The sequence below is a fragment of the Heloderma suspectum genome, chromosome 11, assembly GCF_057233095.1.
Source record: "Heloderma suspectum isolate Gila_16-S chromosome 11, 16-S_ref, whole genome shotgun sequence".
NCBI lineage: Eukaryota > Metazoa > Chordata > Lepidosauria > Squamata > Helodermatidae > Heloderma > Heloderma suspectum.
The window spans coordinates 15,026,349-15,086,074 of record NC_139468.1 but is presented as its reverse complement, the minus strand read 5'-3'; the positions used below and the strand labels follow the sequence as shown (position 1 = coordinate 15,086,074).

Here is a 59,726-nt window from a genome sequence, read left to right as displayed (position 1 = left end):
CCAGCTGCTATTTCTCCTCCTCCTCTTCCTCATCTATCACCTACTTGTTTGCCAAGCAGAAAGCCAGTAAGCACACAGGCACTGGCATCCACTGCTCCTCATCCTCACCAGTACCATTGTCTGGGCTGAAGCAAGAAGAGTGTGAACAAGCAGGTTGCAATAATAAAGAAGAAAAGCTGGTCCAGGGGGCTCTTGTCACCAGGCTCCTTGTTGGGGTGTGGGCCCTCTGCAGATGCCTGACCATAGTGACCCTTGACGCTGACCCAGCCATCACCTACAAACAGGAAGAACAGATTTCCTCTGTACTCAGATCTGCAGAAGATGGACATCGGAGCAAAATTTAGCTCTCTTTTCTTGTTCCAAATCTACCCCCACTAAAAGAATGATGCTCATTCAAGAAACATGGAGATAAGTAAAATTGTGCTTTAGGACAAGGTTTATGAAAACCAATCTGTTAGCATTCACTTAGTTTGTACTGCATTTCAAGTGGAATCACAACATGAAATATTTCAGAGTAACTGCCTTGCAAACTGTCAAGCAACACTTCACATATACAGTCTTCTGGAAGTTTAATTTCAGATGTTTTGGTTTAAAATCTGTTGCAGTGCGATCTGCAACAAAAGGTTGCAGCGCATCCTCATCCCTAACAGGTGTTCTGCTCTTTAGGGTTCCAGCCAACCATGTTGTTCTCCAGAATATTATAAGCTGTGAGGCAGCCTTCCCCAACCTGGTGCCCCCTCCTCCAGATGTTTGGACTACAGCTCCTACTATCCCTTACCATTGGCCACACTGGTGGGGGCTGATGGAAGTTGTAATCCAAAATATCTGAAGAGCATCAGGTTGGGGATGGCTGCCCCCCCCCCACTTCATGGGTTCCATTTGTCTTTTCCAGCTGACACTAATGGCTCTTGGAGACCACCAAGTATGCTGTCATCAATGGGCTGTTTTTCTTCTCTTTTTTGCCTCCTTTTGTGTTACAAGGGTTTTTTTTTGGGGGGGGGGATACTTCTGCATACCTCAGGGGTTCACACAAACACAGAGATACCCTCCTCTTGTTTCTCAATGGCCCTTTTTTGGCTCCAGTTTTGTCAGCACTCAACCACCTGCTCGCTGCTAGAGTGGATGATGATAGAACTGTAACCGATTTTTAAAAAAATACATTTAAGAGAATCCTTGTTGTTTAAATGATACCAATGCTCATATTCTCCTTTCAACAGGTTTGAAATGTTCACTGATTGTGCTGGCTCTAAAACATGCTGCTACAATCCAAAGAATTGGCTGTTGAGTATACTGGCATACCAACAGTTCATACAAATAGGTTTCTTCATGAACCTGTATAGTTTGCATGATGAAGAAGCCCAAAGACGATCACATGAACCATATCAAAATGACTTTGGTAAGGATCTTAACATGCTGATGTTAAAGGTCCATGGTAAGTTATATGATAACAAACCTCTGAGACTTAAGGTGATGTTGACTGCGATAACTCAACTGTGCCCTTTCCCTAGCAACTCAGGGTGACAACCAAATGGGTCATTGTGTGAGACTAAATTAGCAACACTCATCCACAGTGAAGATACTTCAACAGAATTGCAGTGTTTCTATTCACCTTGACATATGAATTTTTTCTTCTTCTCCCTAGCTTCTAATTGTACTTGACTGTATTGTTCATGTCTGATTTGACTGTTTTAGGGCGCAATCCTATTGATTGTGTCCTATCTGCTGGGAAGCGTCAGAGATTCTGGCACCCTGCTGGGCTGAAGCCAGCAGGGCGGGAGGAATGGTGGAGGTGACCTTTGCCTCCTCGTCCTCCAATCTCCTTTATGTTTGCTAGACGGGCTTTTCAGCCGGTCTAGCAAAGGTGCTTTGGAGGGGGAGGGAAGGAGGCTGGATGAGGCTCAAGATAAATTATATCCTTGCCTCTTCAGCCTCCCCACTCCTCATGCCAACTGGAACACCCCCTTTCCTCCTCCAAGGTTGCTTTTCCAACCTTATAGGGCAGCCGACAGTTATTTCTGCGCTGGCTGCAAGAGGGTGGGGTGTGGGGGTCAGATCTCTGACTCCCCCTTCCAAGGTCTGAGCACTGTCTCTGACCTTGGAAGGGTTTTTCTGAGCAATCCTATAGTCTCTGGGACGTACTCCCAGGGACCATAGGATTGTTCTCCTAGCGTTACTGTTTCTGTGGTTTGTTTTTGTTTTTTAAATGCTATCCAAGAAGCATGTTGAAAAATTTTAATAAACGAAGTATTTTGAGTTCTGTGGAAGCTCCTAGATGAGTCAAAACTAAGATGCAGCTGAGTGTCCTAGATTACCTTTCCCCAATCTGGCACCCTGCATATGTGTTGGACTAAAACTCCCACCATTCCCAGTAGGGACGGCAATTGGCTGAAGATAAGTGGCGTTGTAGTCCTCCACATCTGGAAGGTGCCAGGTTATGCAATGCAGTCCTAGATTGTGAAAAAGTTCATCACACCAATCTAGAAAGTAGGTGGCAGGACGTTATCATTTGCTTATGTTTTTGTAAATTACAAAAAATAAAAATAAGAGCTGTGTAAGTGCAGGGTGAATTCTGATTTAAGGACTGTATTAACCTTTTGGAGATTTTTTTTAACACATTTTGGAACTTGTGATAATGAATTTGTAGACAACCAAGATAGTGTTGGCTTGCGAGTAGTAGAGACCAGCTGCCTCTTTGGTCAGAGGATGTCTAAGAATATTGCAGAAATGGGCAAATAAAACAGACAAATTAATTGAAGATTGGATTGGCCAACAAGTATATTCCATTAATTTTTTTGTTGGAACAAACAATGCACTTATTAGATACCTTTCCCTATACTGTTGATTCTCAAAGGGGGGGGGGGCAACAGCACTTAGAATAAATAGGTTACTGGTTAGAGAAAGCAAGCGTGGTATTGCTGTAATAGAACCCTTTAGAAGAGGCCTGTTACATAATAGCACAGCTGTTAAAAGTGTGTGTATTGGCACTGGCTTTAAAAATGTACCTGAAAAGACCCAGAATGGACATTAATTTAGTCCATGCTGGGTATATTATAAGAGCTTAAAAGGTAAAATGCCAGCTTTTCCTCTGTGGCTTTGCAATAGCATTGACAGCATATGTACTGGGTCCAGTTTGCAAATTTCCCAAGAGGCAGCAGAACACTGCTGCAGCAGGGTGTAGAGGCTTACAGAATATGTACCAATTCAAGTAACCGATACAGCAAGACAAGAACTGCAACGAAGTCACACTCAGCTGCTTAACAATGAAAACCATTTGAAAGCAAAGTGTAAACCAATGGGGTGAGTATGTGTAGCTAGTATGATGTAGTGGTTAGAGTCTGACTGGGGAGAACAGATTTCAAATCCCTGCTCAGTAATAAAGCTCATTCAGTGACCTTGGGCCAGTCACAATCTTTCAGCCTAACATATCTCACTGCGTTATTGTGAGGATAAAATTGAGGAGGGAAGAATGACGTACTCCTGGGAGGAAAAGTAAGAAATAGACAGAGCCTTATGCAGATTGAAAAGTATAAAATTTTATCCTGCTTATATTTTTAAAATGCTGTGACTTCTTTTTAAATTACATTTGTTGATACGCTTCTGCAACATATTGTTATATGCATATATGGCCTTGTAGGCCCCTTCCAACCCTACTATACTATTCTATGATATTGTGGTTTTAATGTTCTATATATTTTATATTGTTTTATTGTGTGCTGTTTGGTTTTAATTTCTGTGAACCACTCAGAGGGCTTCAGCTATTGGGTGGTATAGAAATGAAATGGAATAAATAAATAAATTTTATTTATTTATTTATTTATTATTTAATTTATTAATCGCCCACCTGGCTGGTCACCCAGCCACTCTGGGCGATGTACAACATACAATAAAACAATAAAATTCTACAATAAAAACATTTTCTAAAATACCCTAACCCACCCCAAATGCCTGCCTGAACAGCCACTTTTTAATGCACGACGGAAGCTCATTAAAGAGGGGGCATGACAGAGTTCCCTAGGGAGGGAGTTCCACAGAGTGGGGGCCACTACAGAAAAGGCCCTCTCCCTCGTCCCTACCAGTCTAGCTGTCCTGGCTGATGGGACAGAGAGAAGGCCATCTGAGGCTGATCTTGTTAAGCGGCCTGTCTGGTGCTGCTGGAGGCGCTCCTTAAGATAGGCTGGGCCGGAACCATATAGGGTTTTAAAGGTCAAAACCAACACCTTGAATTTGGCCCAGAAAACAACTGGTAACCAGTGCAACTCCTTCAGCACTGGAGTGATGTGATCTCGCCGGCGGCTGCCTTTAATCAGGCGAGCCGCCGCATTCTGTACCAGCTGCAGCTTCCGAACCGTCTTCAAGGGTAGAGCGCATTACAGTCGTCTAAACGAGAGGAGACCAGGGCATGTACTACTGATGGGAGCAGACGGTCGGGAAGGAAGGGGCGCAGCCGCCGTATCAGATGGAGTTGATACAGCGCTGTCCGGCTCACAGCTGACACCTGAGCCTCCATGGACAGCTGGGAGTCCAAAATGACCCCCAGGCTGCAGACCTGGTCTTTCAAGGGTAGCTGTACCCCATTCAACACCAGGTCAACATCCCCTAGCCTCCTCTTGTCTCCCACCAAAAGTACCTCGGTCTTGTCAGGGTTCAGCTTCAGCCTATTCCTCCCCATCCAGCCACTCACCGTCTCCAGACATTTGGACAGGGATTCTACGGCCAACCTTGGTGAAGATTTGAACAAGAAGTAGAGCTGCGTGTCATCTGCATATTGATGACACTGCATCCCAAACCTCCTGATGATAGCCCCCAGCGGCTTCACATAGATGTTAAATAGCATCGGGGAGAGGATGGAACCCTGTGGCACCCCACAAGTGAGTGGCCACGGGTCCGAAACCTCCTCTCCCAGTGCTACCCTCTGGTACCTGCCGGAGAGGAAGGACCGGAACCACCGCAATATGGTGTCTCCAATGCCCAACCCCTCCAGGCGGTCCAGGAGGATACCGTGGTCAACGGTATCAAAAGCCGCTGAGAGGTCGAGGAGAACAAGGAAGGAGCATTCACCCCTATCCAGAAATTTGCCATCGCTTAGAGCTTCCTCTTGCATTTCAGCACTCCAGCAGACTGCTGAGGATTTAGACAGACTTATGCCTTTTGGATAAGGGCTTCTCTGCTTTTGTGGAAGATGTGGACATGCTTTGAAAAACAGAAGGTCCCGGGCTCAATCCCTGGTATTTACCCTTAAAGGCTTTTAGGTAGCAGGAACATGGAAGAGCCATTGTCTGAGAATCTGGAGACCTGTTGTCAGGACTGGGCTAGGTGGACAAATGATATGGTATAAGGCAGCTTCTTGTGCTTAGGCTTAAGATTACCACTGGAGATATGGTATAAACACAACATTCTAGTTTGATGGGATAATTGAGAGACAGTCTCAAATCCAGGCTTTTATCAGTGTTTTATTTTTAAAAACAGGTGAATCTACTTTTTATACACATCATTGCACTTCAACAAGTACACACATCACAAGTTCATGCATCTATGGCTACACCATGGTCTAAGAACCCTGTTATATCTGTGATTCTACAGTCTTTAAATCAACATGAAAAATTAATGTCAAACTGAAAGAAACCTGTTGCATAGAGTATCACCATGCCATAACATTTCAACGTCATTAAAACAAAAAAGTAAATTATAAAATTCGGCTTGAATTGAATGTACAAGAACGTGAACACATCAGTGCAAAAGGATGACAAATTTACATGATTTAACAAAAAAAATCACTTAAAAAGCAGTCATAATAATATTTATAAACTAAAGTGTTTTACTGTGTTTCATCATCACCTATTGGACTATCCCAGTTCTTGCAATCTTTGATTATAGGTTATCTAAGTCTTTCTATATAGATTAAGCCCTTAGAATAAATTTCAACTTATATTACTCCTCTTATATACTGGACATGATTCTCTCAGCTCTCAGACATACAATACAAGGAATGAATTTAGCAGCTTAAAAATCAAATATTTACTGTAGTTGGGTTTCCCCTCCCCAAAAATATAAATATATACTGTATATATTTTAGGTTTTGCTGTACTTTACAAAAGTTATCACTAGATGGCAGCAGTGCATCTTGGAGCTTTACTAATTTTAACAGCTACATGGAGGAAGTAAAAAAATGCTGCATGCAAGATTGGAATTTTTCCTGTAATACTTAATGTTCTCAAAGAAAAAAAAGCAACATTCACAACACATCAAGCCCAAAATATTTTACACCCTCTATACTGAAGCATTATTAAATGTATCGGCTAGGTCATCCTTACAGGAGAGGCTAAATAAGGCATGCTTTAGACAGTCATTGTTGCTCACTTTAAAGAAAAACATCAGAGCTAGGAGTGGAGTGTGAAAACCAACCATTCCAATTATTCAGTTTAGCAGGTGATATTTCCATCAGTCTCTCAAACTTAAAGCTCTGAAAAATGAGAACAGTTAGTGGTTAATTACACCCTGAATATAATGTGCAACATAACACAGAATGAGGCTGCAATCCTACACACACACTTACCTCGGAATAAGCCCCATTGAACTCAGTGGGGCTTATTTCTAAGTAGGCATGTAAAGGATTGCATTGTCAAACATCTAAAGTAATCTCTTCTAAGTTGTTTCTACCAGTATCTTATCTCTTAAGCTATCAGCTAGGAAAGATGTAGAAAAAATGTTCAGAAACATCAGAAATGTCTGGTGAAGCCTGCCATAACAACAACAACACTCAAACATTTCAATATTTATAGAAATATCAGAAGGAACACATAGAATTAAGTGGCTTACAAAACTACTAACATCAAAACAAAACAATCCAAAAATTACTAAACATAAGAGCAGGTTAAAACAAATTAAACAAATATCTTAGCAGCACACCTAAAGTTTAAGATAAAGAGCTAACGACATCTCTCTATGGAGTTCCATCATCTGGACTCTACAGTATAAAATATCCTGCCTCACATCCCAATCAAGCATTCATCTGAAAGTGGTGGGATACATAAAGACCCAGTCTGCATGATCACCGCAGCCCACTGTGGCTTAAGTCACAGTGTATCTGCGGCACGTGGTGGTGGCCACTGTGAATATTCAAGCTGTAGTGGCCAGCTGCTGCGGCTTACTGTGCCATCCGAACGCAGATAGGGTGGGTTGTTGGTGTGGTTCATAAACTACCCACAACCCTAAAAGAGCCCAAGGGTTGAATATTCACAGTGGCCACCACCACGTGCCGCCATACACCATAGCTTAAATTAGCCACAATGGGCTGCGGCAATCATGTGAACTGGCCCAGAGCCGCCATTATTGAATGCAAAGGGTGGGCCAAATCATATGGGAGAAGCTTCACATATGCTGCTGCAAAACGTTTAGGGACTGGTAGATAAGAACCAACACTTTGAATGGCACCTGGAAACAAATGGGGAGCCAGTGCAGACGAGGCCAAACTGGAGTAATATGATCAGAAAAGCAGGCTCCAGGGACCAGTCTGGCCACCAATTTGTACCAGCTAAGGTTTCCCAGCACGTTTCAGGGGCAGCCCCACATCGAGCACATTACAGAAATCTAATCTGGATTAGACCACGACATGTGTGACAACAGCCAGAATTGCTTTATCCTACCAACCACAATTGTGCAGAAACATTCTTGGGCACAGCCAGGAGCATCCAGGAACAAGGCTGGGTCCAGAAGCACTCTGAGGCCAAGTGGCCATTCTTTTCAAGGGGAATGCAATCCTACCCAGAAAATCATTTCCAAAACTAATTTTCTAGTTCTTCCCTACTTATAAAACATTTTAAACTACAAAAATCAGTCCAATCCTATGCAGTTAGGTGTGTCCAAGCCTAATGCCATGATGAAACACTTGGCTCTCTAGTTAGTTCACCTGTTGTTCCTTTACTCTAGCTTTAAAAAAAAGAAAAGAAAACCACAGAAAACTATGATTTACAAAACTCTCACATTTTAGACCGACTTATATAAGCCTTACTTTAATTTGTGTTTCTCTGGCGTAGATTTTTGTCTTTGTGGTTGTTTGTGGAGTTTGTTTTCCTAGGGAAGAAAAAAGGCAGCAGAATTAAGTTGTGAAAAAGAAAATTCAGTGTGAATAAAATGCAAAACAGATTTCATGCAAGCATTCCCAAGCCTTCTGAATAGGGCAGTGGTGAGGTTCCACAGCGATCTTCTGAATAACAGCTGAATGCATCACTGATATTTTACTGACAGTGCATCCGTTTCTGTACAGACCATTCAATATACTAGGGTTATGTACTGCCTCAGAGGGCCGTGGTGGCTTAGTGGTTAAGACGCTGAACTGCAGACTGGAAGGTCGGCAGGTCAGCAGTTCGAGACCCGAGTACTGCATGACGGAGTGAGCTCCCGTCTTCAGTCCCAGCTTCTGCCAACCTAGCAGTTCGAAAGCAAGAAATTGCAAGTAGATAAATAGGTACTGCCTCGGCGGGAAAGGTAACAGCGTTCCGTGCACCTCGGTGTTCAGTCATGCCGGCCACATGACCACGGAAGCGTCTTCGGACAGCGCTGGCTCTTCGGCGTAGAAACGGGGATGAGCACCGCACCCTAGAGTCGGACACAACTGGCTGGGGACACCTTTACCTTTACCGCCTCAGACCTGAACCCCGAATCCAAAGTGTTCCGAGGTGGTCTGAAGCCGATGGGGGGCTCTGAAGCACTTCAGTTCGCTTTGGTGTTTTGGAAAGCCCAGATAGCCTGTCTGGGCAATGTACGAATAGGGAGGGGGGAACTGAGCCTTTGTGAGTGACACCTACAGCCACCAATAGGGCTGAACTTGTAACCCAGCAGCCTCCAATGACAGCGGTGGAGGAGGGGTTGAGAATATCAGGAGAGATTTCTGCTTCATTTGTCTTTCCAGTGTGAGAGAGACTTGGTAGGAGACAGGAAAGTTTTGGATTGTGTGGATCTTTCTGAGCTTACTATTCCTTTACCAGACCTTCTCAAATCTTTCCTCTTCCATTCAATCTTTCATGCAGTCTATAACCCCGCCCCCCAAATACTAAAAACAATCTCCTAGTTGTTTGGCTTTTGGTTGTTCCCTTGATCTTTCACTCCCCGCTTCCTTCCCTTTCCCCTTTTTAAAACCTTCTGTCTTCATCTATTCTTAAAAAACAAAACAAAACCCCTTTCTCTTCTGTTAGGCTTAGTGTAGTGGTGCTTGCCTACTTCCCTATCCTGTCGCTTTTTAGGTAGTTTTTCCTTTCCACTTTTCAGCTGGGCACACTGCTATGTGAGTGCAGCTGAGCACTCAAACAATACAAGCCATTTGTGGCCAAAGCATTTCACATTTAATATAGTGGGCAAAGCAGCACGCACACACAAATAGTAATGTACTACTATCACGAAGCGTGGGGTACAGCCACCTGTGGTGCTGGTCTTGGCAGGGGCAGAGGTGGGAGTGGGTGAAGTGCTGGTGGGATCAGCAGCACTAGTAGCCACGCTGGCTCGCCTCCAGTTCATTTACTCTGCGGCCTCTGCCTGCCTGGTGCCAGGATGAAATAACTGGGTCTGGTGGCTTCAATAACATGAGCCTATGGCATCCTTGCACCCTGCTGTGCCCGTTGCCCACAGCTGCCTCTCCTCTCTGCCTACCTGCCTGGTGCCTGGGTGAAGTAGCTGTCGCTTCAATGTCTGGGCTATTGGAAAACCCTGTCACTTTAATGTCTGGGCTATTGGAAAACCCTGTCACTTTAATGTTTGGGCTTTAGAAAACCCTGTCACTTTAATGTTTGGGCTATTAGAAAACCCTGTCACTTTAATGTTTGGGCTATTAGAAAACCCTGTCACTTTAATGTTTGGGCTATTAGAAAAAACGCAAAGGGGGGGGGGTTATAAAAATAAAATTACTTAGAGTAGTGAAAGTGCAATAATATAAGCTCTTCTGAATTCAGTGTGACTTCCCCCCCAGGTAATGTGTATTCAGCCAGAGACAGCCTAAGGCCATCCAGTGTGAAGCTGAATAGGAAAGTACTAGGGGAGAGGGGTTATTTTGCACTTCAAAAAAAACCTACATCAGAGATTAGGGAAGCTGACCTCCTCCTGTCACCTTAAACACCTAAGTTCTCTGAGTGATTATCCCGTTATATTACCTTTGGTTTGAGTTTCTGAGAAAAGGAAACCTTATGCATGGCTAGCAGAAAAGCCGCTGAACCTAACTGCCTGAAATGTGGTGGGTTCAGTCACCTCCATAAAGGCTACAAGGTCCCCAATTTCATACACTTCTGTGGAAGCACTGAAAAATTATAGCCCTTTGCCTTGACAGATTTTTTTTTTTTGTTGAAAAAAGCAAATGTTACCTGTGTCTAGTACAAAAACTACTTGGACAAATTGTCTGAACTTTGGCAGGTTCAGTCACCTCCATGGCAGTTGCCAGGTCCCTAAATGTCATGTATTTATCATAAAAACTGAAAAAGTTATGGTTGCTTCTGTTTTCCAATAAAAGTCATTGGGAAAAGGTAAAATCTGAATAATTCAGATTTCCGAATCTCAATTTGGATCCGGAGCTGGAAGCGGGTCAGACAGGGTCTGAATTGGTCCAAAGCAGGTCAGGGCCAATTCAGAAGGTCTGAATCAGCCTCCAAAGTGGGTTGGGGGGAGGGTCCATGCACAGACCTACAATATACCAATACCGTTAACAAGGTAGTGAAAAATGCACGTGTGGCCTGCTGTGCTGAGACCCCAGCAATATTTGGCTTCTCCTCTCCAACAGATGGAACTACTAAAGCAATACTAAAAACACATCACTAATTGAATTTTAATAATGCTCAAGTGAATAAAATATCTTGCTTAGTGCCCAAATGATAATGTTGGACGTCCTTGAGGAGGGAATTCTATAACTGAGATGCCATGGCCAAAAAGCCCCCCTGTGTTAACCTCTGCTTCACCTCTGATGGGGCTGCTCATGCAGGAGGGCCTTAGCAGAGGAACTTAAAGCATGGGCAGACTATAAAGGGGTACATTCCATTTAGGAATTTAAAGGTACAGACTATCACTTTGAACTAGGTTTGGAAGCAAGCAGGAAGCCAGGGAAGCTCTTTCCCAAACTGGCATAATATGGTCAAAACCAAGCCGTGCCAGTCAAAATTCCAGAAGTTATATTCTGTATCAAGTGTCTTCAAAGGCAGCTCCACGTACAACACAATGTTCTGGAATCCTTTGCAATGTGCAGGGGCTCCATGACAGACAAAACATTGTGGGTGTGGACAACTGCAGAGAGCTGTTGCCCCAGATTGCAGAAACAGGCCCACCAATTCTCAAGTACTTACATTGGCCCAGCTGGTTCATCATCTGCAGCAGGAATTTGTTGTGATCCAATGAAGGAAAGAAAGAGGAAAGGGAAGATCCCAATTAGGTTCTGTAGTAAACTCTCACTGGACAGCAAACGGTATCATCTATGTACAGCATTTATTTAAAGGCCATTCCATTTGGTATTGCAAAGGTTCATGAATTTACTTTTTCTGGATTTGAGTTTAGATGATAAGGTATGTTGTTCAAAATGATTTCAGTTAACACTTTGAATGCTCATCATGAAAAACTGCAACTGTAGTGGACAGAGTATTGCAATGTGGTCAGACTCATCTTGTCCCCAAGTTCCAGTGGTTCAATCTTACAAGATAGATGAGAAGACAAACCAACATTTCAGTTGTAAAATCCTGCTGTTTGTTTCTAAAAGTAATTTTATTTCCTCCTAACTCTCAGTAGGCAAAACATTGGTATAGGAGTTCATGTATATACCGCCTCTTCTCCTGAACCATCTTTCATACGCTTGATGTCTTAATAAAATTATGTTTCGGAAAGTGGAAGATGCAATTTTGATTGATGCTAAACAAAAGGCAGTCCCTCCAATAATAGCAAGCTTTTGTGGTTACATATATAAATAGAGGAAAAAAGAGTTTCTGATAAAATAGTATGAAGGTTACACTGGTGTTACATTTCACAGAGACTTCAGCTTGTTAGGTGGGAGAGCCAGAAAGTTATTTTTTTTTTTTCAGAAAATGGGAAAAAAATCAATGTGTGGCTTTTCACATAGGCTTCTTTATGATCAACTGCACATTTCATTTATGCTTTAAAATGCTGTAGTACATTACACAAAGATAGGCACCTTTTAAGCACTGGAAAAACCCAATCCACAAACTTGTGCTGTAGAACTTCCATGGTTGACGTTTTCTCTGTTTCATCATCATTTTCTCAAGCTAAAAAAAGTTTCCAATTTGTGTTTTGTTTCGTTGAACTCAGCAGGATTCCACAAGGGGACTTAGGGCACACAAAGCAGTTATGGAAACTACAGTCTTAACAGTGTAGGCAACTGCATGAGCACACACTGGGAGTAATGTCGATCGAAGCTGAACATTACTCCACCTGTACCTTGGAGGCAACGGATAGGCAAAGCCACCGCCAGCACAGTTACCAGAACAGAAATAAATAAAACGCTCAAAATAAAAAGAGCTAACCACAAACCAACAGCTTTACAGCCAAAATAACACACTAGCGACACACCAGTGTCCACAAAAGTCTGTTACTAACAGCAAACTATCAGAATAAGGTACAGAGAGAACCAGGACTAGTAAGAACAACCAGACATCAATGTGCTGTATATACAGTGGAGATATACAGAGACACATCAGGTACTGAAACACAAAGCACATTACAGCAAAACTAGGTCTCCCCTCAAATGGACATCTTTCAATTCCCAAAAGATCTTAGAGGCAGCCTATGCTATAGACTCTACATTATATAAACTGAACATTTGGGAGCCTTTTACTGGAATCTGAGAGACATTGGTGAGAGTGCTTAGTTTTTTCTAGAAATTAGCAGTGTTAGTAGTGCCATATTAAAGCAATCATTCTACTTAAAGCCTTGCTTCAGTCACAGCAGCCTATAAAAATCACACTCTGAGAGTGTTTTGCTAACCAGTTCTGAAAAAGATGCAGGCCCTTGTCCTGTTCATAAACAAACAGTCTGCAAGCTCTGACTTATAGTACCCAAGACACAGTGATCCTCAAAAATCCTGGGTGTTACAAGACTGAGCTTACAAATGAAGGTTTTACTGTATGCAAGTTTAACAAAAATACTTTTGCATTTTACAAAAGGAAGCCAGATAGCTGCTCTAGCACTGATGGACTAGGTGCCACGGCTTGGTCCGTACTGTTTACATGCAACAATATCTTGGACTGGCAGGATTGCCATCACCTCCTTTCTATGTCCAGTCAAGTGTGGCTGTTATAGAAAGCCTTTATACATCACTAGCTTGTGGGTCAGCCACTTAGCCGTTGCAAAATCAGTCCCAGCACGGTACAATACGTGACAGACAGAAGGACCAAAATCCTAGAGAAGTTGACCGATAAAAAGGGAGGAACAGAACTACAGAAAAATGGTACAAATTAGAAAATGAAGATTCAACAGCAAACTTAAACCCAAATTAGTTGTGAACGTGAATGAGAAAAACTAAGAAAAGTGTTAACATTATGAACTGTGCATTGTATAGACTGAAGCGGAGATTAAACGAACTCCAAAGCATGCAGATCTCTCACTTACCACCATTTTTAAAGGAATGATGCAATTGAAGGGGGAAAAAAAGAAGTCATAGTAACTGACAAATAACAATACAACTCAAACAGCATGGTCTAGTAATTCTGTGATTTGCTAGTATTTGAGCTTGTCACCACACAAGACAAGGCATGCCTGTGTATTCTGTTTTGATGGGTGGAGGGATCCAGAGTAATAGGCCTTGCCCTTTTTCAGAGTGCTACCCCAAAGCAATTACTCTGCAGCAAGGTACTTCTATCCTGGAGGTATTCAGCTGACTTTATTAAGTTAAAGAGTTTTACACTATAAAAACAACTGCAGGCACAAGATGTATGCACAGGATGCATTGTAAAGAAGTATTATATGCTCAGCACTCTTAAAAGATATTCCAAAGTTAAAGCTTGTATCATGCAGTTAGTGATGGAGTGGGCACCACACAGCCTGCCTATCTGTCCGAGGGCAATTCTAACGTCACATTTTAGTTTTGCATAATGGTACAAAAGTACCCAAACAACACCTCTGACTGAGTCTGAAAGGTACATGCACATACAAAATGTCCCTTTCAAATCCCCCAAAGCAAGGTTCCAATGATTTTTGAGCTGCCACTTAAGAATAATCTTTAAGAGGAACTTGCGCCAAATTTTCACGCTATATAAAAATGGTACATTCAGTATTTAAAAGTGATGTTTGTAGTTGTTTTGGGGATTTTCAGTTGGAAGAGCAAGATAAAAGGTATAAGAATGTGCTAATGTATAAAAACAGATGCCTACTTTGGTCTCTACATTAGACTAACAGTACAAAATGTAAAGTGAGAATCTGCACTGAGAAGCCAGACTGTGCATTATATTGACTTACGGCTCTGTGGAGTAGAGCACCGCAGCTGAGCCCTCTTCCCTGCAGTGGAGAGGGAGTATAACTGGAGCAATCACTGATGAGCATAGGGACTTTGCCTTGAACTAGCAGATTCTTTTCTTGGTATATATGGGTTATATTTCTAACAAATAGTCCACAGTCTAAAACTGCTTCCTTACTGCTTGAAGTAGATGGGGGCAGTTAAGAGAGATAAGAACAGCAGCAAGTGAGCAGTCCTCCCCCCCCCCCGATATATCCACCCCTTGGGTGGTGGTGGTGGCGAGTCAAACAAATGTCAGCAAGAGGAGATCTTCTCTTTGCTAGTGTGCCCATCTCTAGCCCATCTGAGTCTAGCCCATCTCTTCGATTTCATATAGAAAGGAAAAGAAATGTGACACTGCATGGATTTGCTTTGGAGCAACAAAATCACTTGGGGACAGAGGGATTTTCACCTCACTCCCTGCATGGGCCACCTGTAGAACTAGTTGCCAACTGAAGATCTAAATAAAGGGAACACATCTATGAAATACTATTTTCCTGTCTTAAGTCAAAGAAAATACTTATTTCTTTTTGTAATGCTATGCTGGACAGAGGCACATTCTGATGAAGAAAAAGGCAAATGTCTGCGGGAGGGCAAGGAGAGGAAGTTGCAAGGAAGTATCCCAGAAGCCATAACTATATGGATTTGCATGGGTGCTTTGATAAGCCATATAATTAAACTTTTTTTTAAAGTAACATTTCAGTGGCCAAAAACATGTCTGCCAAACAAGCCACCCTTTGTCTTTTAGGCCATGTCCCACATTACAAAATTCTGGCATGCATAGTGACTGATACACATGTGGGACTATCATATGTTACAATTCACATACATGCAACATGTTAATTTCTTTACAAAGGTGCCTTTCATATGTAAGAAGTTAGACAGGACCTATGTGTGTACTGTAATATGCAATGGCTACTGGACTGTATAGCTTCCATTCAGATTTTGTAAAGAGAGAAGACACGGAACCACAAACTTTGCCAACCCACAAACTTCCATATTTCAGGAGCAATGGGCCCTACTGTAGATCACTCCCTGCCACTTCTTCAGAACTCTTACATATGTAGCAGGGAAAAAATGCCACTTCAATAGAAGGGCAAGAACTGAAGCACAGAAGCGGTCTGAATTCTCTTTCACTTTCACAAGAGGCAGCAAAGCGTGCTCCAGATTAGCATCAAGCACTACGTTCTCCACCAAACAGCAAAAGTTTTCAACTAATTTTCAGGTTTGATTCCGAGAGTCATACCCCTCAGCAGCAACAACAACGCTAGAAATAAAATGGAGCAAGCTGGTCAGCTTCCAAGAGACAATATTTTAAAAGTAGCAATCTTCTTCCTCTGTGAACCATCAGACATCACAGCTGAAAGTAAAAGCTTTGAGAGATGGCATTTAGGGGAATCCAATAAAGATATATATCAGCCATGCTCTATCAGTAGAATGAAACGCCTGGGACATATAAATGTTATTTTGATGATGATCCCCATGTACTAACTAATGCATCCCATCTGAAAATGAATGGAGGAACAAGGGCTTTTTCACACAGACCTTTTATCCTGCTATTGAGATTGCTCACTCACAGAAGTTTGCGGGCCCTTTAGATGATGTCATTAACCTCCAGTGCTAAATGACTTTTATTCCATTTTAAAATAGATCGGTGATAATGAGGTATCAAATTACCCCGCTTGTGCTCTGCCTGAGTTCCCTCTGTGAAAAAGGAAAAGCCGCCAGAAGAGGAGCTAGACCAATGAAACATATGGAAGACTCAGATTGGGGGGGGGGGGGAAGCAGCACATGTAAAGGAGGTCCATTGTGATCCTGCATTTAAAACAGAAGAAGAAAGCCCCATTTTAAATATGGGATTTTAGGCTGGTGTAGAGATGCTCCAAATCTCTAAAAGGCAGCAACATCTGATCACAGTCAGTCCAACTGGATTTGAAACAGCATCTACCAAAACTAATCGGGTAAGAGAAAAAGTAACTTACAAACCTATGCTTTTTTTGTGCTGTTTGTGTACAACTATACCTCAGCTATAAGAAACATAAACTCCTTTTAAGTCAGAAGGTTGCAAAATGCATCTACCTTTTGCTAGGGAGATTAGAAATGTACAAAAGTGATGAACAGGAAGGAGGGGGAAAAAGAGGACAATGTAAATGTTTTCTTCACATTACAATTTATAACCACGATCAAGCCAAGAAAAATGAATATTAGAATGAAAGTAGGGCAATGAAACGGAACTGCTGCACAGCTGGTGCAGAAATGCACCCATGAATTTATTGGATATCAAGTTCACAAATCAAGAAAAAATAAAATGGCATGTCACTATAGCTTAAACTAAAATTAATACAGAAAAAAAGTATTCTGAAGTAGAAACCACCTATTTACAACATTCTCTGGAAGAAATGTAGCGAAGGAGTTTTTACTTTCTACTTACCCCCAAACACATACACACTTTTAATCTAAACCAAATAAAAGCATGTCTCTCATTAAAACAATCTTCTTGGCATATTGCATGGCTCACTATGACTGAGTGATTATTCTTGTGCTCTTTGGGGTAGGATGGACATATAACCAGCTAACTATAAAGCAAAAATGCTACATGCTCCCATTCAAGTAACAAAAGCTACTCCAGGCGATGCAATTCGGTCTTAGGCAGTGCCATTAGAGACATTCCGCCAGTCACTATTGCAGAAAAGAGACACAGTCATTCATCTCCAGTTCTGTAACTGCCAGTGGTATCTTTCAGAAATAGTGATTTGAAGTAATGTATGAAGCAGAAAAGAATAATATGAGAGGCAGTTAGTCACTTCTGTCACTTGGTCACACTGAGCTTCCAAGGTGTGTGCACCCTCTGGGAATGTACACATCAGAAAGTGACAAGAATCACTGTCTATGAAAGCAGCAAATCACAGGGAGGAGTAGATTGCAGCCTTTTCATGCCTGAGTTGCAGGTAAGCAGCACAGATGTGGGGCTGCTCACCCTGAGCAGGAAGATTCTCTCTCACCCTGGCCTCCCCCTCCCCCAAAGTAGTCAGTCCAGTGATTCACCATCAGTAGAGCCTGTAGGAACAGTTGGATGAGGCTGGGCATGGACAAAGGTGTACTTGCAATAAGCACAATTCCTCTTCATTAAAAAAAAAAAAAAAACTTCAAGAAGCACAGCATAAGTCCAAATGCTTCATTCATTTAGACCGGGATCCCAGTTGTCACAGGACACAAAACACACCAGGGTCCATGGGGGACCCCCCCCCCCTCAGTTAAGTATGCACTAATCAGCAGCCACTGGCTTCAGTAGAACTTAAAAGCAATTTCATTATAGGGTGCTACTCAGCTTTGGAGCAGATCACACATGCAAGGTTCATGCACACCTGGGACATCAGAAGGCCAAGGTAAAGAATGCTCAGTAATTTGCATATTAGAAATAGCCACATGACAGCACCAAGTTAGGACCTCAGCCTGCCTGTCATCAGAGATGCAAACGGAATCTATCACTGCTGGCCCAATACATAACATAGAAGAGTCATGATGAGTTGAACAACACTTCCCACATACTGTATGTAAATATATCACTAGGAGGCAAAAGGAACTAATATATTTGAAATGCAGACAGGAATTGCCTTTGAGTATTATTTCAGTATTACGGTTCTGATATTAATGTTGCTCTAGACTTTGTCACTCCTTCCAGTAGGAGATAAAGTGAAGAGATGGTATAAGCTAAAGACAACAAAATGGATCAGAGTAACAGGTAAGTCTTGTTTTCTGTGTACTAGCAAGAGTTCTCTCCTCTTGCTACAAATAATTGACTTGGCCATCTTTGACCAGGGTAATTAGGATTGAAAAATTATTTTTTTCTGATAGAAGCGTGTTTGCTTTTTTCCTTCTCCCAAAATGCTCATGAGGAGATCTCTAGTGTACGTAAATCCCTAAGCAAATGCCTCCTTGTGATACAATAACTGGATGTCAAATTCCACAGATAACATTACAATTCAGTCAAGTAATAATGAAAAGTAATTCCTTGGTTAGGGAAGAGCCAACTGGAGGGCCCCAATGTTTCAATTCAGCTGCTGTACTACATGAGCAAACTGTTAGGGGTATGTTAAGCCAACACAAGCTTCTGAACTGCTAAAAGGGAGAAAACAAACTCAACACATCCTTAAACATTTCTTTGGATATCGAACTGTAACTAATGTACACATGGTGCATGTTTAATTTTATTTCCAAGGAGGTGCCCTAAAGCTTCCCTAGACTCTGCCTGTTATGTGATTTTGATGCTCAACCTGAGATCCTAAAGGTGAAATTGAACTATCCATAGGCCATGCCACTTTGGGGGACAAGGATGTGGAAGAAACACATCAGGCAAAATCACTACAGGACAATTCTTACACTCCATGTTCATATGCGCCTATATTCATGTTCAAGAGTATTTGTAATATGGAAATAGCCATGCCAATATATTTCTCACCTAGCTATGTTTTTCAGAAAACCCATTTCTTGTGTGTGCTTCCCAATGAGCATCCAGGGCTTAGCACAAAGTGGAACTGCCATTCTTATACTACAAAATACAAAGGCTTTGGGACATGAAAATACACCTGCATGTACCAGAATGTTCAGAGAATCAGCCTTAAGAAGGGAAGCAAATGTACATCACCTGAGAAGGGACAATATCACCCTATTGACACCACCACCTGTTACAGTGAACGAAATCAGAAAAAAGTTGTATTGGAACTGGCCCAATTAGGTTGTGATCCACAAGCCAATTAAAATGGCATACTTGTACTTAATCCAGTTTAATTGCCTTATGGCAATTAGCCACTAACATCTTCAACTGAAATCATTTCAAGAGGGCTGAGCTAGATGAAGATGTTAGTGGATCACCTAACAGAGAAAAACACTGAATTAACTGCTGTCCACAGCCACTATTCATTAGTGCAATGGACAGCTCATGCTATCTACCAGATAAGTTATATCATGTTATACACCCACATCATTACACCACCCCTACACAGAGGAGGAGGAGAATATTTAAACTCTCCTTCGGCATTTCTTGACTTTTAACCATGACCAGGATTAAGGAAAGCTACTTTCTTTTTCACTCTCCTTGCATGTTCCTTGTGAACAGTTCTGAATTTGGAGAGTCCCATCCCCTGCTCCCCCTCCCGAAAGCCAAAAGGAAAAGGCAGTCAATTCCTGACAGATGCACAACATGAAACCTAGTCCCTTTTAAGAAAGCAGTGAGGTTGATACTAGAATTTCTTCAGAAGTTGATGTTTCACAATTTTTGTGAAGTTTAGAAGGAAGCATCAATCTCTGAGGCTAGAAAATGCTGCTACCTTACAACAGAGATCCCAATTGTGAGCCATTTGGCTGACAGCACCAGTATGCCATCAGTATCTAGCAACAATCCCCCTTACCTGCTTTCTTGAGTTCTCAAACTATCACCTAAGAACATAACAAGGAACATCCAAGAATATCCACACGCTTAATTGCCGGCACATGCATCTTTCCAAGAGTGCATTAAAATGAGCCCAGCACAGCACTGGCAAATGCTTATAATCCAATCAAACGGTAACCGGGATCTTCTAAAAGAAGGTCATGCACAATTATTTTCATGCCAGACTGAAAGCTACAGCCATCCAATCTGGTTGCAGACCTGTTTGGGTCTTGTTAAGGGGCAATAAAGAGCTCAACTTTCATCAGACACCCACCCCCCATCGAGAAGCCATCTGCAGAGGAAGCAGCAATAAAGACACACAACTTTTTCTGATTCCTAGCCTTTGGCTGAACAGAAACGTCTCATGAAAAGACATTTTTCCACATTAGTATGCGGACATACAGGCAAGCAATCTTCTCAGAGCTGCTTTGGAGTCATCCCGCCGTGTTAGCTCTATATATACATAGACACCCACATGTCTAGTAATACCACTGCTAACCATACTTCCAAGAAGCGAAGCAAAAATAAAAATAGGGGCCTGTTTAAACAGTTACGTACATATTTCTAGGACTAGTTTCCTCCCACTTCAGAGCATGCACTCCACTCCATATCAAAATGAATCTTCCAGTCTCAGACTGGCCACACACATTTTATCATTTGGAGAAGGAAAACTTCCATTGTTTGTTTCTATTCAAAAAGGCTATTCAAAAAGGTTGGGTAAGTTTGGGGGGGGTACAAACTTACCCAAAAAGCTTCCCTTTGAGCATCAGACATGTTCATCTCAAACAGGAGACTATTTAAGCAAATTAGCTGTGCAAAAACAGGACTGTAGGATGTAATCCATTATGAAGCCTAACTCTAAGCACTAGTTGCTGCCAGGACTGTATTTATGCTTATACACTAAGTGGGCCAGAATTGCCTCATTTTATAGGCAGTATTTGTGCCTGTATACTCCCAACTACCATTTAAAAGAATTATACTGCCTTAATGTTACTCTTCCTTTATGAGGCAACCACAGTATCTTATACAACACCATTCCTACTGATGTTTTACAGGGAATTGCCTACAATTTGGCATGCTTCCAAAACAATCCCCCTTGGTTTATAAAAGGAAGATATTAGGTTTCTGTTCTAGGTTCTTCATTTGTTTATGTTTAGAAAAGTATCACTTTTTGAGGTTTCTTGCAAATCAATTAAAAAAATGAAATATGAACAACAGTTTTCCCATTACAAAGAGTTGTAGGTGCTTGAGGTAACCAGCCCTGGCAAGCATTTTTGGTGAAGAGATCCAAAGACTCTTTCAATTATGCTGAAGAATCCAAAATAAACTTCAGCACGACAGCACAATAAACAACTCACAGAGGTGCCTGTATTTGAGCAGAGCCAATTTAGAAATGCCCAATGTTATATTTAAAACAATAGTTCTCTCCCTTGGACTGTTTTCACAAGAGGGAATGTAATTATCCCATATATGAAACAAGCCCCATTTTTCTTAGTACAGCCCAGCAGCTAGGCTAAGGGACTGCTTCCAAAAACAACAGGTTTCAGTATGATCCCTGCTTTATGTAATATCAAATTATCTCAAATGCAAACACACAAGTAGCCAGCAGACATCTTGTTCTGCAAGCCACATTTTATAAAGCTGAAATAATACTCCTTATACTTTACCCGCATGAGACAGAAGAGAGGCAAGATTGATCATGCAGCCTGCAGCAGTTTGGGTTTCTGAGCTACTGATTTATAGGCTCTAACATTCTGAAAGGATGTGTGCCTGAAGCAAAGGAGGGGGCTGGCTCCCCCAGGAAACACAGCAGTTCAGAAAACACTTACCGTCAGGAACCTCATCTGGCCGCTTCCTCTTCTCATAAACCACAATGATAACAACAAGAATGATTATTTCTGCCAGAATTCCCAGGAAGGGCCATAAAGGAGCCAAGTGGCTGCGGACACGCAAGATGGTCACTTCAGCCATAGAGCCAATCGAGTTGGTTGCGTTGCATTCGTACTCGCCAGGATCCTCACTGATCTGGAGGTTCATGATGCTCAGTTCAGTGTAGTTATCTTTAACTAGAATGAAGAAACGGCCTGAAGAGTTGTCGATCCCCTGATGAGAAGAAGACAGAGAGGAGCACAGGCCAAAACAAGGATTTTTAGTAAGCATTTGTAGACAACCTGTTCATTTACCCCCACCCCCACTTCACACACACTTTTAACCATGCCTGATGTTCTCTGCTCGGTCAACAACATGGAGATGGGAAGGAGAGAAGTATGGCAATCTTATTACAGTCATAGCTGTATGTTTACTGACATTCTCCCGCCTTGGAGTGTAGAGCCACCTTGAGCCCATTTGGGGAGAAAGGTGGGATTTATATCTCAAATATCCATGCAGGTGCTGTGTTGAGGTCAAGCAGAGTTTAGATTAGGCAGAAGAGGATAGAGAAGATCATGTGAAGGACCATGCACAACTGGGGATCTTTTTTTCTTTCCTTTTTTTTAAACAACAATCACTACACATCAAACCGGCTAGATCTCATGAAGGCTCATTAAAGGGCATGTGACCTGTAAGAAATTACCTGTTTCAGTAGCAATATGTTCAGCATATGATTCTGGACCCATAGGTCAGTGTTAGTGCAGATGCTTTGCATGCAGGAAGCCCCAGGCTTGATCCCAGGCATCTCCAGTTTAAAAGGAAACCAAGTAGCAGGGCAAGGAAAGATCTCTGCTTGAGACCTTGAAGGTTTGGTGCCCATAAGAAGAGATAGCACTGGACTAGACTGTCCAGTTCAGCAACTTCATGTGTTTATCTCCCATCAGAAACATCAGCCAGCAGTTCAAGCTTACCTAGTGGTACTGCATCTTATACTCACCATAGAAAACCCATTGACCTTCTTAAACCACAGCCAATCAGGGTGTGGGTAGCCAACAGACTTGCAATACATCAGTGCTTCCTGCCCTTCATTCTTGTTCTCACTTCGCTTGTGCCCAGTAATATCAGGAGCAGCTAATACATACACAAAACAGAACTTTCAGAGACAAGACACAGATATTTAAGTCTCATTACCCCCCACTAAACTGAGCATTTAGTCTAAGCCTAACACAGAGGAAAGTTGCTGCAAACTCGTCCCTCCCTCACAAGCTTCGAACCCTTATATTACAATCCTACAGTTGGTTAATGTTACACACAGAAAACAAATTATTCAGAATATGCTTTTAAAAATATGTTGAGATCATCAAAAGAGATGTTCTATTCTGGCACTAAGATGTCATAAGACTGGTTTTGCTGCCACAGACCAACATGGCTACCGTTCTGGATGCTGAACTAGTTTCCCAGGTGTGACTGGTACTTCAGATGATTCAAAGGCCATGTTGAATCATTCTTTCCATTCTAGAAATATTCCCTTTATCTGTCCTTTGTACATCGTTTAGCCTGCTTGCAGGAGACATCACAGAGTAGCAGCCCTGCAGAAAACTTGGGCAAATTTAGGTTTAGGAAGAGTACATAAAAGCCAATATGTCCAGTGTAACAGAGTTATTCCAGACAACATTTGTATCTTTGGAGGAAACTGTCACACCAGGAAATCCTACTGGATAATGAATATAAATGAGTATTACTTTTTTCCTATACAAGTCCATGAATTATCTTGAGAAGCATCCACACATCTATGACTCATGTTTAATGTACAATTCCAAAACAAGTGAATGATTAGCATACCATAGAGAGAAGAGCAAGGATTACATTTGATGTGAAAGAGTGAGATGCACACAATTATCTTTTGGTTTCTTATAAGATTCCAACAGACAGACATTTAGTTGTTTGAAATCAAGTGTCAGTACAAGTATGACATTTTAACATTTGTATGTTTGGATATTGGTGTGTTATTCAGTAACAAGTGATGTTTTCAGTATTACCTATTTAATATGTTTTACAAGCATGTGCTATGCCTTAATGGTGTGGCACTTACTGGTTCTGTAAATTGTTTTTGTCAGCTTTTAAAGCTTTGGTTCCACCCCCCCGGCCCGCTGAAACAGGGAATCTCCTTTTACATCTATATCTATAGAAGAATGAGGGTTGTTGTATAAAAGGAGAAAACTCCTTCATCCTTGAAGATCCTACATTAGCATACTTGCTCCTAGCTAAGCAGTGCCACCACCATTCACTTGGACTTTTGTGTACCTTCCAAGTCTAGCTGTAGTGTAATACTTTGAGAGATTAGATGAGATCAATGAACTAACTGCCTGAGATGAACCTTCACTTAGCAGATGGCTTGGTATACTTCAGTTACCACCTCTAAAACCAATTCACTTTCTAGGCAGCTAATTATGTCACACGTGTCCTGCTAGGCGACTGCTGGGCCCTGATCTGTTAATTCAGTCAAAGTCCAATCCCAGGCCTGACAAAACAGACCATAGGCACTGGACATTATTCAAGGGCCCACTCATTCTCCACTAAATATAAAGGAGTGCAGAATCACCATGCTGAAAAAAAAATCCATGCTAGTACATACACACAAAAATATAGCCACTGTGGGGACACAAAAATGGAGTAAGGAAAGGCCAAGATCACCATCTGGAAGTCACCACTGAACTTTACATGCGTCTCTATATTACGATTATCAACTAAAAGATGGAAGCCATAGGCTGCATTCAGGGTCAGTTCATTTTTATTTGCTATGTTCTCCTGTTTTCTGAAAACCTGCCTGTGTTCAGGACATCCTGTCTTTTCAGAAACTGAAAATAGGTCCCTACAAAATGACCTAGCAATTACTGTACAAAATGGAAATTTAAATTACTTGATCATGACTTTAGCATGTGAGGGAAACACACAGAGGCCCAAATAAATTTTCTCCTCAGATTTTTACCTCTTTGCATGGAGGTGCATACTGTGTGGCCTTGCAAGAATCCAAGCAGTTTTGCTGCTTTAATTCCTTATCTCCTCCCCCACACCCTTTATGCGAAGTAGAAGATCTTGCTCAAGAATTACTCAGTACTGTAAAACCAATCATTTTAAGCAAGTCTGAGAATCAAAATGCCATTTAGATTTTATGTTTTGATAAAGTAATTATGGATTTTGATAACTATACTTGTTAGGTTTATGCTGGAAGCCACTTGAGCTGTCAGGGTAGCAGAGTAGAAATATTTTAAATAGCACAAGTATATTTATTACTTTTGGCTCTAACAAAATGGTGAAAATCCTAGCTATTTACACAGAAGACCGCTGAAAAAATCACACTCCTTCAGTCATGCTCTTTCAACAAAATTAAAAATCTGAAGTAACAGAGCAATTAGCTAACAAGCACCACCATCATGGATCACCTCAAGTCTCTACTGGACCTTAACCCGATTTTAGGAGCAACTGGGGAAAGTTCACAATCCTTCTGACTGGGTTCACACAAGACGCTAACCCACACTCAGTGGTTGAGTATGGTTGTTTTTGAACCATGGGTGCTGTCCAAACCCAGGGCATTTTCTGCAGGGAGGCTTGTTAACCATGCAGTGTGGCTTATTTTTCACGAACAAGCCACCTTGAGATCCCATGGTTTGTTGTTGGGTTGTTCAGGGTGGTGAACAAGCCAGACCCTGATGGTCAACAAGCCACCCTGCAGAAAATGTCCTGAGTTTGGACAATACGCTAACCCACGGTTCGACAAACAAGTCACGGTTCAACAACAATCAACAATCAACCACTGAGTGTGGGCTAGCATCTTGTGTGAATAGCCCTTTGGGTTAGCTCTACATCTTTTCTATCAATAAGATGTCACTTCTGCCCATCCCTATGAGAGAAGTCATGTTCTCCACTACTGGGACTATTTGGACAGAACAACCACCTACAGTGGGCAGTCCAGCAAGTAACAAAGAAAGTCCTCAACTGAACCACCTTCAATAATACTAATACAAAATTTGGCCCAAATAGGGTCCCCAAGGCGACTTATGTTTTTTTTTTAATGCATAGGTGATACTTTTGGTAGTAGAATTTCAGAACTTCTATAGGAATTGTCAGAAATATTGGTGCTGTGAAGACCTAATTTAGTGTATGATGGAACAACTCAGAGGCCAGGATCCAAAGAAGGATGTAAGTAATTCTGCATGGCCAGAGATAATCTGGACTCATGTTTCTTAAATAGGAGCTCAATTTGCATGGCAAACTGCTTTTGAGGCAACTATAACTGTGTGATCATAGAATCATAGCATAGTAGGGTTGGAAGGGGCCTATAAGACCATCGAGTCCAACCCCCTGCTCAATGCAGGAGTCCAAGTCAAAGCATCCCTGACAGATGGCTGTCCAGCTTCATCTTGAATGCCTCCAACATTCAATGATAATGGCAAAGGGATCTGCTGGTCAAGAGCCTTGAAGTAAAAAGACCCACTAGGCATGCCCAAAGCATTGTTTAGCCTGCTTGTTCAGCTGCTATACCCTTTATTCTAGTTTTAATTACGGATTTAGCCACAAAGAGCCCTTTTGTTAGCAACCCCACCCCCTGCCAGGCCAGTCCCTAAAAAAATATTTTACTGGGTCACGAATCCAATCCCTCTAACATAATGGACAGTTTATGGCTCCAGTAGGCCACAATGAAAGCCCCAGAAGTAACATTGTACTCTGTTAGTTTGCATATTGAACCAAAACCAGAAACTCGTAACTTGACTCTTTCTACATCAAATACAATACCCTTTTAATGAGAAGGCCATTCTCTTTTAATGGCAATTAAATATTTAGGTTGAAGCTAAATCTCTAGAAGCTTGAGGCAAGCCACAAGATCACTCCAGAGTGGCCTTATATGTTTCCATGCTGCCTTCTCACATCCAACACTTATCACTAGAATTGCTCACTAAGGGCCAAACTAAGTAACACACATCCATTCGACCAGTTTTGTTTTCACTTTAAAAATAACAGCCAGGGGGATGGGAAAGAGATCATGACTGGGACCACTCAGAAGGGTGACGTCCTTTCTCCCACACCATGGTCCTGGTGAATATCCCCCACCCCCCAAGTACTATTTCCCCCTGGAGGGAAGCTGCCATTTAAAACCAGATCAAATGAACTACATCCAGAACTAGTACCCAATGAACATTATAACCAAACCAAAATTAGGAAAATGCAATATCTGTTAAGACGGCCATGGCCTTAACTGTAAGCTCTCGAGAAAAAGGTGGAGTTCCTTTAGGAAACACAGATTTTTACTTGGGGAAAGTCAAGATCCTTCCCAGCTTATTCCCACCTGTTGTCTACACACACACACGCACTCCAACTATATTTTTTCTTGTCTTCATTTTGGTTTAGGTTACTTTTAATTTTAAAAAACTTTAATTTTAAATTAATTAATTAATTTAAAATTAAATTATGCCCAATTATTTAGGGCATAAAAGAACCCTAAGGGGGCAAAAACACCCAGAACAGGCCAATGAGGACTGAGCATGTTCAGTGGCCACAAAATGCTGACTAAATGACAGGGGGATGAAATTCAAAACCAAGGGGAGGGGAATGGAATACAATATCTTGAAAACTGGCATGGCTGCCTGGCACCCTGGTTAGGAGCACTCCACACTGCAACATTTTGTTGCAAGTATCCCCTGTAAACATGCCAAATCACATTTTCAATTATTTAGGGCACTGCAAAGTTTTGCAAGTCAATATATTTTCCAGAAACACACACACACACACACACACACACACACATCACTGTGTAACTGTCAAGGATTAGAGAGAATGATGAGGCAAGAGAATAAATAATTTAAAGCTTGAAATGAATAAAGGAAGGGAAGCCAGAAGAGGACAACAATGGCCATACATGGGTATGGCAGATTGCAAAGCAATGGTTTTCAATTAGAAAAAGAAAGCACTTCATAATAATGTTTGGATAAGTGAAATAATGAGTTTTAGCTGTATTTTTTAGAAAGCAATACAAGTACTTTCAAAATACCAATAAGCTATAGATAAACAGATTTTGAAATAGCCTGAATCTGCAATGGAAAAATAAAAATAAAAAACCATTTGCAAGTTCTTAGCACACCAAACAGGACAAATCAAAACACTAACATGAGCCAAGGGAGGAAAAAGGAACTCAGTTTTAGAGTGATTCAGTAAAATGTGAAGTCACTCAAGAAGAAAGATCAGCAGTTGAATACAATACCTAGAATGAAGTGTAAAAATGATAGTTAATACCAGAAAAAAAAAAAACAAGTTATCCAAGTGGCAACAAAGTGTAAAAAGAGGCAGTTGCTGCACAGAACCCTTGAGAAAATGAATTATTGGGAATAAAGCACAAAAATCAGGGAAATAAGGTTATGTTTGATACCATCAAAAGCAGAACCAAGACCAACCAACAGGAGAAATGGAAAGATATCTTAAGAAAACATTTAGAGAAAAGTAGAATTATTGTGGCAGGGGGAGAGAAAGACATCAGAACAAAGAGGGAAGATGGGAAGGAGAGAAGGCTAGATAGAAGGAATGAGATCTAGATAACAAGCAACAGATTCTGAGCCATGCTGGTTCATTCAGACCAAGGTTCCACCTAGTCCAGCATTCTGTTCACACAGTGGCCAACCAGCTGTCGACCAGGAGCCCACAAGCAGGACATGAGCACAACAGCACCCTCCTGCCCCTGTTCCCCAGCAACTGGTGTACATACACTCACTGCCTCTGGTACTGTAGGTAGCACATAGCCATCAGGACTAGTAGCCATTGATAGCCTTTTCCTCCAGGAATTTGTCCAACCCCTTTTTAAAGCCATCCAAAGTGGTGGCCATCAGCACATCCTGTGGTGGTGAGTTCCATAGTTTAACTATGCGTTGTGTGACACAGTCCTTCCTTTGATCTGTCCTGAATCTCCCACCAATCAGCTTCATGGGATGAGCCCACTGGGTGCTAGTATTTTGAGAGAGGGAGAAAAATGTCTCCCTATCCACACTTTCCACACCATGCATAATTGTGTACACCTCTATCATGTCTCTCCTTACCTCTAACATAAGAAAAGCGAAGGGGATAAAGGAAAGCAGTCTCTAATATACCATGATTTTGAAGAACTAGAGGAAGAGACTGCACAAGCTCAAGATTAAGAAGGGCAACATATACGGAGAGGTGACTAGGCTCATGCAGAATTCTGCTAAGTAGTCAAAAAACTTCAGGCCAGTTCCAGGTATTATGGTCTTGATAGTTAGTCTGCCTCCTCGGATAAAAACGTGCAGTCAATAACTTTGTGAATGTGAAACGTGAAATATATGGCCATTTCACAGATAACAATAAGCCAGTTTTTTCAAAAAAAACTTCTAGGCTGTCATGAGAGTGCGCGCTAGTTCCCACTGCTTGGTCACTCCCACTGCGAGTGGGAGTGGCGAAACAACCCAGGGACGCTCCAACTCTGGTTTTTCAAGCAACAGCCTCTGGGTTATTTAGCCGCTTCCGCTAGCAGTCTGCCCAATCAGGCAACATGCACCAGCATGTTCTGGAGTTCACAATAACCAAGACTTTTTTTAAAAAAAAAAAATCTGGGCTGTGACATGAAAACTGGGCCTATAGTTTATTCTCTGCCACTTTAGGACACAGTCTCAATAGAGAAGCATATTGGCTGAACTAGATCAACTCACAAGTCTGTGACAGTGTGGCATATGCAAGTTCACTTTCCATTTCATGGAAGTGGGTTAGTCAGTTGACAACACAGAAACTGACACTGTAAGATTACTGAGTGTGACTAAATTGCCATAATTAGAAGGAAATATAGTGTTCATCAGCTTAAGCTGTGTCTCGCACAATCCCCCATTTGTCAACACTCTGCTTACCACATGGCAGTGAAGACTCACAGAAGTAGCTACTATAGATTTGTATTGTTAATGCTGGTCCGCTTTTACCCCAGTAACAGTGTCAGGCAGAAGAAGAAGAAAAGACAGATTTCTACAATAGCTAAAAAGGTGACCCAGCTTTCTCCCATACCTTGATCATACATATATTCTGTTACAAAGAAAGCTTGCTAGATTAACCCAAGCAATGAGGGGACATCACGCATGCTCTCTGCTTTCAGCGCTGCTCTGTGCTAACGCTGAGCATAAGTTCTGTTTTTTAAATGTTTTTCTCTGAGGTTGCAGGGAGGGAGGGTGCAAAAGACAAAGAGAAATCTATATTAAGAACATAAGAAAAGCCATGCTGGATCAGACCCAGGGCCCATCCAGTCCAGCATTCTGTTCACACAGTGGCCAACCAGCTATTGACTGGGAACCCACAAGCAGGACACAAGTGCATTAGCACCCTGCAACTGGTGTACATAGGCATACTGCCTCTGATACTGGAGGTAGCACACAGCCATCCAAGTTGGCGGCCATCACTACGTCTTATGGTAGTGAATTCCACAGTTTAACTATGCACTGTGTGAAGAAGTCCTTCTTTTGATCTGTCCTGAATCCCCACCAATCAGCTTCATGGGATGACCCCACTGAGTTCTAGTATTATGAGAGAGGGAGAAAAATGTCTCCCTATCCACATTCTCCACACCATGCAAAATTTTGTACACCTCTATCATGTCTCCTCTTACTCACTTTTTTTCCAAGCTAAACGATCCCAGCTGCTGTAACTTTCCCTCATAGGGGAGTTGCTCCAGTCTCTTGATCATTTTAGTTGCCCTCCTGCGCACTTTTTCCAGCTCTACAATATCTTTTTTGAGGTATGGTGATCAGAACTGTACAAAGTATTCTAAGTGTGGTCGCACTATAGATTTGTATGAGGGCAGTGTGATATTGGCAGTTTTACTCTCAATTCCCTTCCTAATTATGGAGTTTGTCTTTTTTACCGTGGCTGCACACTGGGTTGACAACCCCCAGATCTGTCTTGGTTGGTCACTGCTAGCTCAGATCCCATCAGTTTGTACTTGAAGTTGGGATTTTTCCCCCAAAACATGTGTCATGCTACACTTGCTTACTTTGAACCACATCTGCCATTTGGATGCCCATTCTCCCAGTTTGGAGAGATCTTTTGGAGCTCCTCACAATCCCTTTTTGTTTTGACTGCCCTAAGTAATTTGGTGTCATCAGCAAACTTGGCCAATTTACTGCTCACTCCTAACTCCAGATCATTTATGAATAACCTGAAAAGCAAATATTTCTATCTGTATGAGAATGAAGTATACTTGAGCCCCCTGATACCAATTGATTTTAAGCTATAGGCTGCCTAAGGACATTCACTTCCTACTTATTCTACTAGTGAGACTCTGGCTATTGTTAATCTGCACAGTGATCAAGCAGCCAAGATTTTTTCCCCCTTAATACGATCTAGCTTAAAGATTTCTTAGACTTTTCTGCTCCAGAGCCATAGAGATGAGACAAAAGTTTGATAAGCAGAGAAGGAAGCAGTTTCTGTTCACAATGGATTTAGCTGTCCCTTAAGCTTCTGAGAAAGATGAGTAAGCAAGCGGATACTACAAGCCACAACTCCAGAGTTCTAATCCAGCACTGATAAGGATTTCCAGCATGAGAAGACTTCACACACACATGCATTAGAAAAGTCTAATGTTTGCTCAGATTCTAGTCCATGATTTCTGGTGGTTTATTTGTTTGTTCTCTTACATTACAAACAGAAAAAATTGAATGTTAGGACAACTACAGAATCCTTTTGAAATAGGCCCATCCCTGATGGCCTTGTGACCCTTCATATATTGCCAGCAGTCCAAAGAGCGCTCCACCTCTCTATTTATGAATTATCTTGAAATAGATAAAACACCCTGTCCTTGGGAACCAGGGTAGATTGAGGTGTGTGTGTGAAAAGGAATAGCCTGGGATTCAAATACACACACTATTTCACTTGTGAAAATAGTGAAATATTTCACTATTCTCTTCCAGACACAATGAAGACAATGAGGTGCAGGAGGAGCAACAAAGTTAAACAAGCAGTGGGGTGGGGGTGGGGGGCTGAATGCAGCCAGGGAGATGTTCTTGTCTTTATGAGATTCTTCCACAACATCTCCTTAGCCAGCCCCAAAGCACTGTTCTGAAGCACACTGTAGGTTGGGAAACATAGCATTTTCTCCTAAATAGAAACTCTTAGGAGGAGTAGAAGCTTAGAGAGATTGGTTCTTACTGGTTGCAAGGGATTTGATTCAGGAATCTGACAGAACACGCAGGGTGCAACAGGGCAGCAAATAAACAACATCATTAAAATGCTATTTTAAGTATACTGGGGATTTTGTTGGTAATTTGGATATAAACAATTCATTAAAAAGTGCTATTTATTGCAAAGTGTATGAGGAAGATGACCACTCGTGCAGTAAGAGAACATACATGGCAAGAGGTACATAAATTGTTTCTAAGGGAGTCATATAAAAGACACAATTATTAGAAACTGAGCTTTTAAAGAAGGAGAAAGGAAAATAAAAAATCAAGGAGTACCTTTCACTTCTATAGTGGCATTTGCTACAGGGGAGCCAGTGAATGAAAACACACACACATATTCCCCTGAATCGTCTGGTCTGGGCTTCAGGATTCTGCAAAGAAAGGAAACATGGATCACAATAGCTAACACAACCAGGAACCGGTGAAAAATCAGTAATGCTTGCTGAGAAACAAGAGCACAGTTCATTCTGTTAGCTGAATAAAAAGTGATTCTAAAATTATTCAAGATGTTTCAATGCCACGTCAGATTTTTCTTGGGAGTTCTTACACATGAAAATGCAAAAGCCAACTAACTACATATGACACATTTAACACAGGGATCTTGCCTAGTTTTCTACAAAATTGTTTATTAGTTGAAGGTAGAATCCCTAACACTGTAGCTTTAAGTGTTTAACTGTAGCTTCAACAAGATGACTGAAATTAAATGTACAATTCAAATGTATAACTCACCTTTCTGCTTCAAAGGTGGTTATGCAACAGATTTAAGCCTAACATACACCAAAATTATACACCTGTAAAATCGTACTGAAACATACAGTCACTCCCCAAAAGTCTGCCAAAGTACAGCAGCTCTTACCTACTTCCAACCCCCCCAAAATTAGAAAGACCCAGCCAAATATGCGGCTGCCACCGACTCCCTGAAACAGGCTTAGAACGGGTCTTGCTGTATGCTGTGCTGAGCTCTGAGTACAATCCGAAGTAGGAACTCTCCCTGCTTCTGGAACTCAGAACTGAAGCACCCACTTTTCTCCCAAGTTCTAGACAGAGGAAGATGGGGTTCACCCTGGAGTCCTGTTACATTTCTGAAGTCTCCCTGCTTTCAAGCACATCCAACCAGCTTTAGGTCAAGACAAGCCCTGGTTTGTCTTTCATTCTGCGCTGGGACAGGCCCTCACCAGATTGAAAGTTATGGTCACCAGTGAGGGCTTTTCAGACTCCTGTTTCTTTAAGGTGACTGCAGGTTCTCATACAGGCATTCATAATTTGGAGATAGAATGGCTATTTCCTTCAGAGCCAGCATAATGTAATTAGCTGTTACAGCTTATGGGGGGTCAGGGTGTACATTTATGCCTTTTCTTTTCTAATGTTACTGTATATATATATTTAGTTCACCATCGTTATTTTTATGTATTTATGTTGTACTTTTTAGATACAGATACATTACGAGAAAGAGAGGGCTAGAGGACTTCTCACAAACATAGTAAACATTTAGAGGAAATTAAGTACGTTATTTATGTTGTTGTACCTGCTTGACTTTTTGTAACATGTGTTTGTTACAAAAATATTTTGTAACATACGCTTGTAACATATTCAGTGTTTTGTAATTGGAACTTTTTGAAGGTTTAAGCTCTATTACATAAATGATTGTATTTTACTGATAGGCACACTTTTGCTGAGAACGCTGAATAATCATCTGAGAGCTGGATATTGCTTCTCTAATCATTAGCATGATTCTGAAAAAACTTGTTGAAAAAGACAATTTGAAATGGGACTGTTCTTCAACCACTGATTTTTATACTTTGTAATTATGCTTTCCTGTATCACTGTATTGTAAACCATCATAATTTGTATTCTTCTAGAATTTAGGGGAATTATTCTAAATGTATACATTCTGAATTACTTTTTCAATGATATTATCAGATCCTTGTGGTTTTTGTTGACTTATTGTATCTTTGAGTGCATTTGCAGACCACTGCTGCTAAACCATTTGCTTCTCAGAGATGCAGAGCCACAAGTGGGAAGGGCCCTGCTTTGTACAAAGCAGAACTAACTTTCCGTGGTGTCTGATTTTGAAGCAAGACATCCTCTCCAAATCTTAATGGTTAAAACCACCTAACACTTAGAAGACATGTGGAACCAGCAACAAAATAATGCAGTGTGTAGTATTCCTGTTCAATGTTACTATCAGCCATGCCCTCCTCCATGAAACTCCATTCCTTCTGCCCACCAGTCAGTTAGTATTCCATTGCCACTAAGTATGCAGAGTCCTCACTGGGTAGTGGGGGGGGGGGAGTTGGGAGTGCTCCTTTAGGATTCTGTACTGGATACTGGAGATTATGGCATTGCCCCTTCCCGCAGAGATGCATTTACTTCATTCTTTAAAGTGAGATTCACTAAGCTTTCACAGCAACATACAGGAAATATTTATCCCACTTTAGTTATCAGGATTGTTTTTCTTGCTAATGACACATCTGATCTGCAAATTACAGAAGTGCTGGAATATGAATGCTTCCAAGGTGACCCTCAGTGCTGACCAAATTTCCGACCAAATTTTTGTCTTTAATCTGAAATTAGTACCATAAATTGAACTAAATTACAGAGTTTTTATACACAGCAAACTTAGGAAACCTGGATAATCACAACTTGTCCAAGATCTCATCAATTCCTCATTGTGGGCATATAGACCTACCCTACTGCCTGGTCTGGTGCACAGCATGGGAAATACAAAAGAATCTAAGCAGGCTGCATATTCTGCATTTTTAAAAAATCTGCACCAAGGTAACTCTGGACCCATTTCAAGGTAACACCAGTTTTAAAAGAATTGCACTGGCTGCCCATAGGCTTCTGGTCGGAATTCATGGTTTTGGTGATGACATTTAAAGCCCTAAGTGGCTTGGGACCTCGATATTTGAGGGAGCACCTCTCCCTATATAAGCCTGCTTGAGGACTAAGATCTGTTGGAGTGACCCTCCTCTGCATCCCACCAGTGCAAGACATACACTATGGTGGGACATGGGAGACGGCCTCCTCTGCTGTGGCACCCCAGTTGTGGAATGCCCTCCCCTTGGAGCCTGATTGGCGCAGACATTGGTTTCATTTTGGCGCCAAGTAAAAACATGGCTTTTTACTAAAGCCTATGAGGGCTAAATGCATTCTCTAAAGTAGTACACTGTTTTATTGTTTTAGATTTGAATTGGTATTAGCTTGTTTAATGGTTTAATATGTTTTTAGGTATTTACATTATTTACTGTTTTATAGTGTTTAAACTGATTTTATCTGTATGCCGCCCTGAGATCTTAATGATATAGGATGGGATACAAATGTTTCAAATAAATAAATAAATAAATAAATTCAAAATCTACAAGTCTTAATACAAATTGAGCAGGTCTGCAAGTGATTTTGCACAATTTATTCTGCTTTCTACAGGAAGGAGAAATAACCTATGCACAGCACAGAAGATCTACCTCCCAACCACTGGAAATCTTACTATTTTGAACATTATTTCTTAACGGTCCGGTCAAATTTATTGCTTATTGCCAAAGGCCTTTGAAAAAATTCAAAACACTCAAAATATGTGATAAAGCCAATCGGACATGACTAACCTGTCCCGCTGATTTCATTAAATTAACTCTAAATGAGACTAAGTCTGGATCCAACCCATAACATTTAAGACCTGTGCCACTGAATGCATGCATGAGAGGTTCAATGTGCTTAGCTATTTCAGTTCCAGCTTCATGGGATTTTTTTAAAGAGACAGTACTAAAGTCACTTCTTTAAGACTTACTTGTACTCTGTAGTGGTATCTGTAGGCTTTCTAGTGCCTGAAATCTCTTCACCATTTTTCACCCAATAACTGTGACTGAGGGGGCTGGGACTTGTAGTGAGGTTGCACTGTAGTGTGATGGGAGGTGAAGGTAAAACAAGTGTCACCTCATTACTGGCATTGATCCTGGGCTCTAGAAAAAGATGACATATGTAAAGAAGACAGTTGTCAGTCTCCACACACTAAAATGCTATACACATCACAACTAAATGGCACAGGGACTGGGAGAGGGAAGAGAACTACACATGGAACACAACTTCACTATCTGAGGAAACATCCAAGTCATACAGTGAACAGTTGACCGGCAGAGAAAGGCAACAGGGACCAGTCCCCCTATATGAAAGGAAAAGAAAAGTAGTGAAGTAAAGCACATTTGGGGATTCTTCATCTTTAATGTGACCACAGTCAAGATTAATATTAGCAGCAAACATTTGTATTTTTTATCAAATGCAACAATAAAAGAGGCACTGTTAGCAGCTAGGCAAACAACATAGCTCCACCCAGGAAATGTCTAACTTCACCACTATAATGCTTAAACATGTCCAGAATAAACTACACAGTCTAAATCAGCTTCATCAGCTACTTCTCTACTAAAACACTATATAGATTTTTCCAAACTGAGTTGTCAGTGCCAATCTTCAAAGTTGGCAAAGAAAATCACGCCATTCAACATTTTGGTTTTCATATAACTTATGCAAGGCAATTTAAAAGGAGCCAATACCCTGTTTTAACCACCCAGATGGAGGGATTTTTTTAGTAGGCTGTGATAAAATTGATGGGGGAAAATGAGTGTGTTTGCGTTCGTGTGCGTGTGCACGCACACACACACAGCACCCAGAGTAAGGTTGGGACTAAAGAAGTTACTCTGGAACAAGCAGTGACCATTTCAACTGCAAGGATATAGAACGCATCTACCGCTTAAGTTTCCTGGTATGTGGGGTGGAGAGTGCCTATTTGAGGTGGCTGGTAGGGAGAAGCCCCCCCACACACACACACACCCGCCCCAGATATCTCCACACCACACACTTCTTCTAAGGGATAGAAAGCTTGCATCAACCCTGTCAGCATTCCCGAATCCAAGGATCACTTCGGATCCCTCTACTGTTGCTCCTTTAACTTTATTTTTTGAATTCTGGATTTCTTCATATTTTACTTTCTAGTGTGGGTTTTCCTGTGACACATGTAACCAGAATTGATGCTGGCATACTAATGCATCAAGCATCCAACATGAAACCACCACCAAGGATATGTGAATAATTTCTGGTAGTAATTTACCATTTTCACCTTCCACCTAAGACCTAGAAATGTAGTACACGAAGTGTCATGCAGAACACAGTGGGTGATAGCTGTATAATAATCTACACTCTTTAAATTACTATAGAAACAAGCCCTGGTCACAGCTCGGGGGTGGAAAGGGGGGCTGTGGCAGACATAAGTAAAAAACCAAGAGCCTCACAGAAAAAAATCCACAGGTAGCTAACAGACAAATTTATCTAGGAATTTCAGTAACAGGCATTCCACCGGCCACAGAGCACATCTAATTTGAGACATTTCTAGTGTCAATTTACACATGACAGTTAAATAATAGTATGCAGATTTCTTTTTGTTTATGTTCCCTTAGAGACCTAAATAAAAATGTCCTTCTCCAGGGAACACATTACATAAGACAGGGGAGATCCATAATCAGACATCCTAATCTCTCTATTGTATGAAAAAAAAGCAGCTGAGGTGTGGATTTTGATCAAAGCAGCATGGGGCACGGGGTGTGTGTGTCACCTACTTCTTAGTCTAACCCCCCCCCCCCCATCTATTTGCCCTATTGGGGGAAATATACAGATACAATAGGCACCACGGAGCTTGTGCTTAGTAAGGCCTCCATTGTTGTCTGAGGGTTGTATATGAAGTACACTGGAAGCATAATGAGGGATCACTCCCTGTGCACAGCACAACAAACCGCTTGAAGAAGGAAACAAGCAGAGAAGGAAGGAGGAACCTTATGCAAATTAAGCTCTGTTGTCTCCAGTTTTTTCCCCCCCTGTGATGCTTTATACTTACCATCCTTTTGAGCATTCTTTTTTTAAAAGGAGCATGACATATGAAGTGCTAATAGAGCAAAGAATATTTATCCTGAAATATTCTATAAAACTCATTCTGGTGTGTGTGTTTTAAACCAGTTTTAATATGGTCAGAAGCCATATCACAAAAATTAAAACAGCCATATGCAAATGTACTCTCAAAGCAAGGTATTAATTGAAGGGAAAAGCAAGCATTTTGATGGTTGTTTGCATTTTATGCCTTCGTTAATAAAAGCTTGTCATTTCTGCCACTTGTAGTGAAAATGTTTACTGCTTTAATGCCCATTCTCTCTCTTGCATTGCCTCTTGTTTAGAGTTTCCTCCCTTTTCCTACCCAGCTGACTTTGCTTCTTTTTAAAAATAAAATACACACTTCCCTTAAGAACAGGCCTAGCAAATCAGCATGGCAAATTACTTAGTTTTGTTTTTGTGCTTTCTATACATCCTGTCCAGCATGACAATCCATAATCATTGCAACTCTACCCTGCAATAAAATGTTCTCATGTATAGGCCACTGGATTAAGCCTAACATGCATAACAAAAATATTTGAATTTTTTTTTCTTTAGATCTGCTAACAGTTTCCTCCAACACCAGTGTCTCATTTGATGTAACACACAAAGCCATGCCATTCTATATAAATGTAATTATGAACATTAGAAGATAGTATATGAGAGTTTCAGAGACTGATCAGAATTTACTTCTGGCATAGAGTGTTTTATCCCATGTGAAAAAGCAGACACATGCAGTTTTATAGAAACCCCTAAATTACAATATACATGTTATCTTTGGAAAAAGAGAAAATAGCAGCAGGATTACATGCAGGTTACTGCAATAGAGAACAGGCCAGATTTAGATATCCCTCGCATCCCGATAGTACCCTGGAATGAGAAATGTACAGTCCAACATAGTACAGTTTTATTCTAGCTTAAGAAATCAGCATAATATAACAAAATCCAACAATGTTCATCTGCAATTCTTCATGCAGTCCATAAAGGGCCCATTCAGGCTTGGTCTTCACATTGACTGCACTGGATAAATGTTTTTTTTCCTATTGCAACCTGACCTCCAGGAAGTCTCAGAGTCATTGGAAGAACAGAGTAGAGTAGCAACTAGATTACCTTCAGCTGTTTTCAAGGTACCATTACCTTGGCATCGAAGAGTTACACATTGTTATTTCCCAAGAACCAAGGCTGATCAAGCCTCTTACATACTGTACAGGTACAGTAAGAAAAAAGTTCAAATGAGTGGGTATTGTAGAGCAAGGCACAGTTACTGTATGTGCAAAGTGAGACACTATCAATATTTGCCATGGACAAAACTACGTCCCTAGTAACTAGGAAAGGTGTAGGTATATGAATTATTTTCCTAGGGCTTGTTAGCAGGAAAATGAGAACCCAGCCAGAGAAAAGTAGGTAGGGGAAAGATGTACAAGACATTCAGAAGTGGCAAATGGACTTGTCCTGAGTTAGGCTGTACAATTCCAAAGGACAAAGTCACTGCAGGATTTTCAAGAGTCCTTTTGAGGTTGTATTGTTCTGTGAATTTTGAATGCTCAAATTACCATTAGTATGAAACCTGCATTTGTAACCCTGATCTCAAAACATGCATCCAGTCCTGGAAGCCAAACCAGACTCAAGTTGGCTACCCTAATATTTCTGTGTTTTTGACCACTCGAATATTCCTGTGTTTTAGGTTTATTCCCCTGTTCGCGTGTCAACATCACATGTTTTCTGTTTCCAAGAGGGCAATTCTCTGGTCCAGCACAGCATGTTGACTGCTCTTTCTTAACATCACTTTCCAACTGCAGAAGCAATATCATGTGAAAATAGGTGTTTATATGCTTTCACATTAGCTACCAGCTGTATATAGTTGGGTCTTCTTTTAATCATTCTATAAAGGTCTAAGTATAAACCTTATACTGAAGCTTTATACTTTATAAAGTTTATACTTTATACTTAGCTAGGTATAAAGCTTATACCAAGGTTATACAAAGAATCACAGTGCAAATTTTCCTGATCCTAATATTAAACTTTATGCTTTCTGACATCTACCTCATTGATTTCCAAACCTGAATTTGGCAGAAGTCCAGGTAATCAAGGTAATTTACAAGAAGGAGATTGGGCAATAATGAAAAACAGGCTGCCTGTGTGTGGATATTTTTATCTTTTATTGGTGCTTTAAATGGATAGCATCCACTTAATTCAACTCCATTACTGAGAATGATCACCTTGCTCACCACCATTTTGGCAAAGAAGAACTGCATGACAGGCATGCTGGGGGAAGGGGTTGAAGCTTTGGCTTTATTAGCCCTTTGCCAACCAAGTTAGCTGCCAAAGGGAATCACTCATTTGGTACCTATCCATAACCAGTTGTGACCCACAGCGACTCAGGGCAGCTGTTTCCATGGACTGGAAGGAAAGAAAGAAAGAAAGGAAAGGCTGGTGAGCAGTACTTGGGCAAGAACCATCTTGGCCCTCATCTCATTACAGTACATCCATCAACACACACATATTTCACACATGCAATAACCCCCCTGCTGCTATGGCAACCTGTCTTTTCACACATCTGTCTTTGACACACTTATGCAGTGCTCCACTTTGTCACACCCACATATCTTAACTATTACCTTCTCAAGACACACGTTTTTGTAAGTATCTATACAACAGATATGTATACACAAATCCAGATGCTTCAGTACTCACTCAACTGATTCTCTTCCTAGACAAATATCAACACTGAACAGAAGTAATCTGTTTTTGTAGTTTTGTATAGATTTTTGTGGGATCATTATTCTTCTATACCTATTCTATTTTTATGTTAAGACAGGAAACTTGGAACGACAGTTTTACTCTGATTGCTGACATTATGGAAGTGTTTACAGACAGGTCATATTAAAGACAGTACATTAAGAAATGCGGAAGCTCAAATTACTAGGTAGAAGAAACCAGAAATCAATAAGAACCACTTATTCACATATGAACCTGTCTGCTCTTTGAGGTCAAATGGATAGTCTCTCTTGCAGGTCACCTCTATCCAAGCCGTGCTTGGTAGAAACACAGGAGAGGCCCTTCTCTATAGCCGCATCCAGGCTGGGAAACTTCCTGCCCTGGGCAATTTGTTTTGATGCCCACTTTTCTGTCTTTTCGCTGTCTTTTTCAGAACATTTTGTTTAGGCAGGTGCTTAAATTGGCTAGCTGATTACTCTGTCTTTTTCGATGTTCTTGTTGTTTTGATCATTTGTTGTTCAGATTAAATTAAACACCAAATTAAATTGTGAATCTTTAAATACTTGTGAAAAGTGGGTAGGGACTTATTACCTAATCCTTGGGAGCTACAGGAATTGCCTGTTTTTCAGGAACAAACATGAAATTAGAATGGCCTTGTTTCTAACTGTGGCTTTGTGAAAACATTCATGCCTGAACCCATGTAGACCAAACTGGCCCTCTAGATGTTACTGAACTACAACTCCCTTCATCCGACACCACTGGCTGTGTTGGCTACAGTTGATGGGAGGTGAAGTTCACTAACATCTGAAGAGCCCCCACATTCCTCATCCCTGATGTACATAATACATATTCAACAGTTCACTGTGAATCCCAACACCCTCAGACTTACAGGCTGGTTTCTTGGGCGAGTTGTCATCTCATTCCCAGTTCAACATCTGATCTGTAAAATGCTAATTCACAATGGGGGAAGGAGACATTCATTGAACAGCATCAGCAAATATTATCACTGTTAACTCAAAACAAATGGCGGCCTTCTGATCCAATCTCTCATAAATGAGATCAAGATGGGCAGGAAGATACCCATGTTAAATCCTTTAACTACCTGGGGATTTATTTTTCTTCAACTTAACCCACACCTGTATTTTACTACATTTAAAGCTCTGGATTCAACACAAGCTTGCCTTTATTTTAGCAGACAGCAGCAACTTAATTCTCCCAGCTTTAAAACTCTCACTTCTCTTCAGAGTCTTACTGCCAACCCTTTCCCTATGTATTTTGGCTTTTTTATTGTAGGGACTTTGATATTTGCAAGAACTAGTTAGAACTGGCAGTTAAGTATTTTTATGGTCGTATTAATCAATATGCCTAGTACTTTGTTCGCCTACCTATGCTCTACCAGCCGCTGCCAGGAACCAGGCTCCTAACCTGTGACCAAAATGCCAGTTTATGGGCACCACAGCTTATCAAGCCTTACTTCCTAAACATGTTACATGTGGGTGGGTGGGGCACTGGGGGCCCTGCAACTTAATGTATAGAAGCATGAAGTGACCCAACTTTATCTTCTTGTGGACACTCCATCAATACATAGCCTGAGTATGTCACCTAAGATGAAGTTGAAAACCAAAATGGAAGCCCAGAATTCAACGGCAGCAATACTAAGAGGCAAGTAATTTGTTTTAAAAACTTGTCTGACTTAGTCAAAATTCAGCATAATTTTGTGCCAAGAAATATAATTTGTTACAAGAGGTATAGCTCAATGGGCATTGAATATTGCAATAGGATGTGTGTATGCTAGAGTTCTATTGCTACTTAATTTACAATGGAGTACAATTCATTTACCTACTAGCTGTACAATGGAATCGTTAAGGATTCCCGTGGCATTTGTGGCATTCATGAGGCATTTGTGAGAATTCAATAAAGATTTGTTTAGAACTTTGTATAAATTGCTTTAATAAAAGAATGACAAGCTCATACCAGCCACTACAACTCAGTTTTCTATACAGGGATGCTCAACTAAAACCTACATCAATGGAATGAGAAAGTGGGTAACTGCGGCTACCAGTTCTGCATGTTAAGTAACCAGCAGGCGTCATTTTTATAAAACAGATGAATCAGTGAGGTGCTACTATAATCAGAGAATCAACTTTTTAGATGTTTGAGTATACATGCTATTTAGAAAAGCAGATATCTGCAACTATAAAGGAAAAATTCAGGCTTTCGCACATAACAAAATCCAAATAGGAAGGATTTATACAGAAGCCTATGTACTCAAAACCAAGTGAATAAGGAAGGCGTTCCACAAGACTCCAACAAAAGAAAAAAATGGTTAGAAATGGTTAGATCAGGGAATAACACAAAATTGAAAAGGCACTCATGGAGAAACCAGCATTAGGATAGCAGGAGGCCTATTATAAAAAAGTAAAAAGGAGGGAACAAACAATCCAGTACTGGGCTTGTTTGGACAGAGGAACTAGAATTCAGTTCCATAGATTCTCCCCAGTCCTTTGATCCTAGGAAGGAGGAGACACAGTAAGAAGGTGGCAAAAACATTTAAGCACCACAACCAGAGGAACCATCTTGGGTTCAAAACCAAAAAACATAACGAAGACAATGGGAAGGTAATACTAAGGGTCACAGGAGAGGGGTAAGGGTCACTGGACTGCCTCTAGATACTACAGTACTACTACTGTAGGGTACTGAACTCACTCTGAAGGACGCTTATGGTAGCCTGGGCTCGTATCCACGTTATGGCAGGATTTTGCCTCAAGTCATTCCTTCTAGGATCGTTGCTTGCCCTGCACTCGTAAGTCCCAGAGTCTTCCAAGGTAAGGCGAGTAATTCTCAGCACGCTCACGCCATTCACCCCGTAGGCAGTGTTAATGGTGACACGGCGCTTTCGAGCACCATCCCATAGCTGTTTGAAAGATTCAGCCCGGTTGACTTCAGCATACCACCACTGGATCTCTGGAGTGGGGTTCCCAACCACGTCACAGTACAGCTCAAAGGCGTCCCCTGTGAGCTTAGTTTCTGACATGGGCGACTTGACAAACCCAGCTAGAGGGAGGGGCAGCAAAAATGCAGTGACAGACCAGCAGAAAAGAACAGATCTTAGAAAGCAAGCAAATGAATTGCAGAAAGAAAGGAAAAAAACACACAAAGAGACATGCCCATTTCATTTCTATACCGCCCAATAGCCGAAGCTCTCTGGGTGGTTCACAAAAATTAAAACCAAAAAGCGCAGGGAAAAATATAAAATATAAAGCAGTAAAACCACGATATAACAATACAATCAGAATAAAACCTAGCAGCAATGCAGAGATTTAAAATACAGATTTAAAACAGCAAAGCTAAAGGTCTAGAAAGCTAAAATGCCTGGGGAAATAAAAAGGTCTTCACCTGGCACCAGAAGGAATACAATGTAGGTGCCAGGCGAACCTACACTGGTTCGCCTGGCACCTCACTAGGGAGCTCATTCCACAGCAGAAAAGGCCCTCCTCCTAGTAGCCACTTCACTTTTACATAATCTGGATGTTGCTGATTTCTCAAGTTAATTTACATAAGAGCTTACAAACTGATAGTTCTATAGAGCAGGGTGCAAAATGCACAAACCACAGGCTGCTTGCAGCCCTCCAAGAAACCCAGGCTGCACTGCAACCTGCAACACACACCCCCCCTCCATGGCAGACTTGCGATGCACTGGTGGGATCGCTGCTTTATTGCTAATAGTGGCAATAAAGCAATGATCGAGTCATGGTGGCTAGGGCATGGGCTGCAGCCTCCTCCCTCCCCCAGCTGAAGCAGCCCAGATCACAGCTTTATTGCTGTCAATGGCACAGTAAAACAGCCAACAGGTCGGGGTCTATGGGGCGGGGAGGAGACTACAACCTTCTCCCTATCCCAGCAACTCCAAGTGTGCTTGTGAGGGTGAGTGTATGTGAGTGCATGTGTATGTGCATGCACACACCCAGTGTGCAGCCCCCAGCACCCCAGCAGGCACCCGATGTGGCCCTTGGTGCCAAAAAGTTTGTACAACCAATATAAGATTATGGTTATTTCATTGGAACAACAGATTCCTGGATAGCATGCAACCATATGCTTTGTTTACCTTAACATAGGAGTTGCATGATTTTATTTTCTTCTGCTTAAAAGAACCCTGTAATATACTTTAGTCACTTGTCAAACCTACGTGCATTTTTAGACATTCTACACATTCAAGAAAGTTGACCTACCTACTACTATACTTAATATATTTTACAGTATTAAATACTTATGCTGGGATTTGTCAAATTCAGCAGGACCTCCAAATAATTTGTTTAGGACTGTGACATTTATTTATATTTATGTGCAAAAAGTGGCCTAGAAAGGTCTCCAATGATACAAATGCCAACATTAAGACATATACTGTTCACAATTTCTACCCAACAAGCTATGAACTGGGCCACATTATGTCATAATAAATTAATAATGTGACCGAAGGCATCATCTTACCAAGAGCTTTTCTGGATAGCATTAATGCTGAAGAAACATAATACATGCCTGTGTAGTATACTATCATGCTGAGCTATTCCTAGTCAGTTCTGAAGAAGCTGCTAAAATATACATAACCTTAATATCGATGCAAATAGATTCTTTCTTCCGCTCTACGCAGCCCTCACTAGGTAGCAGGGAGCTGAACCATTACAAAATGTGGATTCCATTCCAGTTGCGTTCATGAGTATTTTTCATCTCTTATGTTCCAGCTCAGATACTAACCTTTTAATATGGTTTTGTCATCACTTCAACAACTTCAAATGCATTTCATAAATACTAAATGCAACAGGCATGACTGAAGTGTAACTAATATTCATTTTACTCATTTTAGGAATATTAAAATTCATTCGTCCCAATTTAGATAGACACATTAACTATCTGCCAGTACTCTGCCAGGTATATTTGACCAGTTAGGAGACAGAACAAATGTTAGTCCCCAAAATGTTTGTCTATGAAGACATATATAGTAGAAACAGGTAATAATTCTAGAGTATAGAGGCTTAGGTCATAAAATAAATTAATTTAAGGAAGTTAATGGAAGGAAAGTTTCCCTTGCCCACCCTCTCACCCCCTCTTCCCGAAAAACCTTTCCAGAGGACTGGGAGGCCTCCTGATCAACGTGGGATGGGACAGTGCTGGGGGAGAATGGGGAAATGTTTCTTCTATGAATTTCCTTAACTTATTTTAGGATCCAAAGCAGAGTCTATCGCACCTTCCCCACTCTGGTGTCCATCATCTATCGCCATTGGTCATGCTGGTTGGGGATGACTGGCTGGTTGGGAGTTAAAGCCCAACACATCTGGAGGGGACCAGGATGCTGACTGCTGCTTTTTTTTTTTTTGTCCTTTCCAGTAATAACAAGCAAGTATAATTTATTTCTATGGTATGGACACATATCCCATGTACTGTTCTGCTTGCCCCGTCTCAAAAAGGTTATCAGAGTTGGAAAGGCTACAGAAAAAAACAAGTGGTTTTAGATCAAGGTGGTTTTTGAACTCGCTACCATTTGGGAACTCTTGCATATCTGCTACGGACCGCCTATCCATTGTTGGAGATTACTAGAAGATTATAACTAGAATTAACTGGTAACTAGAAGGCACAGTGAGTTTTTGTGGAATAATGACCAAACTTATTGGGACTCAACATGCCCAATGTTCGCCTGCACCAGAACACTGCAGGGCAAGATCAACAGTGATGAGCAAGCTGTTTGTCATGGAAGCTCTTCCGCCACTACTGTTCTGTCCATGAAGGGAACCCAGGGTTCCCCTAGCAGAGAAATTAGGTAATCCAAGCATCACTACTACAAGGGAACACTAAAGCATTAGAGGCTTAGGGCTAAAAAATGCCTAAAAGGAACATGATAATGGCTTATAATGTTAGGAGTAGAGAGATACTAAAATAAAAATAAGTCTCCTTGCTGTAATTCAGAGCCTCTCCATGAAATGGATTGGCAGTAGCTAAACAACAGACAAAATAATATAGTTCTTGGAGAAGGTAGAGATCCAAGATCTCATTTATAAAAGATCAACCAGCTGGATCAGATCCAAGATTCATCTAGTTTCTACAGTATCAAATAAGATGTGTCTAGGAAGGCCATGAGAAGGTATGAAGGCAATTGCCCCTCTCCTGCTGCCTCCCCCTACAAAAACACACACACACACAACTGGTGGTCAGAGGCATATGCAGCAGCATGTAAGTCTACCAATACTAAGTGCAACATAAAAGCTAGTAGGTCTCCTAGAAAGACTTACAGGATGCTGCAGTTGTTTCAGATATATGAGGTTTCATTGCCTGTATCTTCAGTTAACGTAAACTGAGTTTGCCATGAAGATGATTCTTTAGCAAAAGCGGTTGTTTTGAAGAAAGTAGACGCTTCGCTTGGGTTATGAACCGACCAAAAGGCCTATCTGTGCAAAAGACATTGAACTGTACCTATTCCCCTTTTAAAAAGAAGTCCACACCAGCACTTTAAAGACTAAGAGATGGGAGAACAATCCTCTGGCCCCTAGACAGCATCTCGGGGGCCATAGGATAGTTCGGAGTACTGGATCTGAGGTCAGAAACAGTGCTCTAACCTTGGACCCAGGAATCCAAGCTCCCCGCCCCCTCCCAGCCAGTGCAGACAGAACCACACCAGAAACCTCGGAGAGAAGGTAATGGGGGTGTTTCCATGGGCAATGAGGGGAGGGAACTGGGGAGGCCGGCTTATGAGGAATCCTCCAGCCTTCCCAGCCTCCTTCTCTCCCCTCCCAGACAGTGCCTCCCACTGTGCACTAGATGGCCGTAACCCTCCGAATTTAGAAGCTTCTGGCCATCCCCATAGGATTGCACCCCTGGAGGTGGGCATAGTTTGATTTCTCTGGGGAATTTGCAGTACATCAGAAAGAGTTTCTGGTTCTCAATTATCTAACAGTAGCAAAATAAATGATTCCACACCACCACCTAAATTAGGCTACTATAATGAAAAAAGCTTGGGGTAACCAGGAATGGTCCACTGTTTGAAGAACAAAACTCAGTTTAGTCCTGGTATTGAAAGCAAACTCCTAGGCTCAGAATGTGTTCTTTAATTCTAAGAATATATATCTTGCACCTGGCTCTGATTGATGGAACTGGGGTGGGGGTGGCAGTGTCCTAGTAAACTAAGATCTCAGAAGCCTGAAGTCTGTCCACTCCTGGCTTACATTTTCATGGACTAGAGTCCATTAGATGCATGCAGTTGGCAGATATTTAAACACAGACAAGTAAAAAGGAAAACACTGAACAGAGAAACAAGAGGCTGTAAAATACACAGAAGAAAAACGATAGAGTAAGTCTGTGGTATTTCTGTGCAAAACTCTGATACATACAAAATAAGAACACTGACCACTTACAACAGTAGTAATTGCTGTATTGTTATTAAACAATTTCCATGTCAGGGAGCTCGACTGGCTCTATCAGAGGGGACAGGATGCTCAGAAGCAGTTGTGTTAACCAGAGATCAAACAGCACTTTGACACTACATCTGATACCACCATGACTAGCTTGAATAGGGAGACTGTTGGGCAATGGGGTGGGCAGTACATCAACAGTGCCCCATTCTGTCCCAGCCACCTTTTGTAGATTTTTATTTGTCTTCATAAGGCTAGTTTGTATCTGGGATAGAGGGAGAGATGTAAAATTTCTAGAAATTTTGAGGCCATCAAAAAAACAGGGGGGGGGGGAACTACATAAATTCTGGGGAAAATGGAAAAATAAGCAATACTTATTTTTTTAGCGCTCTTTACAGACCTAAAGTCACTTTGTTGCTTTAAGACAGCCTTCCCCTAATCTGGTGCCCTTCAGATATTTTGGACTTCAGCTCTCATCAGCCTCAGGCAGCATGGCCAATGGTCAGGAGTGCTGGGCATTGTAGTCCAAAACATCCAGAAGGCAGCAGGTTGGGGAGGGCTGCTTTAGAAACACAAAGCAGCCTTTCTCTTCCTAAAGGTATTTTATGTATGACTCAGCTTGCTCATAAAATTATCATTACATTTTAAAACTTTTAAAAGTAAACTCAAGTTAGTACATTTGTAATTATTGTCTGAATACATTAGGAATACATTAAAGGACTGCTACATCATCAGAAACACAGGACTCTGTAGAACAAAACCCAAGTGTCTCTATTCGGACATCATGGAAACAACCCTCAAATGTGGCATTCAAAGGTTGTTAATGGAAATAGGAAGCAGCTTGGGTGTGGCCTCACAAATTGCCACTGTTTTATCCAAACAGGGCCAAATAATGCTTTCTATTTTTCTTATTTTAGTATTTTAATTCTGGTGCAGCATAAAAGACTCTTAAAAAGTTCACGAAGAGCAGTAAATATTTTTTGAAAGTCATGTCACTGGAAGCAACAACATACTGAGAGCTCAAATGCCAAATTAAGCATCCTAGTCAGCGCTGGGATGAAGCTAAAGGAAATCCCAGCATGTGGAAGGAAGTAATACTGGCAATTTGGCAACAAACATATCCTCCTCTTGAATGTGGGATAAACACTGCCAAGCAGAAGCATCATTTTACACCAGACAAAGCTCTGACCTCCAGTGTTATGCAGTATACATTTACAGCTACATACTTACACAAGAAACAAAAAACAAAGTAAGAAGACTTTTAGAAAGAGAGGGAAAAAGCATTCAAAAGAATGTTGGACCCCATAAATGCAGACTTTACAAGTCAGATCACTGGTGTGTGTGTGCATGGGCGGGGGGCATAATAGCCCCAACCTAGGAACACACACCCCTCTTTGAAGCACAGAGGACTTTAGATCAGGCGGAGGTGGCATGGGGGACTTGCGCTCGTTCTGGACACAGGAACTTGCCTTAGAGCAAATCAGACCATTATTGGTCCATGTAACTCAATAATGTCTCCACTGACTGGCAGGGACTCTCCAGGATTTTAGACAGAAGGTTTCCCCAGCCCTACCTGGAGATGCCAGGGACTAGACTTCGGACCTTCTGCTTGTAAAGCATGTGCTCTACTGCTGAGCTATTTCCCATCCCCAAAGAACTAGGGACCCACAATTCTGTGCACAACTGCCCCATGTGGTAAGCCACCAGGAGTACAAGACCTGCCACTTGCTCCAGAGCCCAGGATGAAATGAGTACCTGCCCCTAATCTTCTGCATGTTCCGGAACATTTTGGAAATAGAAAGGGTTGGTGGCAACTAGAAACAATAGCTGGCTACAGAGTCAAGCAAAGCCAAAAATCTGTGGATCCCTGCATGGGTACATAACCCAGGTCTGCTAAGAACATTCAGGAAACTGGACTGGAAATGCCCAAAGATGGCAACAGGTTGGAACAGCATAGTTACTTACTTTTCCCACAACCTGGCTGAAAGTATATTGGTCTACATTGAGACATAAAATTTTAAGACTGCGAGGAGACTTGAGACTGCAATCCTGTACACACTTATCTCGGTGTAAGTCCCACTGAGTTCTGTTTCTAAGTAGGCATGTCTCGGACTGTGCTCTAAGTGGAGGATAAACATTTGAATTTAGAAGGAAATTCTAAGTCTCATTACATTTCCATTATGAGGGTATCATACAAGTAGATACTGGGTTTTAAACTTTATTCTTTGTTTTTTGTTGTTGTTTTTTTACACAATTTACTGCAAAACCCCAGAGGGAAAAAATGAGGCCTTAAAGGCAAAAATGTTGATTTTAAAGGAGATGGAACTTTTCAGTAGACTGCGTTGCAGACAGTAACTGAAGAGTTTGCATAATCACAAGGAGACAACACAAATCTTTGGAAAACAGAGCTCCCAGACAAGCAGTTCCCAGTAACATTGTTCTTAGGGAGGAGGTTTAATTATCTGCCTAAGCAGAAAGGCCATATATCTTCCTGAAATACTCTCTCTAGAGCAAAGTTGTAACTCTAATTGTACTGAGTTTACATATATAGCATTAGCATATATGTTTATATATAGACACTAAACAAGTTTATATATAGTTTATATACACTAGTGATGGTATAAATATAAACCTCAGTTCCTCTCAAACCCTCTGGTCTTTCTGGCCCATGCACCTATGCACACTTGGAAGGCTGTCTGCCATGTTCCAATGAAGCTTGAAATGTAAAGAGGCTCAAGTCAGGAGCCTCTAACCATAGACAAAGAGAGGGTAGTGGTTGTTGCACATGTTTTAAAATATCAAATAAATTTTTAAAAAGCAATTGGCTGTCTACTACAGAAATGATCTAATATGATGTTAGGTCCACAGACATGTACATTAAATACAAACTCAGAACTGGGATCTTTCAAAACAACATGGAAAAAGCCCAAAGACCCTTCATACCATCCTGCTCAGATTTGGGGGATGGAAACACCCTTGGCCATCCTAGCAGATGACCTACACCAGGAACTGGACAGGGGTCATGGTCCCTGCTGGTTCTCCAGCAGCTTTCAATACCATTGGTATGGTATTCTTCCACCATCACTAAGGACTTACTTACTGGGTGCCCCTGGTCTGCAGCTGCTGCCATGAGGAAAACAAGAATGGCAGCCAAGCACATGTGACTAAGCTTGTCCTTGTCACACTGCAACAGGGGTGGGCAACACGTAGTCCACCATGGCTGTTTGTGCAGCTGCTGCCTGATCCCTGTGCATGCCCTGTTTCCCAGCAGAATGGGGCTCCTAACAGCCTGCTAAACAGCCATTTAGCAAGCTGTCGGGAGCCTGATTCTGCAGAGAAACAAAGCGAATGCTCCTTGTGTGCCTTGTTTCCCAGCAGAATGGCTAGGTTTCTGGTGGTGCAGCCACTTCTGGTGGCAGTGGAGAGGGGTGTAGCCCCCACAGGGCTCTAGGGTAGCCAATGCGAGCCCTCCAACCATCTGAAGTTGCCCACTCTTGCACTAAACTATGGATCTGAATGTGGCCATAGTCAGACTATCAACCTGGGAAAACAGCACTGCGGCTAGAAACCAAGGAATTCTTACAGACAAGAGAATGTTAAAAATATGGTATTAATAACCTTCATTTTTCAGAAGGGAAGACCGTAAAAGGACAACGTATTTGTCACTCAGACTATGCTCCAATTACTAAAAAAAAAAAACACAAGGCCATCAATCCATTTTAAGCATTCATTAAAGGTGCACAAATGTATTGTTCCCAATATTTTTGGAAAGCTACGCATATACCACCTGTCTTGTAGTAGCATAGAACAATACATGCTTAACAAGATTCAGGGAAGACCTATTTGTATTAAAAATGCCAACAAGATTCTGGGCAGACCTATTTGTATACACAACTGCTCTTCAGCAATTGTACTCAGAATTCTGAATCCCCCCCCCAACACACACACACACACCCCAAACACACTTGTAACCTGCTTTGGTGAGTTATTCTTAGGATTTAGGTTCCTGGTAAATTTAAGTTAGTTAAAATTAAGTTATTTAATTTTTTAAATAAAATGAATTCTATGTTTCATTTTATTTAAAACCAATTGACTATTTCTGAATTCCTTCGTGCTTGCATCTTGAAGAAATATACTCAATTAGAAACTGGAGTTAATGGTTCCTCTGCCTAAAAGTTGGCCTCAGTCATGTGCTGGGCTGTTTGGCATACATACTTGCCTGGTTTTTAAGGAAGCTCTGGAAAAAATGTCTATCCTTCTCCATAAAGGATAAGTCTGGATTCCCATGCGTCCAGTTTAAGAGGAATTCAATAATAAATGTTACTAATCACATGGTGACAGCAGCTATATCTCTGAAATTTAGACAAACAGTATCCTGCAGCTTGTCCTACCACACAGGGTTGGAGGTACAGACTGTTTGACACACAGAATCCTGAAGATGTCCGTTCTATGTCCTCTTGTGCTAGAGGCTTCTTAGATGTTTATCTTGAAGTCTTCTTTCCTTATCATCCAGTGCTTGCTCTTTTCCAGTCTTCCCAACTTCTGAGACCGAGTAATTCCCTTCCTTAATTTGTGCTGTTAACTAAAAGGTATTTATAGACCAGCTATATTCCACCGAGCCTTCTCGTTTTTACAAATTAAGTTCTTACTCTTCATCATTTGTCATGCTCACTTTATGTACATGTGTTGCCTTGCTTGGCATTCTGCCTGCCTTTCTATACACTTAATAGTGAGCACCCAACTACAATGGCTCATTTCAGACATCACACCAAGCCATGGTTTGCAGTAACCATTGTTTAGAGCCCAAGGTTTGATTTCTTTATTGTTTACAACATTCCTATCCTACTTCTCAAAGAGACTCAAAGCAGCTTAAATAATAATAGTGCAAGTTACGTTTGAGCTTCCCAACATCTGGAGGTAGAGCAACAACCATAGCTATTATTTGTCAAGTCAAACATCATGCCAAAGCAAAGTTAAGACAAACCATAGCTGCTAATGCAGGTTTGCTGATCAATTGCACACCATGGTTTTTCAAGTTCTGACATCATGCCAAAGCATAGCTTGGCCAAAATGCCAAGCCATCATGGTTTAACATGATGTCTGAATTGAATCAGCCTGTTTTGAAGTAGCCACATCACCATCAGTGAGCGGTATTAAAACTAGTTTTCTTACATAGACCTTATGTACCCTTATAAGCTTTGCCCTGTGATTTGCCAGGGTTTGAAAGTTGCCAATAGATCTTGAAAAGCCCCCTGGAAGAAACAGTGGTTCAAACAAGCATTTAAGCCTTATCAACTCACTACAACAAAAACATTAACATGGAAATGTTTTATTTTAAATTAAGAGCAGACAGCACTACTACCATATAGCAAATATATCTAAAATACTACCTCAGTAATCCAGGGAGAAATATTTAACTGTCATTTGTGGATTCTGTTTAAAGGATTGGTAAAAATAAAGGATTCAATGTGTTATTTTACAACTAAAAACACAAATCTATAATTGAGCTCATCTGAATATGACGGCCAAAGGCAAAAATATGAACACTGTAATCTTGCAATTGATGTTCATTGTGGGGAAAAGAAAAACAGATGTCAGCATCTGATAGTGACCCCTATGTAATATGTTAATGTATGAGACTATGCTATTTCATGCAAAGATGCAGTTATGAGAAAGGGGAGATGGTCCAATTATTGATTTCAATTCACAGAGATGATGTTGGTATAACATATACAAGTGTTGCCAAAGCACATACAACCTAGTATTAAGGAACTTGGTTACCCCACCCAGGAGTTCTCCTAATAAATGCCTTTGCCTCATCAGGACTGGCAGCCTGGAGGCAAACCAAGCACAGAGCAAGCAAGCATATCCATTGGGCAGTCCAGAGTAGCTTGGACATAAGTCTGAATGCCTTTCCACTGAAGTTGAAGGGATAAGCTAAAACATGAGGCTTTAGAGGAGCAGGTGAAAGCCTACTGGCACTATATATCAACCAACAACTGCTGAACAACTAGAAACTGCAGCACCGCTCTCCAGCCAGGTGATACCAACTAGGGATGTCAGAGAATTCTGCCATGGATCTCGATGAGGCCGAATGCCAGCGCATTCAGCCCCCCAAAATCTGTGGCGGAACGGCCTGCCCCCCCGCCCCCCTAGATCCCCCCCGGGACAAAACTTACCTGGGGCGGATCTTCCGGGCGGTGGCGGCAGCTGGTCTTCCGACCGGCCGCCGCCACCGCCAATTGTCTTGTAAAACAAAAAAATGACGTGATAGGCTATGTAAAGATTTACGTAGCCTATCATTTGTTGTTGTTCAGTCGTGTCTGACTCTTCGTGACCCCATGGACCATAGCACGCCAGGCCTTCCTGTCCTCCACTCTCTCCCGGAGCGTGCTCAAGTTCATATTCATTGCATCGGTGATGCTATCTAGCCATCTCATCCTCTGCCGTCCCCTTCTCCCTTTGCCTTCAGTCTTTCCCAGCATCAGGGTCTTTTCCAGAGAGTTTTCTCTTCGCATTAGGTGGCCAAAATATTTGAGCTTCATAGCTCAAATATTGTTTAAAAAAAACATAGTTGTTTTAAACACGAGTTAATCAACACGAGTTAATCAACATAGTTGTTTAAAAAAAAAACAACAACCGCGTATGCAAATGGCGGCAGCTACAGCCACCGCCATTTGCGTTCCTTATTTTTGGCCATCTGAATCTACGTAAATATTTAGGTAGACTATGACAGCGAAAATAAAGGGGAACGCAAATAGCGTAGCGGGCGCTATTTGCGTTCCCCTTTATTTTCGCCATCATAGTCTATGTAAATATTTACGTAGATTCAGACGGCCAAAAATAAGGAACGCAAATGGTAGTGGCCGTAGCCGCCACCATTTGCGTACCCGGTTTTGTTTTTTCCCAGAGCCCTCTGCGGCCGGAAATCCGGCTGCGGACGGCTCTGGGCTGGGCCTGGCCGGCTGCTCCGCGGAGCTGCCGCGGAGCACAGCCGGCCATCGAGGATTCCAGGGGGGAGGAATGGATCGCCTCCCCCCCCCGTCGAGGATTCCGGGGGAGGGACGGAATGCCTCCCCCCCCATCAACATAATCCGCGAAAGGTAAGTCACTTTCGTACATCCCTAATACCAACGACACCCAAGTTCAGGCCAGCAGCTCCATCTGTTGGCAAACTGCCATTGTCGCTTTATTGACTTTCAATTCTACTTTGGAGAGCAGGGAGGTTATGAAGGTTTATTGGTAGCAAGATCCTTCATGCGGTTTCCTGCTGCAACGTTACAATCTTATTAACTATCAATTATGAAGGAAAACCCCACCTTCTCTAAGGCAGGACCTTACATCAGCTTTCTGCAACCTTTGCAGTTATTATCACTGGTGCCAACCGATGTAATATCTATTGTGAACCATGCATAATGACGGGCAGCCTAATATTACGGCAAAAGATGTATTTGGCCAAGATTCCAGCCTAAATGTCTTTGAAGACTGACCAGTCTTCACTCAACCTCCGTAACAGCAACTCTTGGGATAGCATACTTAAAAAAAAAAACCTTTTAAAAGCAATCCTAACTAGCAAAATGGCAAAAAGTATGAAACTTTTATTTCCTCCTACACTAACAATACAAGATTTGTGTTTTATATTTTATTAGCTCATGCTCATAATGGCATTTCTATGCCAGTAAATTAAGCTAAGGGCAGTTGGCTGCAGAGATAGGGTATCAGTCTGATTCCACCATGATGTAATATATTACCTCTCCTGCAGGCATCTGCTGATTATAACAGAGCTACTGTTTGCACAAGTCCAGTCTATGTCATCCTAACGAATTCAAATGCCGTCAGTTTATACAAAGCCCAGGCATATGAATAATTGAACTCAAATATGAGAAGACTGCTCACTTAATTTCACCTAAACAAAAGAGACTGTATACACAATGGAAACTTCAAACACCAAATAATTCAAATAACAGTAAAAATGTCCCAATCATTTTTTTTTTTGGGGGGGGGGGTAGGCAGCATGTCTGACAAAGGTAGAATATATTCAAATTGCACAACTGAGAAGTTATATAAGGAACCATTTCCCACTGAATTTCTGGGCCATTTTCCAAACTGATCCTTCAGTCCTACAATTCTCTCTCACCTTAAACGGTTGTAGAACACTGCGTTAACCTAGTTCAGATTTGACTCAGTTTGCTCAGTTTTCGCAGTTCCAGACATTTGTTTTCAAGCATTGCATATCTTCCCTATTCATACTTTGTTCTTTAGCCAAGATGGTTCAAAGATATGATGCACTATTATAAGCTAAAACCAGCTCCCAAGACCACAGGCAAAATGTCAAAGCTGAATTGCTGTACACAGCAAGGAAATCCCTTACATAGTGTCATCTGACTTCAAGAATTCAGGAGACTCTGTAAAAAGTCACTCCATAATATTAGGAACTACTGTCCTTTAAAATATTTTTTATGCTGGGGAGAAAGTCAGGAAACCTGCATTTCTGTATAAATATAAATGTATTTCCATTTCTACTGTGGTGTTCAAATATGGTATTGCCCATAAGGTACACACCTCTTGGGCAGAGACGATCTTGGAACACAACCTAAATAAATTTCCAATTAACTTCTGGGCCTTCTCCAGGCATGCGGGACTTGCTTTTATTCAGTCCAGTTTACCGGTTCTGCTAATAACTATCATGCACTTGGGTGCAAACGCATGCTAGGTTTCTTACTGACCTCTTAAGAAGAAAAAAATATGCAGACTTTCCTCATAGACCTATCAAAAGAACTCTTTGGTTGCTAAGGAACAAAAAAAAAATTCATTGCATTATAAAACATTTAAAGAAGCCCAATAGATGCAGTAGGCAGCCAGATGTTTTTATCTTAGCAAGAGATTTTTTGTATGTTTTAGGGTGCAATCCTATGCATGTTTACACAGAAAAAAGTCCTACAATTTCCAGTATTCCCCAGCCAGCATAGAATTGCACCTTTAATCTCTGTTGCAAAATGTTTTAAGTCTTTCAAGAAAGGGGTCTATAAATTTTATAAAGAATAACCTCATGCACTGTTCGGAGTAGCACACCGTTGGAGGCTCCTTAAGAAGAAAGAACTGAGGAAAAAAGATGTAGCTAAGCCTTGTAACAGCAAGCTACTTTTGTTTTAGAACACAGATCTAAGGATTTTCAACGCCTTGTCTTCCCAGTTTTACACTTAAGCTACTCTAATATATTATGGAAGAAAGAAAAGCTAAAGAGGGAAAACAAAAGGCTGTAGGGAGGTTATGAAGTGCTCAGTCATTAACATGTGATGACACACTCCCTACCAAAGATCTATCAAAAGACATAGGTGCTGATTTCTGCATAAGAAGGGACATCTTCCACCCCATACTTTACTGGTCATCTCTGCTCAGCAAACTGGGAAACAACAAGGTTTTTCTTTTCAAGTTGCTAGCTGGAGCAACTCATAACTACATGTTTTGGTGTTCTGGATTCTTGGTTCTCTCCTTCTACTCTCCCTCACATCCCTCCAGGCCACACACACACACTACTGGCAATTCATCCTCTCCCTGCTGCCCCACACCCACCTCCTATGGTCACTTATTTTTATCCCCCTGTGTCTACTTCAAGGAACTCAGGGCAGGACATATGGTCTTGTTCTCCTTCTCTTACCCTCACAAGAACACTGTAATCATCTCCATACTGCTGATGTGAGAACCGTACCAGCCAAAGCTCACCCAGCAAGCTTTGAGGTCCATGGGGTCACGAAGAGTCAGACACGACTTAACGACTGAACAACAAGGGATTTGAACCTGGGTCTGCATAGTTACCGCCCAACATCCTAGCCACTGTGCCATACCACATATGCAGTGCTTTGAGGGTATGCTCAATGTACTTCAGGTACATTCCCTCATGATTCCCACAAACAACCTTGCAAGGCAGGTCAGTATTATTCTAGTATCGTCTATGTATTTCATTCGTTTAAGGTATTTGTATACCACCCTTCACAAAGCCTTCTCCCAGGGCAATTTACAGTGAAATTAAAACACACCCTCAACAACCAGCTCCTAATGATACTACTAATATTGGCAGTGATAATGGTGACAATCATTAATAAGTAATAATAAACAGCGACTGGCCCAAGGGCACCCAAGGGAGCTTTCTGGCTGAGCCAGCATGTGAACCCGCCTCCCCAAGGCCAGCACTCTATCCACTACATCATACTGCTTCTCATAGTCATGAGAAGCATGACTTCCCCTTCCCCTTTTCCCACCTCACTTACCAGTCCCTCCCTCCGGAGCCCTCCCACTCCCCTCTCCTTTCATCAGCGCCCATCCTTACAGCTTATAAACCACAAGGCAGGAGGAGGAGGAGGAGAAGTAAGAGATGTGAACGAGCACCGCTGACCCAAGGTCATTCTCCGGTGAGCTTCCAGGCTGCGACAGCGCGTGAACCCGCCTCCCCTAGGCCAGGGCTGCCCCCCACTGCCCCCCACCCCTTCTCTTCGTCCCCCCACCCCGAACCCACACGCTGCCCCGTGCCCCCGCCCCCCCACCGCCCCCCACCGCAGGCGCCCCGCCCAAGGCAGCCTTGCGGCATCCCACCACGGGCCAGAGCGCTGCGGCCCGCGGGCCGCCGCCTGCCCAGCGGCGCCTCCGGCTGGCTCGCCCCCTCCCCACCTTCCTCTCCCTCCGCCCCGCAGGGGCCTCCCCGGCTCCCCTCGGCGGCCCCGCTCCCTCACCGTTCTGCGCGTCCGCCGGCGTCGGAAAAAGGCTCCCCGCCGCGGCCAGGAGGAGCGAGAGAGCCGCGGGGAGCGGCCCGGGGCCCCGCAGCAGCATCCTGGTCCGCGAGCCGGCTGAGGAGGAGCGGGAGGGCGGCGGCGGCGGCGGCGGCGAGGGAAGGGCGGCGGGCGGAGAGCCGAGGGCGGAGCGCGAGGTCGCCGAGCGAGGGTCCCCCGCACGACTCTGCCGCCGTCGCCCCCTCGGCAGCGCGGCTCCTTCTACCGCAGCGCCGGAGTCTCGCGCGAGCTGGGCGCCCACGTCTCGCGGGAAGGGGAAGGAGAAGGAGAAGGAAAGGCGCGGGCGCGCGGTGGGCGCGGGCGGAGGCGGCGAAGCTCCGCCCCCGCCGCAGTGCCTCCGGAGTCACGTGGCGGACCGGTTCTTGGAGCGAGTGGGAAGGAGGCGGCGAGGGCGCCAGTCGTGGGCCCGCCTCGCCCCTCGCTGCCCTGCGCGTGCAGCACGCTCTTCCTGGCTTTGGCTGGCTGGCGGAGATACATGATACGATATAATATATGTAATATAATATAATTAACGTAATATATATATATATATATATATATATATAAAAATAGTATAATTTTTATACTATTAGTGGTTAAGATGCTGAACGGCAGACTGGAAGGTCGGCAGGACAGCAGTTCGAGACCCGAGTGCTGCGTGACGGAGTGAGCGCCCGTCTTCAGTCCCAGCTCCTGCCAACCTAGCAGTTCGAAAGCAAGAAATCGCAAGTAGATAAATAGGTACCGCCTCGGCGGGAAAGGTAACAGCGTTCCGTGCACCTCAGTGTTCAGTCATGCTGGCCACATGACCACGGAAGCATCTTCGGACAGCGCTGGCTCTTCGGCTTAGAAACGGGGATGAGCGCCGCACCCTAGAGTCGGACACGACTGGTTGGGGACACCTTTACCTTTTACCTTTATAATATTATACTAAAAAAATAGTATAATACTATATATATA

General features: G+C 42.0%; 1 protein-coding gene across 2 annotated transcripts; it reads right to left on the bottom strand.

The window, feature by feature from the left end:
• Positions 1-5,432: 5,432 nt before the first annotated feature.
• Positions 5,433-59,013, bottom strand: NPTN (neuroplastin). 2 transcript variants are annotated; one of them, XM_084816931.1, is made up of 9 exons: positions 58,731-58,922; positions 43,313-43,660; positions 35,766-35,937; positions 32,258-32,352; positions 22,762-22,895; positions 21,725-21,998; positions 11,316-11,337; positions 8,009-8,070; positions 5,433-6,460 (listed from the first exon to the last, which is right to left on the bottom strand). In XM_084816931.1, the coding sequence occupies exons 1-8, from the start codon at positions 58,825-58,827 to the stop codon at positions 8,010-8,012; spliced, it is 1,203 nt and encodes a 400-aa protein (XP_084673057.1). In that variant the 5' UTR covers positions 58,828-58,922; the 3' UTR covers positions 5,433-6,460; position 8,009. The 2 variants fall into 2 exon arrangements, with proteins under 2 accessions (XP_084673057.1, XP_084673056.1); XM_084816930.1 differs by lacking the exon at positions 43,313-43,660 and having other exon boundaries at positions 58,731-59,013.
• Positions 59,014-59,726: the final 713 nt, after the last annotated feature.

What these genes read in the sequence shown, in the direction of transcription:
- NPTN (XM_084816931.1), bottom strand. Translation starts at nt 58,827, where the DNA reads ATGCTGCTGCGGGGCCCCGGGCCGCTCCCCGCGGCTCTCTCGCTCCTC. An exon ending in TACCATAAGCGTCCTTCAGA is followed by an intron (nt 35,938 to 43,312) that starts GTGAGTTCAGTA and finishes ATCTTTTTCTAG; the next exon opens with AGCCCAGGATCAATGCCAGT. An exon ending in GATACCACTACAGAGTACAA is followed by an intron (nt 32,353 to 35,765) that starts GTAAGTCTTAAA and finishes CTTTCTTTGCAG; the next exon opens with AATCCTGAAGCCCAGACCAG.